Below are 60,948 nucleotides of genomic sequence, written 5' to 3'. Positions count from 1 at the left end.
ACTTATATAAGTTGTATAAATGCGTATATGTACTCATTTAACATTTCTTTGTAAATCAACGTCATAAACTATAAAATTCATAAATATAAATGATATTGCTTTAATTAACATTTTTTAAATGTTTATAATAATTACTCAAATAATTAAAATATTAAATTAAATATCTCTTGAAAAAATATTAAGTCGTGTATGTGTGTGGTGTAAGCTTTAGGAAAGCTTTGAGTACTTACCCTACCCACACTGGATTCACCCTGTTAGGTACAGAGTATATCTAAATATTGTACATTGTACACATGATAAACAATAATAATAAAATAAAACAAAAATAATATAATATTATATTGTCTATGTATGTTGTATGTTTGAAAACCTATTAAACGTGCAGCTGTATTTTTAACGATTTTAGTTTAGTTAATATATTTTTTTTTAATTTACATTCAATATAATACAGAAAACAAAATTATAATTTTTTTTTCTTACATAATTAATTATGTTATGAGATGAAATCAATAATTATATCGTAACGACGAAAATACATGTTATATAGTCATACAGGTTATTAAGAGAAATTATTCATAACATAGATTCAATATTTTTGTTAACTTTATAATTTATATCTTAATAGAATACCTTTAGCTCTATAAAATACTTGAATCATATAAAATTTAAGGTGACTATAGGTAGTAGGTTCGTATACAAGATGATTTACCAAATATGGTAATCTCATTTTTTTTTTTTAATAATTTATTCAAATTCTGATTTTTAAAATTTTGAAATACTTAAATAATTTAAGTATTAAAGACCACATTTTTAATGAAAATAGATTATTTTGTATTAATTTTGAGTGTTAATAATGATACGATTTTATTTTTTTATCATGTGAGAACTATTCTTTTCATTTTAAAATTATTAACCAATTGATTTTTTAAAAAGTCTTATGTATCTTAATCGATATTAAAATGAGTAGATTTTTATAGTATCTATTTAATTTTATGTATACTCCGGATAATAGGTCCGGTTATAAATCCGGTAATATTTATATTCAAAATTAATATTAAGATCTAATAGTACAGCTTTTTTTATGTGTTGGTAAACCAATTAAATTATTAAAACTATAAATTACGCTTATTAAGTACATTTTAATATTTATTATTTGGAAATATGGTCTATACGCAATAGAATATGTTTAGAAATGCCTAAAATTTGAATTTCATTATTATAAGGAAAAAAATACGTGGGTGAGAATGTTTGGTGAGGCACATTGTGACCATGTATGACACCATGAAAAAGTGTCCTCTTAAAATGTTTTCCAAAGAAACGCTATAAAAACACTTAAATTTAAAAAAAAATTATGTAACCTATTATTATGCATATTGCGTATAGAATTTAGTATAGCCCTGTACAGGTTACCCGATTAACTAATAAATTGTGTAATAATATGTTATTTATAGGTGTAGTACGTGTTTATAAGAGGTACTGAGGTACTTGGGCGCGCGATAATTCTATTATATTGTTTTATCTGGCACTCGAGTAAAAAAAAAAAAAACTAATACTCGTATGATAACTCGCGCCACAGCATTTGGGCGTGTTTCCCCCTAACCATAATAATATAATATTATAATACTATAATAAAGTTGTCTATCATATTATTATGTACCCATACAGAATAAAACAAAATCGTGCATAATACTATCGTGAATGGCGCGTCGTTTAATAGTGATTTTCCTATAATGCAACTCGGCAGGTATAAACATAAGCAATAATAAGTAACGTACATTTGTTGTTACCGTTCGCGGTAACCGGCGGTTTGGTGGATTGTGGCGGTCTGGTAACCGGGCGGCGGGCCACGGCGGAGAGGGACACTTGCACGATACGGCGGCAGCGGCGACCGCGACGACGACGATTATTACCACCTGATGACCGCTGCCGCCGCCGCTGATGCGCAAGCGCACTTGTTTGCTCTCGTACAGGTGCCGCCGCCGGCCGTATAATATACGTCTTGTTTGTTGTGTGTGTTGTGTGTGTGTGTGTGTGTGTGTGTGTGTGTGTGTGTCGCTACTGCCGCCGCTTCTGCTCTCGTGTCTGCCGGCGCGCGCGTTGTCAACGGTCAAACGTCCTTGCCGCGCTCCAGTTCATCCGCGACACGACGCGCGCGCAGTCCGTAGTTTCATACGTGTGTTCGTCGCGCTTGTGTTTTCCGTCGTTTTTTTTCCGATTTTTTTTCACAATAACAATAAAATCTCGTCGAACGTTTTTAAATTTTTTTTTTCTTTTTTTATCGTCGGAAAACTGTTTTTGTTTTTTGCGCCGTGGTTTACACTGTTGTTACGACGATTCATAACATCATTATCGTATGTTTGTGCGTCGATGTTGAAACGGGAAAATCGTTTTAACGACGTTTAATCTGATCGTAATAAGATAATTAGTATCATGATTTGCTCGAATTCTGTTGTTTCTGGTGTTTCTTTTTGTGTGCAGTGATTACTTAACACGTCCACCTCGTCTAAAGAAGATAACGCGCGTTTTTTGTTTTTAAAATAATATAATATAAACAGTTTGTATTTTTTTTTAATAAAAGTTCTTGTTCTTGTTTTTATTGAGTGTACCGAGGACTATCATGCCGGTGATAACATGATGCGGGATTTGGACGCATCCAGCCCAGTCGTTTGGCCTCCATGGTGTTATTCAGGTAATAATATTATAATTCAATATAGATACTTGTGTTACAATAATAATATAATCTTCGTGTCGTTTTCCGTTGATTGTTTTTATTCGTTGGAGTTTTGTCGTTGTACACGACGTGTTTGTCTTAAAACTGAGGTGATTGTATAATCAAAATATTATAAATTTTAATCAAACACCGTATTCGAACTTAATATCGTGTATTTACAGTTTTCACAATAATATCAGAAGTGTAATAATATACTTTACTTACTGACAAAAAATGTGACTTAACAAGTAGAAAAATCTACTAGATAAGATGTAAATATTTTTCAATTAAATGTTTTGAATTAAGTTATTTACTACTACCGGAAAGTTATAACTAACCTTAAAGTCAATTAAAATTTAATTCGTAAGTTTATTGTATAATAAAAGGGTTCAAACAAATCGCTTATATGAAGTTAATCTTACAAATAATTATAATTATTGTAGTGATAAAAGTATAATTGAATCGACAATTAAACATTGAAAGTCTGTAAACTATATAGTATATAGTAAACGATATAAATCTAAATTTTACACTAGGTTTTTTTATTTGGAATAATTAAACTTTGATAAAGCACTCGAGCGTTTCAAAAACCGACATTTGTTATCTAAAGTCTCGGTTGTTCTATTATGAATAGGATAGGGTCATAAGTTCAATGGCCTTTCAATCCCATTAACTAGATATCATGTGTATGTTTTCTATTTGACCAGTGCATTCGGTTATCGTTTTACACGAGGAGAGTACACTATAATGTAGTTAGACATTATTATTTAATGTGTGTGTCCGTTAAACAATAGCCCGATATCAATGGTCATTTTCCAAAAAGAGGAAAAATTACGATTAATTGCTTGCGATATGAACCATGGCATTGAGTGTAGAGAGGAGTCTGCTAAATCATAATTTATTTAATTACTAATTATAATTGTAATTTTGTTAATATTAAACAAGCTCTTCTATAGCTTTAAAGAGGTTTTGTGTATTGTAGGCTCGGGTTATATTCACATTTTTAAAATAGGTATATTTTTTGTTTTTATACATTATATACGTGTTTAATGTTAATATTATTTTAATTAGATTATATCTATTATAGTATAATAATTTTGTATTTGTGTTTCTAATACAAAATAAACTACTATGACTTATATCCGTGTTGGAGCTTATGAATTCTCAGAGGCAGTAGGTCGTGAACAGATAACTAAATTGTTTTAAATAGTTTCCTCGATATAGAATTGCATAATTTAATTTTGACCTTTATGGTCTCCGGGAGTGTGTATGAAATAATAGGAAAAAATATATTATATCGGATAGTCAAACGCACGAGCACTCTGCAATCCTTGACCCGAAGACTTTTTAGACCCGTGTGACACATGACCCAATCGACCCGGTTTTTATCGATATATCCCTTACATGTGACGCAGAACTCTGAATTAGAGTAATTAATATACATTATAAACTATGATAAATGTATAAGAAATTAAATTGGACTTTAAAAAGCTGCATACCTAAAAAATGTGAAGTTCACAAGAATGAATTGATAAGGTTGATGTGCCATATAAAACTTAAATAGATGTATATATATATATAAATTTATTTTTTTCAATTTACTATTTTATTACTTTATTAGAAATATATATAATTACCTGTTATACGTTAACCATAATATTATATCTATAAAGTAATAAATATGTAACTGTGTAATAACCAGTGGTGTTTTGGAGATGTATGGAGGTATACGGCGTATACCCCCCAATACGCTATTTTTTGTATCCATGGAGTAGGTATAGCTTATGACAAATTAATAATACGCGGGTATACGGCCGTATCTACCGTATATTCTATATAACAATTTTAAATAATGTATCAAGTATCATATCAGAGTTGTAGATAAATATAATACATCAATAACCTTGCAACTACGATATCTCGATAGTCGATTGTATAATACTTTTTTTTTGTGGTAGCACAATATGATTCCAATGTGTATAAAAAGATTATATTAAAAATTTTTGTTTAAAATGTAAAATATTTGAAATATTAATTGATAAAATAATTTATTGTTTTTAATGTAGTATATTGTTAAGAGAAATAAAAGTAATATTTGAGCGGAGCGAGAAAAATTTTTTTGGACCCTACCTGAATCTCTCTATTATATATACGTATATATACGTGAATAAGGCGTATAACCACGGTTTCTTTTAGCAATACATCACTGGTAATAACACAAGTATCATAATATATTAGTTGTATAATTTTTTTATCACGTATTTTTTTTTTTTTATTGAACTTAAGCCCGGCAACTAGGGCCATTAGCTGTTTGTAGGGGTTATGAACTATATGGTAAGGGGTAAGGTTGGTACGGTAGGTTGTATTTTACGATTGTTATGGTTGATAGCAAATACGTGTATGTGTGGCAAGATTTTTAACCACTATGATTCCGAGTGGTTACCCATCCGGGAGCTAGTAGTTGTGGTAGTTACTTACTCTCAGTCGTATTCCGCGACTGGTAGCAGCCAACGCGCCACGCCAAGCCACCCATCACGTATTTGTTTTGACTTAAATTGGAATATATAATATTTGATTAATAATTATAATAAACGAAAAAAATGTTGTGTGATTTTAAAGTAATTATAATTATTATAATATTTTATGAATCAATAGCATCTTTGTTACTAATTGTAAGTGTATGTATGTCGTTTTGGTAGTAAATACTATCATATAAACCTCTGAATATTTTATTAAAACCTCTATAGATATAAAATATTTTTTTCCAACCATGTTTCCCAAAAATTCTCTCATTATGCTCAATCCATATTTTTATTCTTTATATTATGTCGTTGGTTAGAACCATTCGTCTGTAATTCGATGACAACATTTTCTAACAGATATAATTTGTTACACAATAATGTTTTGAATGTGAAGTGTCATAGAATAATAATGAATCGTGATCGGTGACAAAATCTAATTCATGTCTGACCATTTCTGGAAACAATGATATACCTACTTAAGAATGGCATTGCTTGTCAATAAGTAACATATGGGCATTTTGGGATGTTGAAGTTTAGATCTAGTGTCACCCATAGGTTTAATAATGATATATTATTTAAATCAAGATTAATTGGGTGGTTTTTTTTTTTTGATTATTATGTTGATGTGTATTCAAAATATATTTGAATCAGAATAATATTATATATTAGTTCCTGTGTTGCAATATTTCACAGTCACGTGAACCGTATAATACCGCATATTCATTGCAGTCAAGGTAACCACCAATCGGCACGTCTCTAATTATGTTCGCATACACATTTTGTGAACTCGTTTTAGCCGAAGTTCGTTTTTTTTCATCCTGCAAACAAAATTTAAGTACATTTTCGTATATCTGTGTGTAAATACCAGCACAACATTAATACTACTCATGATAAATGACAATTTATGTACCACTCTGTATTTCTTCGGAATGTCTTTAATTAACTGTGTTTAGTATGATGATTTGATCTCTACCTAACCCCCGAGGGAATCTACAGAGATGTTCACGGTCAAAAATAAATACATACTTATGTATGTACTAAAATAAGTAATGTTCGCTAATAAATCAGTAGTTTAAAAAAAAACTGTTGTTGTTCTTTTTATAAACTTTGAAATTTGAATGGGTAAACGAGCGGAACGAGTAAAATAAATTTGAATACGAACATTAATTTATTTCAGTGAAAGTAGTGTTGTATTTCTGAGAAGAGGGCAACGTCAAGATTTCATATATTTATTATAAAAAACGCGGTTTTTGGGATGTTTTCTATTATAGGATATTTCTTTAAATTAATAAAAAAAAAATTGAGAAATCGATTTAAATTTTATGCTGAGGTCAACTATGTTAAAATAAAAAAAAAATAAAATCATATCGTTGGTCATCTGAGATAAGCTATCTGTGAAACCCTATCATTATTATAGTGCAACATTACAACTGGTCTATAAGAAAAAAACTCGTCTGCAAATCAGAGCGCCGACACAGCGGGGATTTGTAATGGAAAAAAGTACCAATGGATAAAATAATGATGCAGGGGAAAAAAGAAGATGGAAGGAGTAGGGATTGTTTTAAGCACAGGTGAAACTGGATTACACATAATATATTATACGTATATTCATGAGTGTACTCACACATAACCTGACACGCTTGTAGCTGAACTGGTCCACTGATAAACGGCAATAAATATTTCATCTGATGGTATTTTTTTTTATCGAGTTAGCTACTGTCGTTTTTAATTACGTACTGGACGAACAATTATCATCATTATAAATGCATATAACGTAACAACAACGATTCTAGCTAAAAGCTGAATATCATCAATAATCAATTATTATTTTTTTTTTTTTATTATTATTTTTTATTAACTGGTTGGATATCAAGTAACTATTGGCTCATTTTGAAAACTATGAAATAAGTAGATACTATTAATTTAATAATTATTATGCTGAGAGATTTTATAATTTTGAAATGGAGAAATTTGTTGTTAAACTGTTATGCGGTTTATACTTGTATATTGATCCACAATAGTAACCATTTGGTATTTACAATGTAAATTTAATAAAATATCAAAATAATGATAGTCGTATAATTCTATATTTGTACATATTTATATCTTCTTTATTTTGAAAATATATACCAAGTAATTGTAGATGCCTTATTCATATATTTTAGGTATATTAATAAAAGGGTAACAAAATTATAATGATTCTTTTGGTTTTAAATTATAATTACAGTAGAAAAAATAATATTACCTTAATCATAAAGTATAAATATAAGATTCAATTTGTTCAAATCATAAAATAATAAAAAAAAAAATGATATAATAATATAACGGTCAACTGTTGTCTAATTTGGATCTTTATGTTGTATGAAACCAATTTGGAGGATATTTTTAATAAAGTTGTTGTGGTTATTTCATCTTTGTTTAAGAATTGTTCACCTATAGAACAGTAAATTCTGATTTATTATATATATTATATATTAGATACGTTAGGATTTGTTACATTAATATGACTTACAATTTTACTAAAACATCATCTACAGTGTTGGATCATTTGTAATATGTGAGTTATTATTTATTAATATTGGTATTTGGAGTAAAATTTAAGGATGATGAATGATGATAATACTTAAGTTTATTATATAATATAGGTTTTTATTGTATGATTTCATTACATAAAATTATATTAAATTCATCAAATTTAATAAAATAATCATAAGACTGCGTTATCTATGATTTATCAATATTAAATTTGTATTGATTGTAATTTTTTGTATCGACTTTTTTCTTGTGTGTAAAAGTTTTTTTTCTAATAATAATAAAAAAAAATGCAATTACATCTATGGCACCGGTGTAACAGTTGAAATAATATAATGACATATCATACCACAACATTTTTTTAGTAAAACAAATGTATCTATTAATTAATTAACATGATTGAGTTAAGATAATCTTGAACATTTGCATCTTGACTTATTAAAATATTTTAAATAACAATATAATATATATTTACAATTTAAGAAAATTAGACCAAAACTATAATGCTCATAAAATAGTTTGTGAAATATTTGTCTGTAGTCTAAAAATACGATTTGTTGTTTTCCTTGATAGTTAGGTAATAATCTTAAGTTTCTCCAAAACTTAAAAGTTAACGAAATGTAACATGAGAGTAATCAAGTAATTTTTATATTTAAAGTGTAATAAGAAATTTAATAAATAGTACAAATCATCGTCAAATAACGATGAAATAATAAGAAAAACATTTTCAATTTGCGATAATCAGATAAGGCGTGGTTACTATTTTATGCATTTAACCATCATTTTTCAAAAAGTTCGAAGTATTTTAACTGTTAATAATAAAATAAATAAATGTATACACGTTTTATATTAATGTTGATAATTATTTTTAATTAAAATTAGTTTGACAAATTAATCTAAGGTACATTATGATATAAAATAAAATATTAACGTACCTATTAAACATTAAGATGCTAATATAAATACTAATATTCAAATTCTAACGTAAACATTATTTAGTAGTTAAACAAAATATAAACAACTTTTTTATAAATTAAAAGAAAAAACAGATGTAAAGAAATGTTTATTTATGTTTAGTTCATGAAAGAAATTTTATATGTAATAATTTATTTAATATTTAAATTTTAGATTACAGGGTCATAAAATAATAATTCAATGTTAGTAGTTCTATAATAATAGTCATAAAAAAAAGTAGGAGAACATGAAATTTTGAATAGATATTTTTATAGAATTAGAAATGAAAACCAATATGCAGGATATTCAATTTAAAATCGTATAATACATTGATGATATAAACTTATAAAATATATTGGAAACAATAATTTATCATTTCAGAAAAAAAAATGTCAAATTTTTAACGATAGATATTTTTTAATCGGTTTTTTTCAAAATCGATGATATTTTTTATTATTTAATTGAAGAGTAATGGTAAATTTGTGAAAGTGTATTAGTAGCGGTTCATTGACAACAGACGTGAAACTATTTGAAAACAAGAGCTTGAAATCAGAACGTTTTTTTCTCATTCTGCGCCTATAACCTCTTCAGCTCGTTCTTCAGTGTAGGTATACACTGTGAATGACGAAGTATTGCATTCCACTTAACATGGTAGCTATTTGGATGCGAACCACATTTGGTATACCGTCGAAGTACTTGTTTATTGTAGGTAATATGAATATATATTATATATCATATATATTATTGATTTATTGCTACGCTCTCTGATTACGCGATCATACATATGTAGGTGTGACTAATTCATATTGTACGTACATATGTGGAGACCTACATACGTATTTTTTTCCCATAATTTTAATTAATTTTTTTTCTAGCCTAACCTTTTCTCGTCTCATTATGACGATATTATATTCCGGACACAGGTGTTTGGGGCCGGGCCAAAACAATGGTATAATATAATATAATATAATATGGTTGTGTGAAGTATGTACATATTAGTGCACACATTGTTGACCAGGGGTCAACGGATACGAGTTAACCATTGAGGTCGAATAGTCAATTTTAACAAAAATAATAATAAACGAATGTTGTTATGTAACTTAACACGATATGATATTATGTTTCTTAGACTTTAGAAGCTGAATGAAGGTCGTGTGACATTTAACACTTTTTACTGACCCGGAACGTTGTTATAATTATTATATTATGTTATCGTGGAACTCATTTAATTTCGATTCATATATTTTTGTTTAATGTTTCAATTATTTGTTGATTTATTTTTGTGATTCCAAAGCCCGAGAAAATAATATGCATATGAATGTCTTTCGTAGAATTTTCGACTTAATGTGTATTCGACGAAAAAGTTGACTTTTTATGGTTAATGAATTCTCTAGATCATACTAACAGTTAGGTCAAGGTAAGGTTATTTATGTCAAAATATTTTATAATATTTAACTATTAAAATATTACTAATAAAACAATCAAAAATTTTATTCGGCTATTCAATTATACAAAAAAAAAATATTGACAATATTGATAACATTTTGCATACGTCATTGTTATACAAATGATACGTAGGTATGTGTTGATTTTTTTGTAATATTATATTTAAAATTGCAGCAGTAAATGATGTATAAAAGAGTAAACTTATATTTATATAAAAATCCTAGGTAGGTGTATCTATGTTCTATATAACACAAATGTTTGCAAAGTGGAATTAATGGTTTTAATGATAATTTTTATGATTTGTGTATCTATGTATTTGTATTTCCTGGTTACATATAATTATAACACTGTTATAACGTAAAAATAAATTACAAAAATAATACAAGTTATAATATTATTGAATGAATCTTGTAACTAATAAGTACCGGAGAATATGATCGGATAATATTACACAATTATCTTCTTTTAAATCAGTGGTTCTCAAACTGTTTTGTTCAGGAGCCATTAAATTGCTTAAAAATATCTACAAAACTCATAAAAAAATTAGGAATATTCATAAAATATACATAACTCATAAACAATGAAGTATGAACGAATAAGTATTTAATTTTTTTTTTTTAATATTTTATTTAATGATTAAAAAAATAAAACATATCAAAAGTTAAATTAATTTTTGAATATCATTTTTGACTATAAAACTAAATATAAGAGTTTATTAATAATACAATTAATAAACTAAATATTATTTTATTTTAATTAAATTCAGATGTTGATTTGTGTTGATAAACAATTCGCAAAACTCATAGATCCTTGGAGAATTTTGCGGAAACACATTTCCAGAATCGTTATTCTAAGTGTTTAAAAAGTTCTTACAACCATGTATTTAAGAAATGAGCAAACTATCTTATAAAATATTTTATAACCGTATCTTTGTGTTGTGATAGATATATAGGTAATTTAAATAAAATGATTAAAGCTTTCATTAGAAAATATCTAGTCTTTGTTGATTCAGTGCTTTGATATCGATAGTTATCATTAAAATGGACGGTACCCATGCGTCGACGAAAGGATGATACTGTCTAGCTGACCCAAGTGCTGTAGGAAGTTTAGTTGAAGATATTTGCTCTTCCAAGATAATCTCTCTTTTTGTCGTCAATTTCCCTTCCTTCAACAGCTTGACATCTATCCTATGAGGTAAGGCAGAGAACAATATTTTTATTGTTATGTAATATGTGACTACAAGAAACTATTAAGTGATTACTCGATAGAAGATAGATAACCAGTGTGTCCTTTTTTTTATTAATGTGAGGTGTTAATTTGAAGTAACTCATTTTTTGTGGTCGTCGAACGTTGCTTATTATTTATTTAAAAAAAAATTTGTAAAACACAACTATTAATAATACATATGAAATAATTATATACATTACAATTCATACTGTAGTAGTTTTAAAGTGCTGATCTAGGAGCTTGTATAAAACGATTTTTGTATGTAAAATATAAATCTCACAGATATTTTCGGTACTAACTCGTCATCCGTCAATTCCAAAAGAAAAGAAGAATATTATTGATAATTTTGTTTGTATTTCATACTATAATTTTTCTCTTTTCGCTTCCACGTCAATGTCATTAAATGTTTAATAAAAATATACCTGATAATAAGACAGTATATGTATAATTAAGATCATCGTCAAAAAAGTACATAATATGTATAATACATATATTTAAATTAAAAAAAAAAACATTTATTTGATCAATTTTTTTTCTGCAGAAAAATTAAGAAATATCACTAAAAAGCTAGAGGTCCGGTCCATTAGTAAACTGATTAAGTAGGTACCTATAATATAAAATTGTCACAATCGAAAATAATTTATATGTTTAACTTAAAAGTATAATATTATTTAGAATTTAATTTTTAAGATTTTAGCTTGATTTTTTTTTTTATTATTTAATAACTTTTTTTTTTTTAATTGTAAACAAATTTTACAAATAATGCCCTACTATAATAATTCATATTTTATTGGTTAATAATTTATAAACGTTCTCTTTTTCGTCCAAACCATAACTGTATTTAATTAATATTATGCTGAAGTAATTGTAACTTGTAAGCCTGCTATTATTAGATGACTAATAAATGTTTGATCTATAATTTGTTGTATAAATACATGTGCACAGAAGCCAGTTATAATAATTAATATAAATTCTTACGAGAAAGAACTTATATACGATTTTCATTTTAAAAGTTAGATTTCTGGAAATTCAATATTTAGAAAGTTAAAACAGTAATATAATACTTAAACATTCAATACTAACTATTTCATATAAACGTGTTTCGTGTAATTATATTTATATACTCGTAATAATAATAGTAATAATTTAAGCAAATTTTTGCATTTTCTAGTAAAACTAAAAACAAACATGCCAAAAGCGATATTTTTATTCGCGCTATTTATGTATATCGGGTGACAAGTTTAAAACGCGTTTGTAGTGCTCACTATAATATATTGATATTTTATTTTTATATAATTTCCTAATGTGTTGTACCTATACACCAAGTACATATTTTAATTTATTAGTTTGATTACTATATTGTATTACTATTTAGTATTTATTAGCTTTATGGAAGCTAACGTACTGTGCTGTGCGTTCGTGTGGTTTCGACGTTGGTTGGACGTCGTTTCACGTCGGTTTCATTTTTCGGAATAAAACAATAATAGAACATAGTAATAATAATAATTAATAAAACCAATGCGACCCGCCCGGCCGCCTGTGGAAAAACCTCTTGTCAGGTCTTTACCGTTAACAGTTATTTATAAAATATATATTTTATGCACGAGCTCGCCGTAAGTATAAAAGGCGGTATTCTTTTTCTTCCGAGACTCTAGATACTAGAACGTTCTCCTTGGAACACATTACAATATGGCGTGTGTGTTCTTTGAGCTCTCGAGCCGCAACGATGTATACACGTTCCCCGCTCCTGACATTGTCGACCGCGGCCCGTTCAATAATTGATTGCGCTTATTAGCGTGTCATAGTTCAAGCGCAGCGTAATCACGTAGGATATTTATGTGGCAGTCAACACGTCTTTTTCGTGACGCTAATTTCCCAGGCACAAAATTACATAGAAACTATCCGGCAGCTATTCGTTAAAATTAATGACGATTGCTATGTAATATTTAGCGTGTTGTGGACCGTAGTGTAACAAAAATGAAAACTGAACATTTTTGTTTCTTAAACGCCGTACCCGATACCCCCCACCCCCCCACTTTACCTAACTGTTGCGTATGGGCGAATGTAAATTATTGCGTGGTCCTATAAAATAAGAGTATTATACGTAAGAAAGACATTTGACTATTATTACCTATTGTAATAATAAATAAGATTTTCAATCGCGTACAATAATAATATCTGTAGTCGTCTTATTTCATACAAATGCATGATAGTAATAATGTGGTCTACGGCTACAAGTGATACGTCGTGGTAGCAAAATAAAAATTTTAATATGTCGCTGGGTTTATATTTAGAATTTACCAATGGAGTTTTAAGAAGACAATTATTACAATAGTTTAATAACTGTAATTTATAAACTACAATAATAAATTGTAAAAGTAGTATAAAAAAATTTAACAATAAACGCTTTAATTTATTCGTTTGATACTATTTTATAAAAATAATATCATATTATCACGTAAGTTCAAGTTTTCTGCTCTTCAAATTTAGTAACGGGTGTACAATTTTTACAGTCGATCAGACGTTAAAAGTTCAATTTTGTTTTATTGCTCATCAGTCATCACGTAGATGGGAATGGTATACACATACCGGGTATCGTGTCTTCGACATCTTCGTATTGTGTTATATTATTATTGTGTACGCCGTACGGCTATAAATGGTGTACGATATAACATTTCCGTTTCGAAAGGATAATATAATATATGTTACACTTACACATCTACATTATAAGATTACGGTTGTGGGTTGCAGTAGATCCGCGTGTGATATTATGCTGTGAAGTCGCAGCACGTATATTATATGGAATAAAATTATTATGCATTGAATTGATTGTACACTTATTCATATCGTATAGTTCGTATTGTAATATTATATTTCAATCTCTTTATTGCTGCAAGCATAGAACATTATTATCTACCCACAGTGGAATAATATGACAATCGGTGAAATTGTCTGGATCCTTATAATAACAACATCATCATAATAGGCGTTACGTGGCTACTGTTTATTTTCTGACTTGGGCGGATAAAATATAAGTGTAGATGAATCGGGTTCCGCGTCGGTCGTGTTATTTCTGGATTTATAACGCGTTTACTTCTACTCACACACGCACGAATATCTTTGATCATTGTTAATGGATTCATTGAATCGTCATAACACTCATAAGTCATAACCAAATACCATATTTTTATACAAACGATAATAATATTATTATTGATGTCCCGTATTATCGACCGCGTCTAAGTCTTGGCCCTTGGGTAGTTTTCAAGTAATTACTTGGAAGAATAAAATGTTTTTGCTGCACAACTCTTAACCTTGTATAACGATCAACGGTACCAACAGATGTTGGTTCAAATTCTGTCTGTGTTGGTATCATGACGTCGATGCCTAATGATTTAGACTTTTAATAATATAATAACTTATCGATGTTCGTGGTATTTCATAAACGCGAATATTTGAATATGAAACAGAAGCGATTTGGTTAGTTGCTCGTGTGTGTAAAGGTTTTACTCAAAGTTTATAAGATTGAAATATTACAACAATAAAATAATGCATCGGATGTGATTGAAAATAGCACCCAGACATATTATTTTATCTACCACAGTATTTTATTATATTATTCTGCAGTTGGCACTTGATGGAATGTAGTATGTAGTATGTACTAAACTAATATTATTGCCGTTATATTATTATTTGTTGTTATTATTATGTGTTATTAGTAATTGTTTTTAAAAATAGTATATTGTTGATAATTGATATGTCGTACTACGTCACCACAGCAAAACGAAATATAACATAATAATATATTTTATATCTTATATATATATATATATATATATATTATATATACATACGAGTATCGAGTATATATAACTAACAGGCTCGTGTTATAATAATATAACATTTTTTTTATAGCTTGTACAATGTTTAGTGTGTTGGTAGTTTGGTACATATTATAACGTGAAACTTTCCGGTTTTTACTTCTTGCGTCGAATTTGTCGGATTCGCACGCTTCTCGTGTTTTAATAATAATATATACGCGTATCTAGATTCATACGATAATAATAATGTATAGTGTATACCATTATTTGTGTAGGCCTACAACGACAGGACTCTGCAAAGCGGCGAGGGCAAATAATACTAAAATATATAATAATGGCCGGTGTCCAATTGGCCATGAGCTGCGAAATAAGCGTGGAAAAATTAAACGGCGTGGGCGGATTATTTTGCGGCGTTATTTTTTTACGCACGCACGCGCTTGTATTACTTGTATAGTTAATAGTTACGTATGTGTGTGTGTGTGGTAATATACGGTCAACGGGTGCCAAAAAAACGTAAAAAAGTATACAGACGGTCGTGGTATGCGCCTTCTGCGTGTATAATAATATGTGGGATAATAATCACGTGTAACGAATCGTCTAAGATTATAATAATAATAACAATACGAACGAATGAGACTTCTTCGCACAGAAAAATGTTATATGACGTGCGTGTCAATATTAATATGTACTTACGGTTGGTGCTATCGTCGTCGCTACTCTGTTTTCATTGTTGAAAATATAATATAATATATTATTATTATATATTTAGGTGTATTAACAGCGATTTATTTTCATATAGCATGTGTAGATTCTTGATTGAAAAAAAAAATTTACAAACACTTAGTTCAAAATTTGAATCGATCGCATTTGCCATGTATACCTATATAAATATTAAGTGAAGTTGAAAAGACTGACCTCCCAATTCCAGATTCAGCGTTAGTGTAAGATTGAACTAAGTGCTTAATGTAGTGTTCGTATCATTATTTTCTCCTTAAATCTAACAAACATTTATTATGATATTTTGTAAAGGCGTCCTTGATATTTGTATATTTATCAGTATTTTTCATTTAAAATATTTGTGATCTATGGTTTTATGGGTTATTGTTTAATAGTAATCATTTAATATTTCTATCTAAAGCCTCTTAAAAATCGGGCGTAATACACTGTTCACTGTTGTCACTCTCGGTTTAAGTCTTATAGTATACTTCACATAAAAATAAATTATCTTCTCCTTGTTCAAAGGACGGCAGCGCATTATTTTATTCCTTCCGATCCATGACAGCAAATTTTCATTCAACAGATCTTATGTTGTTAGCTAATGCTAATTAATTAGAGTGAATTTACATACTATCTAACTTTAAGTTAAAAATACTATTCATATTACTTGGTTGGTTTTTATGATATTTATTTCAATTTTTATGTAAGTTATAAATAACAATATATATTAAAATTTAAAAATGTTCTTATATCACAGAAATATTGAAATACAGTAGAAAAACACAGATAATTTTCTTTACTTTAAGGTCTAAAATAGGTAAATTCATTTTAATATTAATTCTTATAATATAAGATTGACTCTGATAGACAACAACTTATAATGTGCGCATAGATTGAAGAGAAAAAAATCAATGATACGTTAACATTATATTAATAATAATTTTATTTAAAAATGAGATGAAAATGAATTTTTATGTGAAGTAGCGAATATCAATTAACTTAAATAAAAGGAATATATAAAAATATTACGCTTTTATATGACCTTTTTATTGGATACAACTGTTACATCATTTATCACAATTTTTATGTTTTGGATGGAACTAATATGCTGCAGCCATTTATATAGGAACGCTGAATGTTCCTTAGCACACTCATTGCAACAGTTTCCATATTACACCCTGCATATAATATATTAAATTCAATTTCGTGTGGCCATTTAATCAATTTTGACTCTCAGCTTGGATGTGTATGTATACTGCGAGAGACTACAATTATCTATAACAAACGATTTTCATACAATTTAATACGAGCTGATAAAAAACATTAATGATTGATGGTCTTGCAATTATCGGGAAATGGGATGGATATGTATCGTCAGATGGGAAGCGATAATTCTTGTATTTATACGTGTGCAATGTACACTGTACAATAAGACTCGTTTCGTAGTGATGTACTAATGTCATCGAACTGCACAGCACTTAAGACTTTTCACTGACTAACCGACCGAGGTGATGGAAAATATCGTAGTTATTATTGTGAGTTTACCGTATAGTGTATACGTTATAATACTTGTATATATCATTATCCGTTGGTAGATTATAAATGAATCATTATGAATAGTGGACAATGAATAAATGGTCAACAGCCATAATTTTTGTAAGACTGATCTATAGATAATATTGTTGCTATATCCACCCACAAGTAACGCATAACTGCGTATGGATGTATAGTTTAATATAGTATACCTACGTCGTATACATATATTGGTGATTGCGGTCCACCGCAATGTGATACTCGCGAGTGGATAATTTCTGTCGTCGGTCAGTAAGTCTGGAGAAAACGTCGTCGGTGACAGTTTTTTTTCCACATCGTCCGTCATACCATTCGATTTTCGATCAACTGTTTCAAATCATTGTCATCCGCGTAATGGTAATTATAGTGGTGTGAAATATGAAAGATTCCAAGCGAACAAGTCTTGAGAGTTTATTTGCGAGTTCAATTGTTTTCTGGAATCAATTAGGATTTAATATTATTGCATATATTATGTTTCTTTTATAATGTGAGCAAAGTGAGTGTACACGTAGATCAATTTGCAGTATAATCCAATTGATAAGATATTAACTTAGTGTATAATGGTAGTTTTCAGATTAATTTGTAAAATTTAAATATAATATGTCGTTTACTCAATTTACTTATATTATTAAAAGTAATAATCTGGTTAAAAAAGTAGTGTTAGGCGTTCTTCTGCGATTTTCAAACGAATGGTGTATTATATAAAATAGAACATGATAAATGTATAATTTTAGCTTTAAAAGGTAGAGCGTACTTAAAAAACAATTTGTACGTATTTAAAACAGTTGACTATAAAAAGTATTATTAGAATCTAGTAGATGACGTTTTTTTTTTTCAAAACGACTAACTTGCAATAATCGCAGTAACATAAGCGTTACCACAGAAAATTACAACAAAAGTACCTTGCAGGCATATGTCAATTTCATTAGTGATATCAGCACATATTTTCGTTATTAATTATCTCCTCTTAAATGTCAAATGTTGATGATACAAATTAATTTTATGCTGTAATATTTTTATGTTTTAATATGATTTAATAGGAATACAAATTATAAGGAATGATACAGAAGTATTCAGCGAGTAAAATAATGTATATATGGCTTGTTACGAAATGTCGTTGCATCGATGAACTTTAGATACGTAGGTTGAATTTAATCTGACCCACGGTTATCTATACTGTTAATAACCGTTATTAATCACGATTAACCGCGGTACTAGCCACTTAATAATTTAAAGATTTAAACGAATTTTCCATACAATCACATAATAACACTTTTATTACAATAATAATCTGAATCTTCGTTCGATTCGGTATGAGAATTGGACGTGTATGCGTATAAATCGCACGAGGATTGTAAATATAGTTATGATCTAAACGATTGTATTATAATTAGTACTGTTCAGAGATATGTAGGTACTTATGTTCTATATAACCTGAAAAAAAAATGCCTAAAATAATAATTAATTATACATTATGGAGATGTAATACAATAATTATTGAAATCGATGACATCACGAATATAGCGATAATGACAGTCTGTATTGTTTTACTGGCATGCAATCGCTGATAACTTGTCCAAAACGTTTCAAAAATATACGGTGCAGAAGTCACTAACACCGAAGAATAACAAAAAAAAAAAATAAAAAAAAATATCTTAAAGGTTTTAATAACGTTTCTGATTTCGTTTGTTTCCCGCAGTGGACATCAAAAGAGACATCGACTTGTTTGGTTTGTCGAAGAGCCGACGTTCGGGGGTCGGTATGCAGATCGAGCACCCAGTGAATAACAACAACACGACCAGCGCCAATAACAACAGAGTGGCGACCGCGGCCGACGTGAAAACGGAACGCCTGAGCCCCGTGGTTGCGGCGGGCGGTGACTCGGCATCGTCGCGTAGCGGCACGCCGTCTTCGTCGTGCTACCCCGGCACGCCGCCCGGCATTTCGGCCGCGGCGGACCGCGTGTCTAGTCCCGCGCCCAACCGAAACTGCAGCGACCTCATACGAAGTCTGGCCGCCAAGTATCAGAATGCCAATCCCAGCGAGTGAGTAGTGTTTTACCCGTATATACTTGCAAAACGATATCGTACGCACGTTTTTATTACGGTTCTCGGCTATATCGAATCGTCGCAGACTCGTATCGGAATGCACTCGTATAAGTATTTCGAAAAACATATTTTATATCGGCACTGCCGTCGTCGTACGAGTATATTATTATGTCTGTACAAGTGGGTTCTCGGCGTTTTTATTAGTCGTATGATATTGTCTTTCGTTTGATTCCAATAACGATATAGTGACGTTCTGAATTTATTGATAATAGTCGTTGGTGGCAATTATATAGCATCTAGTAGCGATTACACGTCGAAACTCCACCGATTGATTTATCTGGGATCAAAATTCGTATGTACGTATTAAAGACCTTGCAGTGTTACATGTTGTTGTTTTCTAATAATGATTTGACTACTGTTATAGAAAAACAAAATACTTAACCGATATCGTAATTACACGGTACAATATAGAAACGACGAAGTCAAACAATCAGACATTAAAATTAATAGACGATATTCATTCCGCGGAATAGCCGCCCAACTATATTAACCTGTAGACAAGTCGTAACAATAGCTAAAAAACGTCACGAGCTGCATGGTAATTAAATTAATATTTACGATCAAATGATTTTGATGAACATTTAGGATAAGCGTATTATTTTGCGCAATTTTTCCTTTTAACACGATTTATAATGTCCGTAATATTTTTTCCTACACTACAGTTCACGTTTATATTTATTACGATCTCATTGTTTTCCTCTATAAAACCTACATGCATACATACATACATAATATTATGTGCAGTTTAAATTGCGTAATACGCGATAGATTAATTAATGCGGAATAATATCACTACTCGTTATCATATTACAGAAGATATTATCGTGTGAAGTCTTTACGAGATCGTTTTAGTTTTTTATCGTATAATACATATACTTAACCTGTTCGAAGGAATTTAATTAACATAATGTGTGCACTACATATTTTTATAGAGCTACACGATTTAAACCCGAAAGATAATGTTTATATCATGTTTGATAACTTCAATATTATAATTTTTATTTAATACCCTAATTAAACAGTGTAAATATTTGCAATATTATAGAATCAAGGATCAATATAATAATTATTGGAAATCAACTCATGGGTGGGGGATGTTAGACACTTATCATACAATAGTCACTATTGTACTACAGTAAGCTGCAATACATACACATATGATATGTTTACGGTCTACAGTTGAGGTGGTTTGTAGTATTATTAGTATTGTAGAAATATGTAGCTGTTGAGTTGTATTTTAACGATGTCACTACTGACACTAGCCGTTTTTAGTTTGTGTCCGGAAATATCCAAAAAAATACAAATTTCCGTATGAACCTTCTCCCTTCCCAATCATTGTACATAAAAAATGTATAGGTAAACTCGTAAATTTTTTTTATTGTTTTCTCAGAATTCGTTGTCACTTGGTTGTAGGTAGTTATGACGCGAAAATAATGATAATAGTAATAATAAGAGTGTGGCGATACGGCGGACTTTCATTAAAAGCATAAAGTGAAATAATCAAAATTACTGTCACGATCTGCTCGTATACAACTATTATTGACGAAATAATTACTATCATACCGTCTCTCGCATACGCTTTCTTTCAGTAAAAAAAACGCGTTCGTTTTAAAAAGCGACCGACTACAACGCGCGGTGGCAATTCTCACGAAATAAGCTGAGCGTTTTTTTCTTCATTCAGACGATTAACAGGACTATATTATTATTATTATTATTATTGCGTACACGATCCAACTCGCAGCGCCTTGTAATCATTGTGTGCGCGCGCGCCAAATAGTGTATAAGCTCACTGCATTTATAATATTATTATATAGGTACTTAGCATCTTAGCAGCAATCGCCGGGCCAGTATTAACGATAATCGTATTAAGAATAATACTCTGGCAAACATATGCAGTGTTGTTGGATCCACTTGTATAGGAAATGAGGTTCATTTTATAAGAGGGTTATAGAATAAACTAAGAAAAAAAATAATAGTATTATATATTCATTTTAAAGTTAATGGTTTTTTGAATATCGTTTTGTACACTCGTAATTACTAAATACGTATGTCAAGTATTATTACTTAACTTAACAAAACAAATTATGTGCACGACAAATCAATTTTTTCGATGATTATAATGAAATAATTTCTTTAAATAAAAAGGCTAGTAAAATAGGATTTTAAAGTATTTTAATATCCATTAAATTTTTTAAATTTTTATTATCAATAGTATTTTCAAGGATTTTTAATAATAATATACTACTATAGTGTTTTATAGATATAATAAAATTATAAAAAAAAAAAATTTTAAAATTGAAAATGAATGCGGAAAAGACTGTTTACAGTTAAAGGTGCTGATTTATTTTTATCAGTCCCAGGCATCAAATATTGTTCTACATGACTATAATGCAAAGTGCACATTTATGTATGACATGCGTTAAAATAAGCTTATTTTAATATAGCGTATGTGTTAGGTATGTATATATTTTATCGTAGTCTTGAGTGTTGTACGAAAACGTTGGAATGCAACATTTCTCGCCGGTCGTTTAGCTATTTTCTGCCATAGTGATACGACTTAAATATTATTATTATTTAGGTCAACGACGCACATCGATTTTTCTTCGTCACTCTATCCGTGAATTTCCAGATCACAACAGCACTTAATAATATACTGTCTTTAAAACGTCATGAAATTTAAATAGTAACCTTTATTAACGTTTCCGTATTTATTTTATTAATTAAGCTTTTCAATTAATATGCGCAGAATCCATATAATATTATATAGTGTGGTAATAGATATATTATATATCTATAACTCTCACTTCTTGGTAAGGCATCCGATTTTATGTTTGCTGATTGGTCGATCTATAATAGTACAATAGCGTCAATCCAGGCTACAGCTGGGGCATAATTTGCTATCGAAACATAATTTTAATTTGAAGTTACCACTATACTTGTGGAGGTGAAGTTTTCACCTGATAATATTATTTATTATTCGTTTAATTATTATTTTTTACAAATTTAAATTGAAAAATTTTTTCTCATCCTATTATAATAATTTATTTATCAAATATTGGTTCTTCATCTTTAAATATCTTCAACTAATTTAAATCCTCATACATTTCATACTTGATACTGGTTTCAACATTTCAATTTAGTGGTTCTCGCACACAATTTACTTAATTTTTTTAATATTATCAATCGATTAATTTAATGATGATTGAAAATAGTATACATACCTATGCCGTCCTATGATACACAGAAGGTATTTTTTTAGGTTAAGTTATAGATATCTATAATACATAATATTATTTTAATAACAAGGTTTTAAATGTGCATTGAATTTATCTGTCCCCCTTTCGGTACAGGTACATGCCTTCGCGGAACGGTCTGAACCTGGGCATACTGTCTGCTGCTACTGCCGCTGCAGCAGCGGCAGCTGCCGCAGCTGCGACAACCAAAGACAACAGCTGCGACGGAAGTCTGCTGAACCCGGGATTCCCGTTCGCGACTCCCACCATACCTGGGACCAACGTGCCCATGTTCCCGCCCATGATGGACATGTCGTCCACGCAGGCGCTACTGTCCATGGTCCGGTCTTCACAATTCGACGCGTTTATGAGCGGCAAGACCGGCGGCGGCACCAAGCGGCCCTGCTCTACCTCGTCGTCGTCGTCCAATCCTCTGCACCCACACAACATCGGCTCGGCGTCCGCGGCTTCTTCGTCCGAACAGAACCCGCTTGACCTTTCGTCGTCATCGAGCCCGTGCAAAAAATCACGCAAAGGTCATCCGCCTGCGACCGGCCACTGGGAGAGCGCTGCGGCGGCTGCTGGATCGTTTGCCGAAACGTTCCTCAATATTCCGGCGTTTGGTCTGGCGTTGCAAAAGTCTCGGGAAAAAGTCGCGCTGACTTGCAATGGCGGTGGCGGCAACAACAAGCGACTAGGCAGCGTGTCGCCGAAACCGTCAAAAGCGTCGTCGAAACAGTCGCCGTGTCATCAGGCCGCCCCCAGCCGGGCGTTACCTTGTGCTTCGACCTGTTCCGCTCCACCGGCCACCTCCATCGCCAACGCCGATAAACACATCTGCCCCAATGTGGCCGACAAGTCGACTGTGTCTTCATGGACGGTAGATGATGTGTGTGATTTCGTTGGCACCATCGACTTGTGCGCTGAGTATTCACAGGTTAGTAGTATTATATTATAGGTAATACACATTTGTATGCATTAAAGCATAGTAGCAGTAGTTTTAATTTTAGTAATATTTAGTACGCGCGTTAGGTACACTTAAAACGCATAAAATATTTACGCATTAATTGTGTACCTACTTAACTATTATTGCAATATTATATGCACACGAATCAAATTCAGCTAAGAATTACTGTTCAAATTAAATTTATAAGCCGTCGTATGATATATTACGTATAAATTAAACCATCGCATGGTATAACTTTACTTTATTTTAATATGTAAAATTTGTAAGTACCTATATTGAATTTATCAACTAGTGATTATTGATTAGTTAATTCGTATGTGAGTGAGTATAAACAAATCAGCGTTAATAATTAAAGTGATATTAATACCTTTGGTTCGTCAAAATTATATTTTAACTATGAAGTAGTAATAAAACCTAAATTTCTATGATCGTCAATAGTATGTTATGTGTTATAATTTATAAATAACTACATTTAAGGTAATTAATTAAATGTGATGAATTTTAACCTACGCCAAATAGGTTCGTAAAAATAATAATATTTACATTTAATAATCGTTTCTTTAGCATCTATAACCGTTCAAAATTTTTTCGAATCTATGTTGTATCACACTCAATTCATATAAAATGGTAAACTAGTAGAAACCTATAATAGGTAATTCGTATGGGAAAACTACAGATATTATATTGTCTTACACAGTTCAATCACTTACAAATTGCATGTGGGCGAAATCATAAACAGTATTGTGCTACACTCAAGTATCGCTATCGTCATGGACTTATAACACTATTGGACAGTGAATGTAATTTATATACATGTGACCATGGATGGCAAAGAAGATATCTAATAGTAAACTCCAGTGTTGTTATTATTATTATTAATATGGGCGCCGTGACTTGTCCGAAGATTCAATGGTTGTGCAACATTAAAATTTCGTAAAGGCGTTACGAAGCACGATGTACCACTAAAGCCATCAACACTGCAACAGTAACATCAGCAGGGGGTCTGAAGACATGACATATCGCAAATGAAGATTTAACTACCGTGATCCATATTATAGGCGTATACATAATATACCTTTACTTTTTATTTTCTCCTCTTTATTAAACCGTCACGACCGATATTTTATTTTTATATCTTAAGAGGTAAACGTTGCGAAACGACAGCCGGTCGATTTTCGTGCCCCGATAGGTCCGCTGTTTGCTCTAGATACACACACATATTTGTCGTATACACATATACACATCTCGTGGACAAGTGAAAGGTCACACGCTAAACTAACGCGAGGTCGACATATATATATCAGTCGATTTATATATATAATTTATTATATACATGAATGAAAGAGGAAATTAGCTAGTTTAAAAAATATATATTTGTATATTTTCCTTTTCCTCCATCCCCCAGACAAAAGGATGCAATGACAACATTTTTATACGTGTAACGCTTGACGATTCGATTTTTGTTTATCACAACGTTTTTTCACACTTTATCGTTAAACCACGTACTTATTATTACTTATGTACTGTGTATAGATTTCGAATAATATTTATTAATACTAAGGCTATTCAACTTTGAGAATAAAGTTTTAATACAGACATTTTTAAATGCAATTTGAGCTGGGCTTAGAAGTTACTGCAAAAAAACTAAAAAATACTATGCACTTTAAAAGATTAAAATACGCAATTAAATATATACAATTGATAATATATACGATGAAATCAGAATAATAAAATAGTATAATAAGTATTTAAAGAAATGTATAAACCTATTTTTATTAAGCCTATTTTTACATAAATAATTTTTGAAATAACGTCCAAAAGAAGAAAAAATATCACGTCAAAAATAACAATGTTATAGTTTATTCATTTTATTGAAGAACATCTTTTCTTACTTATAAATTAATTAAAATATAAAAAAAGTTATGAAATGAAATGGAAAGCATACATATTCTTATTACACGTATTTATAAAAATAAACCAAAATAATCAAAAATATGTGTTTAAAATTTATAATTTTGCAAATTTGTTTGGAATTAGATTTCTGTTATTCGCTTTCTAAATAAATATGCAAACTCCAGACTAAAATAATCTATCAGCATTTCAATTGATTTACGATTGTGTAGGTTCAATCATTTTCGCTAGTGATGTTTGGCGAGTATCTATGTTTTATATAATATAGTATGGTGCTGCACTCGATTTCGAAATCATTAAAATGTTCATTAGTATAATATTAGTTCTTGTTTCATTATTTAAACCCCATCAATCACTAAATCCCGTTCATGAGATTTTTAATACGTAGAAAGCCCAAATTGGTTTATGGCCTATAACAATAATTCATGTATACAGTACTTATAGTTTATATGTGTATATATTATTATAGTGGATGTACTGATGTGTATAATAATAAAATAGGAATTGAATGTTGGGAATGTCTGCACGTTCGAATTTCGATTGAGTTTCGATGATTTTTCAAACCAAATCCTAATGATCCACAGCGAAGTACTCATATGCGTTTTTTGTTACACTCTTAAGTCACGAAAAAAATAGCAATAACGCGTATTTCTGACCCTCAGATTATTTATAAATTACAGTTTATAATATATAGCCGTGCAAGACACTGATAATTGAGCATTTCACTTCCAACGAGTTTTATAATACAAATGGCGAAAATGTTTACACACGACAGCACACGCATCCGCTGTAAAGTATACAAGTACCTATAGTATATTTTGGAAACTGCAAATATACGGTATTTGTTTACGAGTGTTTAGTGAATCGACAGATTCGGGCCGAAATAATAATATTATCTGTTTATCACGAAAATTCTTCACGATTTATTCTGGAATTGAGAAAACCTAACAATAATACATGTAAACACATCTACTCTGCACTGCGTATAAAATATGATATATTATACTCTCACTGTATTTTTGATATGGGCGCAGTGAAATCCCTAAGTCGGACAACGAATAATAATAATGGTATTATGATTATATTTTGTGACGTGCGTTCACTCATTAGGTCTCTCTCAAGTTTTCTTTTATTATTTTGTCTAAAGGTCATATTATACGTAAATAATTGCATATAGGAGATTTTTGGCGCGCACGAATAGTGAGTTATTGTTATAAGAACCGCCATCACAATATAATTACAGTTCTTTTCAATAAACGAATTTTCATTTTGGAATGAGTTTATGAAGAACACTACGACCAAGTTTTTTAATATTATACGTTATGTCTGTCCATCCACTTCAAATCACCTAAACTCCTTACAATTGAAACTTGTTCAACTAACCGATGAACGATGACAACAATATGTAGTACACATTATCATTGCATTCATTAAGTATTTTGTATCCAACACATCAGTTACGGATCACTAGCATTTAATTTTACAAAGGAAATATATTTGGCGTTTGTATAATTTAACTTGAAATAGATGAGTAACATTTGGCGTATTTATTATTCTAGAGTTTTTTTTTTTTTTTAAATTTAGATTTTAGGCAAGTAATATATACAATTTAATAGCAGAATAAGTAATGCGTAATTTGTTTTTCTAGTTTCGTATTCTTTCAGATTTAACAATTGTTCTCATTTTCATTCATAATTTAAAATATTTTGTTTTTTTGTTTGAATGCGAGTGAAAAATAAAATTTTTGTATTCGTGCAGTTCTAATTTATTAAACACATATTTTTATAGTGATTATGATATCTAAATAATAAATATGTATAAGAAATTTTCTATACTCCTAATTGACAATGAACATTTTTCTTTATGTTTATAATGTTTATAATTGTATAATATATTATGTAATATGTACCTATAGGCTGTAATGTAATTGCATAGGGGTGTGAATAATGAAGTCATGTGATAAATAAACAAATTATTTTACATAATTTAAATGTAAACATTATGTTTGCATAGTATACGTACACTAAGATACGTATTATCTTAAGGTATTTCTGATTAATTTAATTTCAATAACAAGCAATAAATTTACGAGTTTACAATGTTTTATAACTTAACTAATCTATAACATTTAATACACATAATTTGAATATAATATGCAGTATTCTTGTTTATTTACATAACTTAATAATTTCCCTGTAATATTATACTATATCGTATAGACTTCTTTATTCAAAAATACTATTGGATGTGATTTAAAGATTTAAATATTATATATAAGTATAATATTATGCTCATAGTCTATGTACCGGGTTTTTTTATGATAAAAGTCGTTTGGTCGTATTTACTGAGTATAGTTATGTTAGAATATAAGAATTTTTTTATACAAAATTGCTATTTTATGTATATAATGAATATCGGTGTTAAACGTTTTTATAATACCATGGTATTTTAAAAGACACTTTTAATAGTAGTTAGCTAATATAACCTACCCCAGGCACAAATATATACATGAGTAAACTAATAAAAAATTTAATGAACCGACGTTAAATGTAATAAAACTCATTATCATATTGTTTATGATCGAAGCATATTATTTTAGTACCTACTTTTTACTTTCAAAATGAAATATTGATACGTATTTTTTCAAACTATATTTACAATCTATTTGCGTCACTTTAAATGTTTGAACATTTTTATATCAAGATATATTGTGATAATTGTAGTAATACATTGCAAATTGAATTGATTCATTGTGTAAAGTGCACAATGTATAGTATTAATACATTTTTTACTCGCATTCATCAGAAACATGTGTTTAGAACAAAAATCTCCGTGTATAATTTAAAAATGTTATTCTTTTTTTTTCTTAACTCTAAATGAGACACTTAAATACGCAAATTTGTATTTAAAATATGCGTTATTATCGTTAGTTACTAGCTTTTATTTCGTCGAAGATAACCGATAACCAATTTTATAGCATCAATTTCGGAACAAAAAAATCTTTACTTTTATTTTTGTAAACCTGCAACGGTCGTAATAAAGTGCAAGTTTTCTTTGCATACTTAAATATTAGTATTATAATTTTATCGCGTCCCGTGGTAAATGTTTGTATCAGCCCGTCGATACGACGATATATCGATAGACCGCGGTGGAGCTATTTAGTCGAGAGTAAACGTAATGGTAATAATAATATATTATGTTGAGTCGCGTTATAAATTATGCGTTCGGAAATCATGACGTTTAACCTGGTATACCAGCGTGGATGTATATTAACCTCCGTCGGTTATTTTTTAGTTGCAGTAGATATATATTATAATGCGCGTGTGCCGCGTTCGCTCATCATCGTATCCCATTCATATGCGCCTTATACACCGGGGAGACCAGGTTCGTGATCGACGATAATTGCCGGGCGTCATAAATCCAATATTCCATATTACAATTGGCCAGGTGCAAAATTATTAATTGCCAATTACCAATCGCTAACGGTTGTAAACACTTCAAACGGTCGTCATATTATTATATTTTATGTTATTATGGTTCGATCCCATGAGTTTAATATTATTATTATGTACACGGCTCAATCAGACACAGGTGCGCTTTAAATATTATCGGCGAGTCCTTCTCTGCCGACCGACCAGTCGACGGGCGGTCATCGATGACGGCCTACTACCGATTATATTATTATTATTTATGTATATCATTATATCACATACCGATAGTTATTTTCTTCGATAATTGTGCGGTCGTCTGGCGAACAGTTTTTTAAATACGATTTCAACACCCTGATACTACTATATAGTAGTACCTAATCAATATATTATATGATTATAGATATAGATATTTTTTTTATAGATATATCGCATAATTAATAGGTAAATAGGTAATAGGTGTAAGCAGTATAGAAAAATATTTAAAAACAATTTTAAATACATTTGAAATAAAGTATTCAAATTCGTATTCTAAGTATATTATATTTTTAATCTAATTTTTATTTATGTGAAAAGTACGTTACACTACATTATTATGCTTTAAAACGAATAATAGTTAATAATAAATTTGTGATTTACTGACAAAAAAAAAAAAAAAAAATGTGTCTGTATAAATAATCTGTCCCTTAATATATTGTTTTTAATATTCCCCACTCAAATTCTATAAACTATATTTAAAGTTAAATTTTCTAAATATCCATAAATTAATTTTTTTATAATAACTATTGTAATAATGAAAAAAACAGTTCGATTACGATACATCTGTAGCATATTGTGTGGCATTTGTGCTACCTAACAATTTTGTATAGTTATATAATATTATAGAACAAATAAAAAACTGTCATTGAGTTAAGATATTTTTGAAATATGAGAAGAGTTCAAAGATATTCATGACTATTAATTTCGTTTTACATATATTATATTTATGAAATGTCCTGCAAAATTTAAAATGTAATCCATAATATTTTTTCAACGCAATTTTGTGGACTGATCGTTGTTAAATAAATGTTTGGTATCCGGTGTCGTGTTTTTCAATAACGCCAGCATCTACATATACAATATATTATTATAATTGTTTTGCATCCCGCGAGAGGAGTTTTTACAAACAAGCGAAAAAAACAGACTGTATACGTGTTCGTGGGCGGTGCTCGTGTATAACTTATACAAAGCAGACTCACACCGCGACCTATAACATTATATGCCATATATATACATTACACACACTTATGTGTGTATACAATACGCACTGCAGGACACGCACACTGCACACATATTAAATTATGCGGGTAAAAATATCATATATATATAAATAAAATATAATATAGTTTGTCGGCGACACGACACGATCTCGTCGTCATCTGTGTATATTATTATAATTTATAATAGTAATAACAGATTTATTTATTTTTATTCAATACTAAAACACTGTTGCCCTTACTCGTCGGTTGCCACACTGGGTGTGTACAATATTATCAGCAATAAATGTATTCAGAGTAATTCATCTTGTATGCATGTCATATTTTTTTTTTTTTTAATAAATTATTCATTCAAATTATGATTTTTGGTGTTTTTAAAGTAGTTTATCATCTTTTTGATTATTAAGATTTTTATTCCATTTATTAAGTGTTTTGTTGCAATTTCTTTTTTATTAACTGAGATTTGTCCTTTTTTCCTGTAAATTGTTATTCAGATGACTTTTGAAAATTTTGGTGTATACACATTTAATTCGAACTCTGAATTAGTTATTTAACTTTGTATATCAAGAATAATATAGGTCTATATGATATAATATACGTTTAAAATGTATAATATCTACTTGCTAGGATCATTTGAAAATCATAAAAATTGATATTAATCTATCAATAACTTATTACTTGTATAAATTATCGAGTATAATAAATACTTAAGGACTGTTATCGTTATTTTATATATTTAAATACTTCAGAAACTACCCGTTAGAATTTTGATATGGATATATTTAAAAAAAAAAAGGTAATATCACCATAGAACACTTCTAAAATGGCATAATAATTCTAAGTAATTCTAAATATAATTGTTAATTAATATGCTCTAAAACCACAAAAGTAAGAATTTGAACAAGTTTGTTATCAATCAAGAAATGAGAGTTAATTTGATTGATGAATAACCTTTTACATAATAATATTATTATAATTAGGGCTTAAACCTTAATATACTAAACATATATGTAGCCAAGCGCTTCATAAACAAAAAACAAGCTTATTATTTTTTTATCCTCATATTCGCTTATTTTTACATGGATATTTTGGTAAATTTTATGTAATGTAACTTATTAAAATCATTACATTAAAAGTCAATTTACATGAATATATGTACCTATACTCTATAGTATTAAACAATACTTAAAAGTTTAAATACTATTATTATTGCTATATGCAAGAAGAAGTTTTTACATATTATCTCATCTGTAAAGTTATTTAACTATTATTTATAGTTCACCTAGCAATAAATCTAACAAGCCGAAAAAACACGATAATGCAACAATAGTTTGAGTTCTAATTAAAATTAATACTTGTGCCGGGAAAGTGCATATGCACACGTGCGCGTTATTATAATACATAGTGTGTGTATGCACCGAGGATTACTGTAATATATAAATATATAATTTATAAGTAACAGTGACCGGGTGGTCTCGCGTGCCGTCCACCGCCCCCTATAATATAAACGTTTCAATTAAATCGTTACGCCGACAATTTTCTCGCGCATAGATATTCCGCGTGATTAGAACGCACTAATGGACGGTGGCTGGTGCGGCGGTGGTCTTCCAGTCATCTGTACCCTTTTGGAATGGAGGGAGATAAGTCCTCGTCGTCGATGGAACACGGCGTGACGGGAGCGGCTTAAAGTCGAGCGAAATCTGAACTAAAATATAATGCACAATATTATACAAGAGAAAGACTCCGTATTGGACACGAATGTCGAATGTGGTCTACATGTATATATAAATATACGCACACACACGAATCGAGTACGGGGCAAATTATGTGTACATATTATTGGTATATATATATATCAGGTCACGACTGGTGATCATCGTATGTATATATATATAATATACATATTATATTGTCGTAATGGTGTCCGCTTAAGTCATAGAAAACGATCGAGTCTGCTGTATATGGTATATAATATGTATATGAATTAATATAGTACTACGCATATATTATGTACCATGGTAACCACGCGGTCTTGTAACTCGATGGATGCCGCCGTCGGCCCGTCCGGTGAAAAAGTGATTTTTCAATTTTACATGTGTATAAAAACCAATGCGTGAGCCGCGCTAGTCTCATAGTCTCGCCACGGGTGGTAATTTAATAACATTATCATCCGGACGTCTGTATTAAAATAAATATCATTATGATCTCATCCGGGCAATGTTTATTGGGTCAACCGATGATCTATTACAATATATTATTGTTATAAGTCATAATAATATACGCATGTTATATAATATACATTATACATATGCGTTTTGTCTTTCACGAAATGTTTTCATTTCATAATTGTTTCAATATTTCATCTATATTCACAATTTACTTTATTCAATGGACGATACATCGATTTTGTATCATTATAGGTAATAATAATATATTTTAATAGGGCAGTTCATATTTGTAGCTTTTTAATGGTATAATAATATAGATAATTGGTATGAAACTTTGAGTAAAACTAAAATGAAAATATGTAAAAATGATGAGTTCTTTTGTTAAATGGTTTCTCTCGGGAAAGGACCGGGAGGTCTTTATATCGATGTCAATAAAAAATTAGGTAAAGAAAAAAGTTAGCTGTGCATTGTCGCTTTTACTTTTGGATATCATTATTACAAAAAAATACACCTAACAATTAATAATTTTATGAACGCCCTCTATTTATATGAATAATTCCCCTTACCAGATTAATCGTTTATTTTTTGTGATGAGTAGTGGTAGTGGTGGTGAGCTATCGCTGTGGCTGTTCGTTCGACGATGATTCACGCATCACCTGTGCCATTGCAGCGCTTCTGGTCAACCGCTATTTGGCAATAGCCAAAAACATTAATTTTAGTCGTGAACGGTGGTGGCTGAAAACTCAGCCAGACTTTTTGGCACGATCTAATTCTGTGTTAAGGTCGACCATTTTGTACTTTTATGCGCGTTTAGCCATTTTCGAAAAAAAAATCAGAATATTAATGGCTATTGATTATTGATTATTCTATTAGTTAGTGGTTGGCGCATAAATATTTTTAAATATTTTATTTTATTATTTGAAATTTTAACGATAAGTGTAGGTAGATAAAATATTTATTTAAATTCAATAACAAAGAGGAATTATGCCAGTACTATAGTACACTTAATGGTGATATATTTTAGAAAATAGTGGACTTATAATATATTATATATTATTGACGTTAGGACACAAAGCCATCGATGCGTTTTATTTTTTTACCTATAATTTTAACCTAGAATTGAGTAGTATGTTTACTTATTCCACATTGTGGCTTATTATTCTGTCTATAATTACGTGGTATAGTCTGTTTTGAATTTACTTAACTATAGATGTATTATATGTATAATGTTTATATGCTAAGTCGACTTGAAACTATTAAAGAAAAAATAAATAGTATTTTTTATTAAGTATGATATATGTATAATTAAATAGGTAGGTACGTGTATTTATGGCTTAGGTAAAAGCTGTTGATTAGTGTGTATAATTATGTGTTATAATATATTTATAGTAGGTAAAGTAAATATTTCCTTCTCACCGTAATGTAATTTCTAAGTTAATTAGGTTAACGACTTGTTAGGAAAGCGTGGAGCGAAGAAGCTGTCGGATATTTTAACAGCTCGAACGGTCTCGTATTATTTTTTTTCGCAATCGGCAGTGGACATTTTAAACCCAACAACATGACAGTTGTACATTGAATATTAAAACTGGTATATATATGTAATACATTAGTAATAATATACTCGCATACCTATATTATAATATTGATATTGACTGCTTCGTTAAATGTAGGTACAGTCGGTACAGAAGATTATATTTTCGAAAAACCGTGTATAATATAGTTTCAAGATTATTCTTTTATCGTTATTCGTTATAATATGACAGTAGCTTTCAATAAATATGTCTGTTTTGAAAAAAATTTTTGCCTTAAAATTAGAAACCATATAATGTTAAAAGATAATTTTAACTTAATTTCACATATTTCTAATTATTTCGATGAATGATACTCGAATTTTGAATCAGTTGTTAATTTGGGCATAACCTAAAGTATAAGCATTATAAGCATTTAAAGTTTTGTGAGTTGCACATGGACATGATGTGCACAAATATTTTATGGGGCATTGGTCATCACTCAAAGTATCAAAAAATTTTTACGCAACAGAAATCTACATATATTTACCTATACGAAATTATTGTTTATAAGATTATCATCTTGTATAAATAATAAGTATTATACGTATAGGTACGTGACGTATACTATAACATATTATAATAGTATGACGTGTGTAGTACGTCGCTTACGAAAATAACATTTTTTTTTCATATTGACATCGACACTTGCTGGTCCGAACGAACCAGTCTTACTCGTTCTTTGTAAAAAAAAAAAAAAAATCGTTCTCTTCAAATTGAATTACTCGAAAATATTATCTCCTCGTCGCCGCTCACCCAGCCCTCCGTCTAGTTCAGCCTTCACACAAATCACACGGCGCAAAGTCGATATTAATTTATTTTTTCCGCACGCGAAAACCGTCTTGACCGTATATAGTGTATCGCACTCTTCGTCGAACCGTGACGCGCGTGTGGTTTGCCCGTCCGGCTCGATCGCACAAATTAATGAAATATAATGGAGCGTCGTACGCGCCGCCGCCCGAGTCCCGTCTCATTGCGTCGTTTCACATATAATAATAATAATAATAATAATTTGTTAAACGCGTTTTGGGTCATCCACCGACACGATGATATTTATGTCATAATATTATTATTATTATTACTACTATGCGTAGTGGTAACGACGACGAGTACGGTCGTCCGAAAGCGGTCCCGAGCGCGGCAACTTTTCTGCGACTTGGCCAAACCGAGCGCGACGATATTATTAGTAGTCTCGGACTCCTCTCGTGACCCGTCGGTACTCTCGTGCGGTATATAAATCCAGATCGAGTTGTTCCCTCCGTCAAAGCCTCCGCGCCGGAGACTTGTTCCGGCGCGACCGTTTCTCCGGTTGTTCCTTCCTCCTGTCCGTCTCTCGCGCGCGCGCGCGCGCGCGGGCCATAAATAATAGTGAAACGATATTATAAGACACTAGATCAACAGATGTTATTTTCATTTATCACTATTTGTATTCGCCGTCCTCGACCGAGTGCTGCAGCGGCGAGGGGAGGGCATGCACTGTGCGCACTCACACACGCACACACACTTACGGGTCGCCGTTAACCGCCTACCATGTCGACGGCGGGCAAGGTCGTTTACGGGTCACAAGTCATCGGTGTTTTATCATAATGAGCGCTGCGCCTTTTCATTATTACTATTATTATTATTATTATTATTATTATTGTTGTTATTTCTTTTCGTGACGTCTGTGTCGACGGTGGCAGTGGTGTGACTGCGACGGCGACGAACACTGCCTGTGATCGTAAACCTGACACACGCATATATCGCACATATATTTATAATATTATTATGTAGGTACAATATATTAATATACACGAAACTTAAATAATCCTACCTGTACGCGCGCGCAGAGCATATTATACATATTACATTGCACTTTTGTCTTAATAATAACACAGGCCGTGTGTTGCACGTTCACACTTCTATTATTATTATCGCTGTGTGAGCATTGCCGAGAATAATAATAATAATAATAATATAGTGTATTGTTTACTCGGTGACATCATTTTCCGGAAAGTTTAATATTTGATGTCGACTAACTAACCGGCTTATCCGGTGACAAAAAAAAAAAAAAAAAAATAAAAAAAAAATAAGATAGGTACTTATTATATTATACAGACACGTCCTCTCCGCATAAATATATAACGAACAATGTGTGTACGGTTTTACGACTCACAAGTGTCGAGTGTTGTATATCATTATTACGCACCCACGAGGTGTAACGAGCGTTAGCGCTACACCGGTCGACGTGGTTTATCTAACGTTTTAATTGTACGCGTCGTCGACCGTCGTATCGATGTCGTTTTCGATATTTGTGTGTAGTAACACATACAAACACACACACACACACACACACACACACACACTTTTATATATTTTAGTAGATAACGTTCATCACACTTTGGTCGCGTTCATAAAATAAAATAAAAAAACAAAAAAAAAAAACAAAACGTTAACACATTACATTGATAAAAGCGTGCGGATATAATATTATGCCATCGTATTTTTGAACAATATTGTTTTTCTACATGACGTATAATAGCGTATGTATTATTATATGGCATAATAATGTACAGCTGTTCAAACGACGTACGGGTAAACATCATTATTGTAATGATATCGTGTTTGGCAATGACATTTTTTTATACAGCGCATTACAATATTATTCGTTCGGATTGTCGATCACGCTATGCGCGGTACTCGTACACGATCGCGTGTACATAATATTGTTGTACAACGACGTGTGTATGATTATTACGAGCTGGTTAAGAGGAGGATAAGTGTACCGCCGCAACAACAACCGTGGGCCGGCCGACGACGGCGCGGCAGTCCGGAATGGGTGCCCGGAGGTCGGCAGAACCAGATCTCGGGTCAACCGGGTCATCGGAGGAAAAAACAACCGTAAAGATAATATGATATGTATATCGGACGCCCACCGGGATGATGCCCACGCCTTTACGTTATTTTTTTCGTTTTCGGATTTGACCTCGGCGCATTTAATCGTAACCCCCCCGGGACAAGGATGTAGGTTTTTATATATCGTATACTCGCATGACGCATATATACCTCGTTTTGTTATTTATTTATTTATTTTTTTTTTCATGTAAAACTCGAGATGTAAAATTGTGCAATGAGATGCCGATACGGGCTGTATAATATAATAATTATTGTACGAATAACGAATAGTAAATTCAATCGACATAATATTATAATATTTAATACGAGTGTGTGTGCACTTGCACTGGGCATACTGTGTGTGTGTGTGTGTGTGTGTGTGTGTGTGTGTGTGTGTGTGTGTGTGAATGTAACCGAAACCAACTTTACGTCTGACCAAATGCAGAACAAAACCCATTGGGAATTCGTCATGGTTCGCTGCGGTTTTGAAAAAAATAAATAATAAAACATGTGAAAAAAACTATCGTCTTCGGAAACGCGGACGAACAATGAGTGTCCAGCAGATGACTGACACACAAAGAGATACAAACAATATTATACTATTCGCGTGAAGGTTACCTACCGTGAAAAACTGTGCATACGAAAACCTTGAACTCTCCACCCTATCACACAGTCCAGCGTTGTAATCCATTCACCGTTTTTTATATATTATTTATACAATAAAATGTATATAGGAGCTTGTCGGCCGGCTTGTCTATTTCTCTGGGGAAACGATCAACCGGCGGTGTAAAATGTTTATCTTGGAAATATTTTTGTCATTAGCCATGTAAAAGTTGTTCGTTTTAACGCAATTAGTAGTTTGTTGACGGCGGATCGGCGGAATATACACGTTTTGAAATTTGGTCTTACAAAATAATTTTCCTTCGAAGCCAGTGAACTAAAAATTATGCCTGTAGCAACGTTCAGACTTTGTATAATATAATAATCCTTGCATAAAAAAGTCAAATGAAAAATTTAAAATACCCATGAATAAAATAAGATGAATAGCACAAAAAATGGAAGACTTAATTACTTAATTTATATTATGAGTTATGACATAAATATTGTATATTTTGTGATTCAAATTGTATTTTCGAATTATCAAAATATTTATATTATAGTTGTTTAATTATTATTGATTATCTGTTATTGACGTTATTGTTAGTGCAATCAATTTATCAAATACGTAGTACACATACCTTAATGTGACTATAATAGTTAATAATAGTAAACATGTGCGTAATTTTAAATTACGTTTAGAAAAAAATTAAATTATGAGGAAAAGTGTATAGATTATGAAAATAAATGATTTGATAAAATATATAACAACTCGAATATTCAATACGTTTCGATCTGATGAATAATTTTATAATAATACTGATTCACCATGATGCGTGGTTATGTAACTTGAGATTAATATTTTCTATTCATTACACTTAAACATTATAATATAATATAATTGAAATACTATTTGATCATTTATTGAACATAATATACAAAAAAACTAAAAAAATGTATCGTTTCACCACCCTCAGGCTGATATATATCTTGTGTTTAATATATATATATAAGTAACAACGTATAATTTAAGTAAAAATGGCTTATTTTTCAAAATATAAGTTTAGTTTAAATCCCTAAGGCTGCAGATATTTTAAATTTGTAACATCATATAACATTAACCAATATTTACTTTATCTGCATTCTGCATATTCAAATAATTATACCCTTAATTTTACGCAGAAAATTAAAACCGAAATTGTTATTTTGTTATTTTAATTCATTATGATTGTAGACCACTTCACTGCATAAAGTCGAATAACACTTCAGCGTGGGTCAAAATATAAAAGGTCGACTTTCCTTTAAATGATATAGAAACATAAAATCAATCCATGACCAAAAGTTCCGTAGACATGAAATAAAACTTATTATTGTCAATCAACTTGTGTAATATATATTACACGAATTAAGTATAGATTTATATCTATATAAGTACGTATTATGTATAGAAATATAAGTTATTGTACAAATGGTCTAAAGTTAAGGGTTCAGAATACAATTTAGTAGACCGTTCACGGCCATCTTTATACTTAATGTAACTGTTATAGATACTTGAAATAACAGCCTTCGAATTTTATCCAATTTATCCACCCTAACGCGATCGAAATAATGGTCTTTCACCCTTACTGTCATATTCCATCAATAACGCGAATTGTCCACCTGACTGATCTTTTATAATCGACGAATTATACGCATTAACGGTTCTGAGAAATCGGAGACGAAATTAACTTTTTTAACAAGCACGTGATAAGTACGTCAATACGTCAAACATTTTCAAAAATTGTTAAACTGACATTTAGTGTTTATACATATAATTGTATGTTTTCGTGACACTGTTTACATTTACGACTAACACACAACTATATGCATGCACTGCTATTTTGATATTCTCAAAAAACATGGTCCATAGCTCGAGACTCGACTCGAGAGTGATAATAGCAGCTTGCAGCACCGCCCATATAGGTGCAAGTAATGTTTTTATAATTTTGACTAACTGCATAATTAAATACGTAATTTATAAATAGTCTTATGAAATCGTATAAATTACATACTAAAAAAAAAAAAAAAATGTTAGTTAAAAACCAACCAAATGGGCGTGATCGGCCGAAGTGATGTATGTCTCTTAAACAAACTAACTAGATAATTGTTCATAATTTGATCCTCCTTTGCAGGCTTCGAGTATGTATAATTACACCGGAGATTGTAATTTTCTGAAGAATATTCTGTTGCAGTAGCATGGTCATAATGTAATAATCACATGATTACATATAAAAAAATACATCGAATGAAATCTTACTGATGACCTTATAATTTCACATTTTATTTTTAACTACTAGAAATACTACGCACGATCAAAATAATTTCTTAAACCTTTTTTATTTGTTCATCTCCATTTTTCGATACTCATGCATTTCAGATCTACTCAAAAAATATTAACTGGCGACGACTATACTTTTTCATAGGATATTAATAGTTATAATAAATCGAGAGTTTTTTCGATAAAATTTTATAAATCATGACGGGTGGGTCTACACAGCGGTGCGTAAACTACCAATTATTATTATTCCATAAAGATTTATTACTATAGAAAATTCCAGCGCAACCGACCTATTGCCACTGCCGCCGCTGATGATTTAAAAACCAGATGGCATATTCGAATAAATTTACGACAGTTTAACTCGTAAAAGTATGCGTAATTTGGCACACGGATGTCGTGGAAAATACCATAACTGTTTTAGTATTTTTTTCATTTCGTACGTATTTATCGGATTATTGAAACCGGTCGAACATAATATTATACAAAATGCAACTTAGGCACCTAAAATTCGATACCGGTCGCGGTGAAAATATCGGGAGATTTGTCTGATTTTTCGCTGTTTAAAATATTTTGCCCCGGGGGGGGGGGGGGGAGAAACCCGATGACCACGCCGTACAAAATAATAATAATTATTATAATAAGTTAACATTTTTTTTTTTTTTTATATACCGCAAAACGCATGCACAATGAGAACAATACGTATTTACGATAATAATAATATATGTATACATCTTGGCGGCCCGGGGCGCGTTTCCCGAAAGACAATGCGAGCAACGCCGCATATCGCGTTCTAGTCCGCGTGTTGATCGTACGCTATTTCGTCGTCCGCAACTGAGGGGGAGGTGGCGGCGCCCCGTGATCGTTGCACCGAAAATTACACGGTTCGCGCGTGCCCGACGACCCCCGGAGGCGGGCACGCGATCTCCTCCACCGCCGACGTATATTATACATATATATAATATATATATATGTATAATATTTTGATATCGTTGTGGCCTATCACTATAGCTGTTGTTGTTGCTGCTGCTGCTGCTGCAGCGCAATGCAGGTCTCTCTCACACACTCTGCAATACCGCTGCTCCGTGTAGGTGCGGCCCCGTCTCGATTAGAGTCGGCGATAATTATTATTATGCCGGTCCGGAGGAGGTTTATTTTTTATTTCAGACAGATATGCGCCGGGTCGTTCAGGGGTCATGGTGCACGTTATACATGATATAAACACACTCGTACGCACAAACACGCACACGCACACTCACTGCATCGCCAAGTAGCCAGCAGGTATCCGATATTATAATATATTATACACTCGCGTTATACCAATACTTAGGTGGCTAGGTAAAGAGCAGGTACCTATATTTCGATTGCCGTATTCGTATATATTTATTTTTAATATCCGTTTATGTTATGGAAACATTTTTGTTGTATTACATTATTATGGTAAATGACCCTCAGTCATCGAGTCCAATTTTAAAACACGTATATAAGGGAGTCTTCTGTTTTTACCGTACTGCTATAAAATCAGTGACATATATTCAAACCGAGATAAACGAATTTCGGTTTTTTTGGTTTTAAACGAATCAAAACATTTTTTCTTCTGTTAATTTAAAGTTTTTTGTACTGTTTGAGAAAATAAAAACCGCCTAAATTATGCGTAACATTTATATAGCGTATTTTTTACAACTTAAAAACTAATATTTAATATTTAATGATATTACGATGAAATGAGAGCAGAAATAAATCAGTTTTTAAAAGTGATGGAGAGGGATGGGACAAATACAAAGTTACAATCGTTAAAAAAATTCAGCCTGCTGACCAGTGACCACGACCGACGACGACGGCGACGGGCGGTCGTGCGTACACTAATAATAATACACGCCGGACCGTGAAAAAAGTTAATTTTTTATATCCATTTAGATTGTTTCGTTTTTTTCTTTTTACGTTTCGCGTACAATACAATTGAACCGACAACCACTGCGCTGAATGATAAAAATAAATAATAATAATAAAAAAAAAAAACAGTAGTTAAGGGAATGGTCAAACGAGGCAATCGAGCGTGGCTTTTGAACTCCGCCGCCGCAAAATTGAACTCTATATCGAGGATGTTTAGTGGAAAGGGTGTGTAGACTAACTTAAATTCAAAAAATCTATTTTTGATAAAAACTTTAAAAAAAATTAGGAGTACAAACTGATAAATGAACTTTCGCTAACTTAAAGCAATATATTTTTAGGTACCCAGATAATAGAACAGTTATTGACACCAGTTTAAATGAAAACTTATCCTACAAATGGCTATTTACATTGTATATATACAAATAGTTTAGTCACAATTAAAAAAAACGTTTAAGCTGAAAAAGGTGGAAAAGATCATTTTTTAGATTTTTGTTTTTTCAACAAGTAGTTATAACTTTCTTTTGTCTCAAGTAAGTGTAAATAAAAAAGTAGAATTTTTTTTTCAGTCTTAGTTGCTTTTTAAATACCACATGTCTATACAACACAATAGTCTTTTCCGGAAACAATTTACACTAATACAATTAATTATTAAAAGAAAATATTATGCACAATTAAAACTATATATCTACCTACCTTTTTTTTTTGGTTTTACCATTTCCGACTTGACGATTTGTGGCCTCTGCGTATATGGTACCTATTGCACATCATTAGCACAGTGGTCAACAATTATAGGTTTTACCGTCGTCGTTAGTATAATATTATTCTAGCAGACAAATCGTATTTGGAAAAAAAATCACAATCAACTCGAGTGCGTTTTATTGCTAATGCTTCTTCCGAATCGGTGACAATAATTTACAGCCCTATTGTTTCGTTTTTATTTTTTGCTTCTAACGAACTCATCCTCTAATATTCCGCAATATTGTCATTATAACATTCACCGCCACTGTTTCACAGAAGTGACTAACCCACGTTAATATATTATTATTATCATCACCATTGTTGTGACAGGTATATTAAGCTTTTCCTAAAAAAATACGTAGTCAAATTATAATCCATCGATCAAATATTTACATTATAAACTTTAAATCTTGATTTATAATAGAGTTTGATATTATTAGTTATTAATTATTATCATATTATACATATTTATTTTGACGGACACTTAACCTAGTAGATCCAACTACAAAAATAAAACAATAACTTGAATTTAGAATTGTATTTAAAAATGGCAGTTATAATATCAAATCATGATGTCATGCAAAGATATTACATATAGTGTATTAAAATTGTTGACTGTTTAGAATTGAACAATTTTAATTTATGAATTATACTGCTGTAAACAGTTTAAAATAGTAAAACAATAATTGACATAATAATAAATCAAAGTTAATTTGAAGAGTATATTTTGTATGTATCTTAGCATGTACTCATAACTACACAATGCGATATTTTCTAACAATTAACTCTAAAACAACTGTTAATAAATCGTCTCAAAAAGTATGCAAATATTTGAAAATATATATTTTTTGCATTTTTTAAAAAAAAAACCATTAATTTAATATTTATGAGTATTTAAAATTACAATGAGTGAACAATGGTTTGTGAGGTAATACCTGTGTCACACTATTCCACTTATCTAAATATTAAGTAATTAATATTAACTACTTGTTCGAAATTTGATTTTTATAGATTGATATTCTCTTTCTCTCTCTTTCAAAAAAAAAAAATGTTATTTTGTTAATGACTCAAGACTATGACATAATTATATTTCCAAAACCATTGATGATTTCCGGAGTAATAAGAATATAGAATATTTAATGTAAAGGAAGCATTCAGTAATAGGATTGTAGTAATCATCTATATAACATAAATATATATAGTGTACGACGTAAGTATATCGTTTAATGCAAATACGGGTATAGTCATTAGTCATATTTTCAACGTGTTAACCGACCCAAATCGAAATCGCTTTTATCTTTTTAAACAATCACAACATTGACAACGATGTTTGCGGCAAAACGTGACAATAAACTAAAAGAAAAAAATATGAAGTAAAAAGAATAAAAACATAAAAAAATAGTTCGCTTTCAAACCTACCTACATAACAATGTGAAAAACACGTGAAGAGGTATATGCTACGTAAAATAACTAAAAGGCGACCGAACCAGTTTTTTTTTTTTTCGTTCAGAGATGGTTTGTTTTTTGTTTCATGCGGTCTCATATACGGATTTTGACGGTAAAAAATATGATAAAAAAAAAGAAATGATTGGACAACGGTAGGAACCAGCTGACGGTTGTGAATCCGCTGTTGCTATATTATACATTTATAATACGCTTTATAATAGGTTTATATGGTATAGACTAGTTTAGAGTTTCGACGGTATAATATATATATATATATATATATATACACAGACATTATATTTACGAACCGGTTGATCCGATCTGGTTTTGATCGGTCCTAAAGGCGGCGGCGGCGACGGCAGAGACGACAACGGCGAAGACGACGTCGACGACGACGATCGACCGTAGCTCGGGGCCCCGCGAGCGGAACGAAGAATGTGACCTCTACCTTTTGCCTCCGCCGCTGCACGTCGAACTTTTGAGGAGAGAATACACACGCGCGCACACACGCACACACGCACACACACACAAACACACACAAACACACGTACACACACACGCACGCACGCGCGCACAGATATGTATAACGCACACCCGTCCGGCCACGGCAGTCCTTGATCTCGTGAGGTCAGTGTTAAAGGTCAGACGTGATGGTTTCACCGTGAGAGACGTGTGGCCGTCGCACGTACATTATTATAACCAACGAGGAAGCCGCTCTGCGTTCGGTGCAACAGTAGTAGTAGTAGTAGTAGTAGTGGTTGTATAAATACCAGTGGTAGAGTATAGACATATAGTAGTGACGTGTGTGTGTGTGTGTGTGCTGGCATACTAATGTATAGCCAGTAAAGAGTTATGTATTATAATCTTATAATATTGTTGTCCGCGCGCGCGCATTTTGCCGAGCGTATTACATAGGTAGCGTGTGTACAAGAAACGAGCAAAACATAAATAATACCATAACATTATATTTTTGATATCATGATATCATAAAAATATTTCGGTACGGTGCACGTCGTCGTCAGTGGCTACGAATTTAAATTTTTCGATTTATTTACGATTACAACTTAGTAGCTAGCTATAGTATACTGCAACAACAAGTCCTTACAAGTTGTGTATAATTAAATATGCCTCTAAATACATTTTCTGTTTTCGTAAATAAACCACGTTCTTAAAATCATTCTTGGACTGCAACGGTAGTAAAATATACCACTGTTCCGAGGAACTATCCATAATTCACATGTATATTTTGAACCACGCTTTTATTTGGTTTACCTACCATGCAACATGATTCCTAATTTTGAACATGAAATCGTCCTAAGTGAATTCAAAAAAAAAAAAAAAACAACCGTAAGTGACTTATATGCACTTTGGTAGGATCATCGAAAGTGCGAATCAACGTGATAACCGTGGACAAGGCTGGGTTATGAACTAAACACCTGTTAATACGCTATTGGCATGAGTGATAATAAGATTTCGCGTGATCAAGTTAGAACAAAAATCTTATTCTTCTTTCTGCTAAATAATTTACCGTTGAAAAAGTGGGTTCTCATTTGAAAAACAGAAATTGGTGTGACCTAATGTAGCACAAAAATCAGATTAAGAATTACTGCGTTGTCGAAGTGAAAAAAAGGTAAACATGCTTGGTAAATCACTGTATATATGGCCTACGTTAAGTACAGAGGTTAGAAACCATCCGTACGGTGAGTTTTTTCTTGTTTTTTTTTAAAAAAAAATATTATTTTCTCGTTTTATGCGGAACACGTTTAATTGTAACGAAATAATAAAAAGCTTTATCGGTTCATTGACGACTGTATATTGTTGGTAAATGCTGCTTGATAAAAATTGCATTGTGTGCAAATAATAGTTAATTTTATATATTATGTGTGCGTATATACCTACGTCTGTTGAATTACAATCGACTGCAGTTATAAAGTTCATTTTATATTTTGCTTTACAGAATTCGATGAACATCTGTGTCATACCAGGTTCATATTATGTAACATGCAATTTTATCGTCACGTGAAATATTTACATGTTTGTACCATAATATAATAGTAGAAGTATGTCTCTGATTCGAAAGTTATTGACAGGTGAAAAAACACAATTGTTGAATGCAAAAAATATAAAATAATTATTCTTTATCACAAACTGTAGATATAATGAAATGAACAAATCATTTATTATGTCGAATAATTTTTCACTGCACAGTGCACATTACTTTGCGTACCTCAAACAATAATAATTGTATAATTTCTTTTAAAATTAAATAAAATGTTTTATGATCCCCTGCCAATTTTATAAGAAATTAAGAAAACGTACATCGCCATGAAGATAAAATAAAAATTTCAAGTGTGAAAAGATTTTAAATTATTTTATGTGGTCGGATATGTACACATAATGAACATATTTTTAATCTGGGACACAATTCGTATATTTATAAAGGTTATACTATGATGGAATTTGGATGCCGCTACTTATACAGAATATATTGCTATCGTGCGTTTAACATGAAAAAAATGTTCGGCGGCATTCGGTATACCTCTTATGTCTAAATACATATTATAATTGCAATTGAAGTTAAAAATTATCATATTATACAATGCAGCGCGTGTGTCTGTATATGTTTATATATGTATAAATACGCTGTTGATAAGATCTAATCGTTCCAATGAGATCGTGCTCTGCGTAATAATAATAATATAATATATTTTATTAATATCGCGTCTTACCGTCACCTCGTCCTTGCACTGGGCTTAAAAGACTAGCGGTGGCAGACGATTTGCCAATGATCGGAGGCGTTAGTTAGGTCGTACATAATAATATATAGATATATTTAATATTGTATTAAATTTGTACATAGATATATACAATATATTATAACGACATTCGCAGGTGGTATACCCAAGTATACCCATAATGACATTAGTTGTAATATAAACGTATGGGTCATCTTTATTTGTTCAGTAATGTAACATACGACATTAACTTGTTTTGAAGTATTCCAATGCACACGGATGGTTAAATGGTGAAAGTCATAATAATAATTATTGAAAAACTCGATTTCAAGATCGATGACGTAAAAAGTTTATATCACATTATATTACATCACAGCCAAATCTTGAACGTGTTTCGTTGGGAAGTTCCACTACTTACAAATATGTTTAATTTTATCATTGATATCTTTTTGAATTGGATATATTTAGTCGGATCTAGGTAGTCAGCATTAAGTAGGAACACAAGAAAGATATTAGTATTTGACGAAACATGAAGGTGGTTTTATTTAAAGATACAATACGTCGCTTCAAAATATTATTTTCGAGTGTACTCTGTCATAAAAAAAAAAAAACAAAAAAAAACGTACGTTACATTCATATTATACGTACAAAAAAATAAAATAAAAATAAAAAAAAATATCAATATCGAATCTTAATAACCACGTACAAATTATAATTAACTTGCAGATATATTATGATAATGTAAACCACCCGTCGATATCGTTGTAAATTGACTAATGTGTATATTGTGTTTGCGTTTTTCAGTGTTTCCGGGAGCAGTCGATCGACGGGACAGCGTTGCCGCTGCTCAGCGAGGACCACCTGACCGGAACCATGAACATGAAACTGGGACCGGCGCTCAAGTTCCGGGCCGTGCTGGCTCAGAAGTTGGGAAACTGCGCGGTGTGCATGCACTGCGCCCACTGTCACGGCGCCCAGACATACGGTGCCGGGCGGCACAGCCCCGTCCCCGGCAGCAACAACAACAGCAACAACAACAACAACAGTTCGTCGTCCGCTCAGTGCTGAACAGCAGCGCCGTTTTCGCGTCGACGAAGTGGCAAAGTCCGTCCACTTTACGCGCACGGGGCGTTCGACGTGTTCGAAAACGGACATACTGACGTCCTGTGTGAGCGGTAGCGTATTACCGTCAATCGTTTTAACTATTTCGTTTGTATGATATACATTCGCCAACAGTGTCCCCTCTGCTAATCGCGACGTTCGCTTTTCAAAACAAAATATCGATATAGTCCATTTGAAAAATCATAATATTGTGTGTTACAAGACACCGTTTTTGTGATAAAAATCATCGTGTTCGTGTCCATCGCGTCGAGTCGATTATGGAAAAAAAAAAAAAATAAAAAAAAATACATTATTCAAATTATGGTAAATTCCAAAAGTCATCGATTTCGCCGTTTCCCTGACTTGTTTTTATCGCGTTGAATTTATCAGTATTGTTACGTATATATAGGTAGGTACTAATTTAATAATATTGTTTTCATGCGGTTGGACAGCTAATGGTCATTTTTATTTTTATTTTATTATTATTATTATCATTATTTTTTTTTTTGAGCTTTTGTTAATATTTTTACTATTACTTTACTTAAATATTCTATAACGCGTCTAATGTCTATAAAATATTATTTGTATGTAGGTAGTTTAGTTTAAAATCTATATTGTATGATGTATAAAATATTACATAGTTCTCTGTTGATCATTATTATTATTTTTTTAAGTTTCTTGAAATTAATATTATAATACGGATTGGTCGTTATTGGTTTAAAGTTATAACTTATAACGTAAGTAGATAGTATTTAATAACTACAAGTGAACACAATATACATGTCGTTCTTATTGTCAGGCGATATCTCAAAAAATTTAAGGCATGTAAAAGATTAAAAAAAAAACGTTTTAAGAACATGCTATTTTACATTTACTATTGTTAACTGTTCTGAATATTAAAAGTTGATTGTACCTCTTAAGATGTTGTCAGTATTGAGTTTCGAAATAAATACCTTACATAAATTGGTCTGCTTTAATGCTCAATATTATCCGATTATACTTGAGTTCATAATAATATAATATGTTCACTAAAAATATTCAAATCGTTTACGCTATGTATGATGTACCAGTTTACACAGTGCCTTAGTGCCTTCGTTTTGTATTATAGTTATATTATATATATATACATAATTTTTTTTTTTTGTATACAACAGTTGAATTATATAATTTGAATTCAATTAGTTTATGATTTATTTTGAAAATTATAAATCGTATTAAATATTTTGTAACGAATATTTATTATTTAAAAGAAACAATATGACGTTATTTACCAATTTAAATTTAATTTCGTGACGAATGAATTATACAGAAAAAAAATATAATATATAAATATTTGTTGATACAATTAATATTTGTGGACTGTTGACATTTGTTTAGTTATTTTTTTTTATATATATATATTATATATTATTAATTAAAACATTGTAATTGAGAAAAATAAAATTTTCTCGGATTATCAGGGCTGATTTAGTGCAATTTTTATATGCAAATTATTACAGTGATTTCATTTATGTAATCACAAGTATGTAGTATTTGCATAAGTGTATGGCATTTTTTTGTTTGATTTTTTTTTTTTAATTATGTAAAGAAATAAAACAAGAAAAATATAAGCTGTTATAAAGCTATAATATAATTTATGTCTAATGTGGTTTTTTTTTATTCTAAGAACTTTTACGTAAATCTTCGCTTTTTATCTCCCGAATAGATGTTTTATTTAAAGTAGTTTGTATTCATTATTTTGATATGGTATACTGCTATGCCAAATAGGTTTGATCCTAGTGTGGTGGTCAAGCAGACGACTGCAAATATAAAGACCAAAGAAAAAAGCAATGTGTATATCTAAACATATAGTATATGGTTTATACGCTGAATTACGTTTATGAAAAAAAATATTAGTGAGTTAAAATAATAAAATTTCAAGAACAAACCACGTTTAATATATTATTAGATATCAGTGTTGCCCAGCCTAACTGCAAGGTGCAATGGGTGCTATACCTTTACAGAGTTTGCAGGGGATGGGTGTTCAAGCCTGAGTAAATTATTATAAATACTTTATTAGCTGAATGGATTAAATTAAACAAAAGTAAGTAGTAGGTAATAACTAATAATATTATAGAAGTTTGTATAATCATACAGTCTGTAATTAATGTTTAGTACTTTATTATAACAAGATGACTAATTGTTATAAGATCAATAGATCAATAAAAAAAAAGGCGATTTGTACTGTCAATAAAAGTGTATAAGTGGCTTGGCGTGGCGCGTTGGCTGCTTCCAGTTGCGGAATGCCACTGGGAGTAAGTAACGGCCACAGCTACTAGCTCTCGGATGGGTGACCATTCGGGATCATAGTGGTTAAAAACCTTGCCACACATACACGTGTTTGCTATCAACCGTATCAATCGTAAAAAATACAACCTACCGAACCAACCTTACTTAAAAAAAAAAAAAAACCCAAAGGCCTTAGTAGCCGCGGGTCAAAAAAAAAAAAAAAAAAAAAAAAAAAAAAAAAAAAGTGTATAAATATAATCAATGATATCATAAACAAATTTAAAGTACAACTTTTGATATATTTTGGTTAATAATAAAATATTTTATAAAATTTGTATTGAAGTGATACTTTAATTTTGGATTTAATTTGTTATGTCGACGGAAAAAATATTAAAAACTACTGGTGACTGGTACATTTATATACCGTTCTATGTTACGTCGGTATTTATTTATAACTTAAAATGCACTTAAAATACATTGTGTTCTGATAGTTCCAAGAATAGTAGGTACCAACTGTCAACTATCAATATGTTACTATCAGACATTAGATTCAGTGCCGGATCTAAGTCTCAGAAAATTGTGGTGAAACTACTAATATTGGGGACCTTTTTATAAAAAACAAATTCTATAAATAAATATACATATTATGATGCGTAAATTATATATTTTTTGGTGATTTGTTAAAAGTGATTGAATTTACATTATTGATAATAGTTTCGGTGTATCTAATTATGATATTATATTCATAACGTATATATGAGTTTGGAACGAACATAAAAAAAAAAAACTTTCTAGTCTTCAAAACAATAAGTAGTTTCCTTATAGATATATTATAGATTAATAAACGTGTATTGTTGCTCTTTGGAAAACAAAATTCCAAAATTAGTAGTTGTTTATATAGGTACTATAGTGTTTCATAATATATATATATCATTACCATTGTTTCTGAGATTAGGGAAAAAATTATTAATTTGATGAACCCAGAGAAAATAGAAAAGTTAGGTATTATCTGAGTCATAAATCAAACGCCGAATCATCAACATATGGCGAGTACATACGTATTTTACGGAACGCCACTTAAGTGCCCAGAATTTGAATATAATATTAATGACACGTTAGTATCCTCAATGTAGCCAGAAATTGCAATCGTCGACACCGAAATTCAAAAGGAAAGGAAAAGGAAGTAGAAAAAATGACATACTGTGGCTAGAGAAGGACTAACAATAATTTAAAAGTGTAGAGAATGGTCAAATTCGTATGTACAAACGTAACAGTGATATCGGCGCGCTGAAAACCCAACATTCATGGAGGTTTTCGTTCGACATGCTTGCAGTCATCGACAATGGAGTGAACAATAAGCAGGGCGTCGTTGTGAAAGGATTAAAGGATATCGATAAACTGGATCCACAGTGTAATCGTTCATCTTTCTTGTTGACCGTACGAAAATATTTTCGAAAAATCTGCCGGATGTTGTTCTGCGGCTATTGCAGCAAGTACAAATAAAATCAATACCTTCCCCCCTTCAATCACAGGTACGTACCGGTACGATCCTGTTTACTATCGTAAAGGTTAAGTAAACAAACTGTGTTGCAGTATCAACATACCGACTACCCTTGTATATGTGTTTGTCCTGCAGTTCTATTCTTCTGGTAAAGTTAAATTATAAATAATTTTCCTTTTTGTACAGGTACATATACCTTATTAATTTTTTACATTTTTAGATATAGCAGTATAGCATCTAGTGTTTTTTTTTTTTGATATGCTAAAATACTGAATTTTTATCAGATAAAAAAATTTTATACACAACATTTTTACATTTTTTGTATAGTAGGTATCCATACAATTGTTAGGTTAGTGACTATAGTATACCTACTATAATGGAAATACAACATCCGTTATAAAAGATAATACAGAATTACTTTTTCTTTAGGATTATTGTATTGGTGAAATGAAACTTTATTATTATTTTTATTCAACGAAAAGCAGTCTGTTACAAAACATCGTTTTGGTTTTTTAATCTGTTTTAATTTATTTATACTAATTTTAAACAAGAAAATAAAATAAAAATAAAAAAAAGATTCAAACATGATTGCATATAATTTTGGTCATTTAATATTTAGTATTTATTTATGTATAACATTTAAGTTCAAATATTTTATTTGGTAAAACAAACAAAAAAAAACATGATTTACATTTTTTTTTTAAATACGATTTGTGCAATACGGTTGTGACGTAATTTTAGTATTTTTTAGGATGTGTACAATTATTTTTAAATGTAGAACAAAATTAATTTATTTTAGTTAACGACAAAATAGAAATATTTTATGAGTTAGAAAGTAAATACCTACTTGTAAGATGTAGCATTCAAAGTAGCTAAACTTGTTCTATTTATAATGGAAAATTGTAGTGTCACTCTTACTAAACACGAAAAATAATGAGTTCACTATACGCGATAGCATCACTCCAAAAAAGGTGTGCTCTGCTACCTGAAACGTACTAGTGTCGTTAGCTAAAATTTAGTAAAAATAATTAGTATGATTTATATTTTATGCAATATTTAAAATGTCTTTTAAAAAGTTATTTCATTACAAATTATGTTATTTAATTATTGTAATTACTAACTAATTTACGATCGCTATGTTACTTACACAACTAATTAACACTAAAAATAACATGCGTACAGTGTGTATGATATATAACATACTCGAATAAATTGTAATGTAAGGATCGTCCGATCGTGTACATATTAACAATAATTTTCTTTTAAAATATATCAAAATTGAATATTTATATGCGTGCAATGCAAATGTACTCTGCGCTTATGACAAATGTGATGTAAAAAAGTTGTGCATAGGTATTTATGTCGCGCACGTCGTTTCTATTATTTTGAGTGGTTATATTATTAAAATACATTAACACGTGAACAATACTGATGAGTTACGTATGAGTTCATATAATAAAGTAGGTGCAATAAGTACGTAATATAATATTATGCGATAATTTTATGTTCCACATTTTTATATTCTTTTTATTTTCATTTTAAATGTTAATAGTAGAAGGTATTTTTTTTCTTGTAATAGTTAGTATATTTTTAAAATGTAAACCTAAATTTATTTTGAATGTCAAAATAACTAATACAAACTAGTTTAAAAGGATTAGAAAGTTTTTACACCGTCAGACTGTTTTTGTAGGTAAGGGATTTTTTTTAAATTATTTATTTTTCTTAAAATGTATCGATATAATATTAGCCAGTTTCAATATAATCGTACAGGTGTACTAAATATAACACTAGTTATTTTCATAAAAAATGTCAATAATATTTTGTACAAAAAAAAAAAAAAAATTGAGTGATGTAATTTTTAAGGCTTTATTCGGGAATTTACGATATTCGCTTTTTAGTGTAATCTTCAAAACATTAACTCTAACACACTTAAGCCATAATATTACATTAATTCTGTCATGATCCGTCAGAACGTGTAATTAGATTTGTAATCGTTAAAGCATTATTGGACGTCCCTCGAAGATGCATTTAATAATTTTCGGTAGGTAGGAATTTTTGTTTACACGTAATTTATAATTTAACAAATAACTTTTTTTGTCAGTTCGTGATTTTAAGTTTGTCAAGAGTTAATTAAAATATTTGAATAAAACAAATAAATAACTAAAAATGATTGTGTAGCATAATAATTTATTGAAAGTATATAATATAATATACATACCATTATTCAATCGTTTGGATCGGACAACTCCTCCCATATTTGTTGTTATTTTCGGATACATTAAGAGCGATTTATTTAAACTTTGCCGTTATATAAATTCTAGCCAACAGTTCGGTTTCAATAAATTCGTGTTACTGTAAATTATATATATTCGCAAGTGTGTACTTTATCGAATGATTCATTATACATTTACGGTGGTCGAAGTTAATAGGTTTTATTTGAAATATATACAAACCGATAGGGGTTCAAACAGTTTAGTGTCTATAAAATAAATAGTTACAGCTCATGTACAATAAATATAATATAGTATGAGTGTGCAACCATGCATTGGTGATAAACGGTGTTATTGTAAAATATTTATTGCTGTGTAAAAAAGCATTAGGTTCCAATGGTTTTAAGCGATTTAAGTGTTTGGCAATACAACACGTATATAATTATAATATTATGCGTACATTATAGTATGTATAGTAGGCATGTCATCACCACATCTGTAGTAGTGTAGTGTAGTATAAGTAAACGTAGAGGTCATTAAATGTACGGAATGATCCATTTAACTGTGGGCTTCACTTGTTATCTGGGTCAAATTTCGTGTAAATTTTTTTTTAAACGTGTATTTTTTTTGAAAATTGTATTTTTTCCAATGGAAATATTTTAATATATATTATTAGTCTAACAATCAGAGCAAAAATATTTTTTTTAAATTTTTGATTTATTCGTATAAATATCGAGGATTATATAAACATTTTCTTTCTTTCTTTCTTTTTTTATTATTGAACTTTAAAATTTGAACAAGCGGAATGAGGTAACCTTTAGGCATGCATCAACACAAGCTGCAAGTTTACTACTAAACTAATTTAAATTTTAAACACTTAATTAGATTTGTTTTCTGTTAAAATGTTAAGTTATAACTTATAATATATGTATACCTCCTACACTCTACAGGCTACAATCCACTTCAAACTTATCAAAATATTTAAAAATATTTCAATAAAAAATACAAAAATCGATTAGGAAAATTAGTATAGTCTGTAGTTAAATGAATAACTATAATCTGTGTAAATAATTCATATCGCTTTACAATTATTGTTGATAACAAATTACAAAATATATTTTTGTAAATTAAAAAAACATCAATTATCAATATTCCTAACTGCAGCAGGTTTGGTGCGTTAACTAATAATATATTATATTATCGATTTTGAAAAGATAGCTTTATGCAGAACGTCCACACCCCGCAAGCCTGTGGCAATCTCGACCTAGATTCGTGTATGTATACATAGGTACTGCATTTAAGTATGTGTTTGTCTCCTTGTCATTAATCGGATCGATGATATATTGGCATACCAGTATCAGATTTTCTACACGGTTCGATGGAGACGACAACGACGTACGTTCGGATCTGCAGAGTAAAATCATCATATTTATTTTTTTTTACCTAATCGGGTCAAAAACGTACGTAGATACTCGTTTTAAGTCCATCTGATTTATATAATATATATCATGTGACATGCACATATACATAATGCTTTATAAGGTTGTCGACGATGTCGTAAAAAAATTCACAAGTCGATGAATATTAAAACAACACTAGATAACAAACTTCAAAAATAATAAAGATTCTGATACGTTTGATACATCCGTAGAGTATATAAGTATATGATTGTTTTATAATAATGTAAATTAAGCACACATAGTAGTATGATTTAAATAAAAAAAATTTAGTCATTATTTAATTTTGAATTTTGATTGTTAATTTTGAAGTAATTAAGTCTTATTTAAACATTTCGATTAACGAGATCGTAAGATATAAAAACAAAAAAAATATAAGAAGATAGTCTTAGCTACAATATGGATTTAAAGAACGTTAATGGTATTTATATAAATCATACCTATACTATTGTATAATTATATACTCGTATGGGTGATTTTAAATTATATACCTATACATATAAATAATTGCATTAATATAATATACCTATATTTTATTATTATTATTTACTTGAAATAAGCAATCTATATAAAAAATGCGCAAGTTTAGGTTGAAGATCATTTAACTAAACAGTAGTAACAATATACAATAATATTAAAAAATAATATACTACAGTTGAATCATTTTTGATTTTTTCCTAATTTTTAAGCTATAATGAATAATTTTAAATGCATTTTTATAGTGAATTTTTTGAGTTTTTTGTCATTTTTGCATAGATATGAAAGAGGTTTATTAAGAAATAAACCATTAGTAACACTGAACTTGATTAATTATTTAATTATTTAAAAAGAAGACATGAATGGGCGCCTTCGAAAACGATGGTAACGATTTTTTATATTATTGTCTCGAATGGCACTGGTTTTCACATATGTTATTCTATTGTTTTAACTTAACTAATATTATTTATGTAATGTGTGTTTTTACTAACATCTTTCAAGGACGACATTATTGAGGCGATTGTCTTAGTAAATTTTAAACTATGCGCATAATACATATTTACAAAATTTGGTTATTTTGTTAAAAAATCGTAATCAACAAATTATAATACACCAATAACCAATACATCACAATTATATTTAACTAAGTGGCATATATGAACTTTTAGTTAAATTGTTTTCTTTTATTCTTGATTTGGAAGGGGGGGGATAGTTATAAATTACCGAGAAACTTTCAATGTTTTCCTTAATAATTCGTGGTGTTTACCACCAATTCTCAATTATATTGTCTATTGTGTTACAGACGAAATTGGATAATATCCAATATTATGTCGACATTACGAAAACAAAATTTTTCTCATTCAAATTGATATTTAAAATATCCAGAAAAGGGTAATTCGGAAGTCGTCTGTTTGTTTATACAAAGAGCGACCACTCGGATCTGGTCTCTCCACCTAAATGTATTCACGTGGACGCGATTAATATTCAACTGCGATTATCATACATCGTGCGCTCATTATTGTTGTGGGCTTCAACATACAAGCCATATAAGGTTACAAATTAAAATACTAAATAAAATAGAAAACAAATAAATATTATCATATACGGACTAGTCAATTGGTTAGCACGTAGTAATTACAATAATATCGTATACCCCTCGTTGCAAGCGATATGAATAAATTCAAAAGAAAAATTATGTTGGCGCACACGCGTAGTAATAATAATTACTATACCGGCCGATCGTGCAATATCAATATCACATGTCGCCAAACGCAAAAGTTTATAATACCGTACGAGCATATTATTATTATTATTATTATTTATACGTGCAATAATCGACTGACGGGGTACTGTTACAACGACAACGTATATTATTATTAATAATATGTTACAATAATAATTTTAACCGCGTTTGCAGCGGTATACCGCCTTTTCCGCTGTACATAATATTATAGTTTCGTACCTACCACGATATGGGTACACAACATAATAATATTATATTATAATACACCTGTAAATATTATATACGTGTGAGCGCACCGTATATGGAAAGGGTATTATAATATATTATAATTAATAAAATATAAATAATTGGATTTGTCCGAACCATACGATTTATATATGTATATAATATTATGTATAAGCGATAGTAATAACAATATTGTGTACCTGCGCGCACGGTAATGTATACGCGCGATCATGTATGCGTAAGAATATAAAATAATATTATGTATAACGTTTTCTTATTATAATTCCCGTTATTTTCGTTTTGATTGTCTCGTGACGAGATTTCCGAATTGATAACAGCGGTCTTGTTAACAGCAGCTATAGCAGCAGTAACAGGAGCAGGTATAATATATTATTATTATTGTTATTACTATTATTATTATTATTATTATAACCCTCTGCAACAGAAGGTTTTCAAATCGCACGGTTCTCCTTTAAGACTCACCGCCCGCGCATGACGTAATGTCATGTATATATTTTCAATGATAAATATGTAAAACTAAATAAAATGTATAGCAAATGTATATTGTGTATAATATGTATCGGTCAAACGGATAAATAATACGACCAAAAAAAAAAAAAAAAAATTGAAAAATCCATATTGATATTAGTTTTACGCTCCGGTTTCTAAATAAGTGCACAGGCATTTTTTTTTTTTTATTTAATGGTTAAACAATATATATTATTATACGAGTAGATACGCGATAATAGTGTATGCTAATCAGTAATGTACATATTTTATTCGTCGAAAAATATGGAAAAGTCAATTCGTTTTTGATGTTTTAAGGTAAAAAAAATATACGATATAAATAAAACAAACATTAATAAACAATCAAACACCGGTCAAATTTAAAATGCAAATATAAATCAATTATTAAAATATTTAGAATAAAAAAATATATATTTTATTATATAACATTTTTTATATCGTTAGTTAACCTATACAATATTGTTTTATATCGCAATTATTGACGAAGAAATTGAATTGAAAATATCGAAATATATTAATAAGACACTATTTATTTGATTTTTAAGCGTTTTTAATTTTTCGACATCATTACTTACTGGTTTGTAAATAACAAATGAATGAAAAAAGATCTCAACGAATGAATGACTTGTGATTAAGATTGTCATTAATATTTATTGAAAAAAAAAAAAATAAAAATAAAAATGCTTTGACAGATAGATCAATATCTTTTTTATGTGTGTGTATACTGTCTGCGCAAGTTTACCCAGTGCAATACCATTTTCATGAATAAATGATGAGTAGTTTAGCTTGATTTTAATTTACGTTTAAAAATTAGAGTAAATAAATTGATAGTGAAATATTTATTTTGTTTGATCTTTCTTTGTTAACTTAACAGAATTCGTTTTCATGTTTTTTATTGTTTTAATTCGTTTTAAATATTTATTGCTCAAACTATAGTCAAGTATCTCTATCTACTAAAAGACCCAAATGTAATTTACTTGATACATATTTTCATAAGATAAAAATATACAACACATTTTACAAGAACCTCAGTTAACCTCTTTTAAATTCCATAAGAAACTATTATAATACAGTTCATGTAGCTGGAGAAGTGCGGGGTACTATGGTCACCTTATCCCCGTACTAACACCATTGTGTAATATCACGAACGTACTCCTTCATTCACTTATAATTTACACTATTATAAATATAAACCACAATTAAAGACGATTCGGTTATTATAATAATATTATGTATATAAACAACGGACAGCCAGTCAACCATTCATTATATTCTGCAGTTCGCATAATAATAATATAATGCGTATTTATATTGTTCCCCAGCCGTATAATTAACTGTCCGGGTTAAAAACATGTCATTATTATTATTATTATTATTATTAATATGCTATATATTATATTAAATAAATGCCACGTGTGTACGCTCGTTGCGGTGGATAGGTGCAGTCGCGATTTTAAGATCTATTATGTTTTGAATCGGATTCGCTAGGTATTGTAATCGTATGTGCATCTAGTTGATAAATAATATATACAATATCATTACAAAATGTTAAGTCACATTATATCTATATGTTGTTTTGTGTTTGAATATTAATTTTCCACTCCGGTTTTTATGTATACAGCACGAAGTTTTCACGTGTATAATTACATGTGTGATATAAGCGATATCAGACTCATTAAAATATATTAAATTTCAATTAAAAATAAAAACTATTTTAATTTTATTTCATTTGCGTGCATTATTAAATACGCATTTATTACTATGCTACGTACTTACATACGTTTAACGACTTGTTTAAAATTTTAAACTATTGGATTTCATAGTTTTTTATTTTTTTAATACTGTATAATAAATTATACGATACGATAAATATGTAGACAAGAGTGATTGCAATATAGAAAAGAATCAATTTCGTGAAAAGTTTTGTATGTTTAACTTAAAATGTTTACCATAAAAACGTATTTTATTTTTTTGCAAAGTTAGGTACACAATATTATAGAATAGATTAGAATTTATAAACTGAAATATTTATCCCTTTAGAGTTTTTTCAAAAAACACTATATAAAAGTAGATGTGATAGATTATACATACTACCATTTTTAAAATCACTTTTTAAAAAGATGCAACATATATTATATCATTTGGCATATTATTATTATAATATAGAGTTTGTATTATATAACTCAACCACGTTTTTTTTTTCTAAGAAATTGTCGAATTAAAGTTCTAGGCTTACATATTATAATATTATATTATATATCACATATCATTATTTGTGACCGACATAATATTATTATTATTATTGCTGTTCATTACAATACCCTGCTCTTTCAACCAAAATAAATCTAAACAAATAAATACACTGTCACATTATAATCGCAAACATACATGTATACATAGTATGTTATACGCTTATTATTATTAAATTGTATGCGCATGCGAGAAAAAGTACTTTCATTTAAAATATACGCCGACGTGATATTTTAAATGGATAAAACTCGTTCACCTACGATATAAAATTAGTTTACCCAAACGCAGTATAACGTATAGGTACCTATAATACCGTAAACGTTTTTGTAGTTAAGTTAAAAAAAAAAAAATAATAATAATAATAATACACCCATTTATAAAAGTAACAATAAATAGCCACAAGGCACTTGAAGTTGAATATTGGATAAGACAGCTGGTTAAACTACCTTTATAATATTTGAAGCGGATAAATGAGAATACATACAAATTTATATATATATATATATATACACGATTAATCGTATTATAAACCATTAAAAGATGACAATTTTGGAAAAAAAATTCTACTTTCAAAATACAACTTTAAACAAAGAGTATGACATATCCAACAGAGTAATAGACAGTATATTATATATATATATATATCTGAAATTATTCGAAAAGGAACTTGAATCGTCGATAATTTAGACGTGCCAGACGCCAGTATAATAATATTGTGTTTACATTTTAAATAATATTATGTCTGCAATAAAGACTCGCCTAATGTATTTTGTTTTATCAAAATAATTTTCAAAAAGTTTGAATGTATCGTTTAAAGTAATGTATGTACAAACATTTTTAATTAAACACGACTATATTATATGTATATCAGTATATGTTATGTATAATGAATTCCCGCCATCTATAAATCTTAAGAACATAAATATTTTTATAGTGTATATTATAGGCACT

The 60,948-nt window shown here is 30.2% G+C and overlaps 1 protein-coding gene across 1 annotated transcript; it reads left to right on the top strand.

Moving 5' to 3' along the window:
* The first annotated feature begins 2,106 nt into the window (after positions 1–2,106).
* LOC112596423 lies at positions 2,107–48,134 on the top strand. Its single transcript, XM_025342093.1, has 4 exons — positions 2,107–2,689; positions 19,201–19,546; positions 22,960–23,779; positions 47,542–48,134. Exons 1-4 carry the CDS (start codon positions 2,632–2,634, stop codon positions 47,803–47,805), a joined length of 1,488 nt encoding a protein of 495 aa, XP_025197878.1. The 5' UTR covers positions 2,107–2,631; the 3' UTR covers positions 47,806–48,134.
* The last annotated feature ends 12,814 nt before the right edge of the window (positions 48,135–60,948 follow it).

The sequence above is a fragment of the Melanaphis sacchari genome, unplaced genomic scaffold (assembly GCF_002803265.2).
Source record: "Melanaphis sacchari strain LSU unplaced genomic scaffold, SCAv2.0 Contig31_pilon_pilon, whole genome shotgun sequence".
NCBI classification, from domain to species: domain Eukaryota; kingdom Metazoa; phylum Arthropoda; class Insecta; order Hemiptera; family Aphididae; genus Melanaphis; species Melanaphis sacchari.
This window is presented reverse-complemented; position numbering and strand designations above follow the sequence as displayed.

Excerpts from the sequence above, each read along its gene's own strand:
- LOC112596423 (XM_025342093.1), top strand. The coding sequence starts at position 2,632 with ATGATGCGGGATTTGGACGCATCCAGCCCAGTCGTTTGGCCTCCATGG. Across the intron at positions 19,547-22,959 it reads CAGAATGCCAATCCCAGCGA|GTACATGCCTTCGCGGAACG; the intron begins GTGAGTAGTGTT and ends CTTTCGGTACAG. Across the intron at positions 23,780-47,541 it reads TGTGCGCTGAGTATTCACAG|TGTTTCCGGGAGCAGTCGAT; the intron begins GTTAGTAGTATT and ends TGCGTTTTTCAG.